Here is a 71,703-nt window from a genome sequence, read left to right on the forward strand (position 1 = left end):
GGTATCTACTGGGCTGCCATCTCATCAGAGTCCCAAGTGGGGAAAGATGTTTCCAAGCTCCCTCAGGCTATTGGCAGACTTCCTCTGCCTGCTGCTGCAGAACTGAGGTCTTTTTTTTTCTTGCTGGTAGTCAGCCAAGTGCTCTCAGCGACTAAAATCTGCCCACAGTTGTTCGCCAATGGCCTCTCCATAGGCCCTCTCACAGCATGGAAAGTTCTTCAAAGCCAACACGTGAGAGAGTCTTGGCCCCAGGGAGGGCCCAGTCCCTCTTTTAAAGCTTTTACCTGATTAAGTCAGGCCCACTTAGGATCATTTCCTCTTTGATTAAATAAAAATCAAATGATTTGGGATCTTAATTACATCCTCAAAATCTCTTCACCTTTGCCATATTCTATTAGTTAGAAGCAAGTCACAGGTCCTGCCCACACTCAAAGGGCATGGATCTTACAGGGCAGGAATAAATGCAGGAGACATGGAGCTTAGGGTCACCACATCACATGTCACACAGCTAGATAAAAGCAGAAATAAGATATAGAACCTAGGTTTCATACAGAAACAGGTTTCAGGGGCCAGTTATGTTTCAGGATTCAGACTGTTCCAGATTTTAAAAAGACAAATCAGCCACACCTCAGACTCACAACACCCATGGTGCAGTCTGGGACAGGAGTCTAATCAAACACTGTAGATTTCTGCAGTGAAACATCACATCAAGTGGTACATGTAGACCAAAATTAGGTGCATGGTGGTTCAGATGCAGTTTTGCCACAAAATAAGTTCAGGTCAGATTGGGTTTTGCCAAATGAATTATGAAAGAGTTTTAGGTTTTTAGAGCTTTGAGGCTTCGGAAATTCCAGCAAGGGATTGTAGACATCTAATAACTAATACTCATTGAGTTCCTGCTCACACCAGATTTGGGCTAAGACTTGTGCGTTCTCCCAACCATGTGGATGGAGAATATTTTTAAGATATTAACTATTTTCCTCCTTTTTCCTTCTCATTCAAGTGGGCTCTGCACTCATTGACTTGGGGGTGGGGGTGTTACCAAATTGGTTGACTGGACCTGCTCTGGGGTCCCAGCCCAGGCTGAGACCCCTTGTCTCAACCAGGGAGGTTCTTTTTCCAATCGAATTTGTGCAGCCAATAACAAAACTGACGCTAAGACTGGAATAGCACAAGCTTTATTCAATGGCCAAAGAATGGAGAGGCAGGAACCTAGTTCAGAAATCAACTTCTCAACCCAGTTAGGGCAGAGACACCAAATATACAGTAGAGCAGGATCAAGTAAAAGGGAGGGATTTGGAAAGAGTGGGAGGAATATTAATGAATTATCTGAGAACAAGGGTGTGATTTGGACCTGGTACTGATACAACGCTCCTTTTCAGCCCTGGTATGGGCTTTTCCAGTAGTTGTCATGGCAATTGTCAATTGTCACGGTGCCTGTGGGTGTGCCATTTAGTTGCTAATGCATTACGAAGAGCTGTAGTTATTCCGCCATTTTGGGCCTAGTTTGCTCGAACTGTTTTTTTCTCTTCGAAGCTTTTTCCTAAAACTTAGATAAGAGCAATTGGTTTCTATTCGAGGGAGGGGCAGGGCTATGATTCTGCGGCAACAGCCTTGCTAACAGGGGGAGGCTGGGTGGGGAAGCAGCCTGAGAGTCTCTCCTGCTTCTCTGTTCCCAAAGCTGCTCCAGCCCCAGATGGGGAGGGGATGTGGGGCTTTGATAAACCACTTTGGACACAAGCAAAAACCAAAATAAGACAAATCAATACACCCTAGGCTCACCCTAGGCTACAGAGAGAACAGAGAAGAGTTGGAGCTCCTGGAAGCACAGCTATGCTGGCAGGACCCCAAGGGTAAGGGCTCATGCTGCCCCTGGAGAAGGTGGGGGCCTGAGTGCTCTGCGTGCTTCTCTGGGGGGCGTGGTGGGGGACTCCTGACTGGACTCTGTTTGGCTCCGGCTGTCCTTACTGCTCTCTCATAATGTTGGGCAAGCGAGGCCTTGCTTTGTAGCCAGAACGTCTGCTTTTCTCCCGCCCGATACAGACCGGGCAGCTAAATAGATAGCGCTTAGTAAATGCTCACTCTTCAGTGAGGAATTGAAAGGTGATGGGGGTGGGAGGTGCTCTAGGCCTCTCTGTCCAGGAGTTCCTGTGCGGTTAACTTCCTCTGAAGTGTTTGGTTTGGGAGACCCTCTGATCCTACTTCATTGCAACCTGGGTCAGGTTTCATTACATCATCCTCCACTCAAGGCGCCAGGGCCTCATGACTAATTGGTGCAATCTGCAGGCCTGAAGTGGGACAGTGCTGTGCTGTGTCCCCGTTGGAGTGAATCCCACCATGTGATTTTTGACTCTGGCCCCAGAACCCCAGGGCTAGCCTATCAAGGAATGGGTTTGTCCGTTTTCTTCGCCTTTGAAAGTATTTTTTAAATATGACTGCCCCCTGGTGGCCAAAATTATATATATAAATACCCAATGTCCTTCAAACACAATCCAGACAAGAGATTCCTGTCACAGGAATGAGAGAATTGCTGCTCCGGTTACTGAGTTTGTTTGGGATTAGGGTAGGAGAGCAGAAGGGGACACCTTTTTCTGTGCTTGCTGGCACAAAAACCAGATCAGGCAGTTAATTGGCTCTGGATCGTTTCGGCTATAAACTTCATGAGGGCTGGGAACCACTTCTGTTTGAGTTCAGTGTTTCATCCTAGCGTCTAGCAAAGTGTCTGGCACACAGTAAGTGCTCAGAAACATACAGAATGAATGGATGAACTGCAGACCTGCCTCAAACGGAGCAACCACAACCTCACTCATTTTTACCTTATTTTACTGCCTCTTCATAGATGCTGCAAAAGCATTTGAAAAAATTCACCATCTATTATTTATTTTTTAAAAACTCAATAATTTCAGAATAGAGGGACTTCCTTGACATGTTAATAAATAAATCTGAACCCAGGCTTAAAGGTAAAGCCCCTTTAGTAGAAGAATCTCCACTCAACTCAGCAACACAGCAAAGCTGTTCCTTTTGGCAGGTTGTATTTTCCAAAGACGACCACAGTGATATCTTCCATCCCACATTCTCCTCTTAGAATGTAATCCTGACAATCCACCCACTGGCTAGGGAGTCTATGTCCCTTTCTCTTGACTCTGTGGGTGGACTTTTGATACAGTAATGATGGAAGTGAGGCTTTGTGACATTCAAAGTTGATCATAAGAATGCTATTACACTTCTGCTTGTTCTGTTAAAATGTTCACTCTTTTTTTTTTGGCTGCGTTGTGTCTTCGTTGCTGCACACAGGCTTTCTCCAGCTGCGGTGAGCGGGGGCTACTCTTCGTTGCGGTGCACGGGCTTCTCATTGCGGTGGCTTCTCTTGCTGTAGAGCACGGGCTCTAGGCACGCGGGCTTCAGTGGTTGTGGCTCGCAGGCTCTAGAGCTCAGGCTTAGTTTTTCCACGGCATCTTCCCGGACCAGGGAATGGAACCCGTGTCCCCTGCGTTGGCAGGCGTATTCCCAACCACTGCACCACCAGCGAAGCCCAAAATGTTCTCTTAAAAGCCAGCTATCATATTAGAAAGAAGCCCAAACCAGCCATCATGAAGAGATCACACAGAGAGGTCATGTGTAAGTGTTTTAGCCAGAGGCTGACAGCTTGAGACCCAGCTCAAAGCCAACAAAAACTGCCAGGCCAATGACTGAAGACACCTCTGGTGATTCTACCCCTCAGCTCTTTAACCATCCCCAACCTTTAAATCTTCCCAACTTGAGGCTCCAGACAGATAGTAAGGAGCAAAGATGAAAAATGCTCACGGTGCCTCACCCAGATTTCTCACCCACAGAATCCATGATTGTTTTATGCCATTTGGGATAGTTCATTACACATTAACGATTACTAAAACTTTGCTGTTACTACCGTTACCACGTTGGTATGATAGTACTGCCTGAGAAAAAAATTAGAAGAACCAACATTGATAAGGAGGAAGTAAATTTATCATTATTTGCATGTGAAATAATTACATATCTGGAAAAGCCAAGAGATTCAACTGAAAAAGTATTAGAACAATGAGAGAATTCAATAAGGGACTAGGTTCAAAACTTGATTTCTTTCTTTTTTTTTTGCCGCACCACACGGCATGCAGAACTTCCCCAACCAGGCACTGAACCCACGCCCCCTGCAGTGGAAGCGTGGAGTCTTAACCACTGGACAACCAGGGAAGTCCAAAACCTAATTTCTTTCTACTTTTACTCGCATAAGTGACCAAAGTTGTGACTCCCATTGCCAAGATTTCTGTAACATTGGCTACTCACAACTGGAATTCTAATTTAGAGACATTATCAGTGGAGAATACACACTGGTTGCCAGTTTAGCAAATAAAACAAAATACAAGACACCCTGTTAACTTTGAATATCAGATAAACAACAAAGAAAGTTTTAGCATAACTGTGCCTCATGTAGAGCACGGGCTCTAGGCACGCGGGCTTCAGTGGTTGTGGCTCGCAGGCTCTAGAGCTCAGGCTTAGTTTTTCCACGGCATCTTCCCGGACCAGGGAATGGAACCCGTGTCCCCTGCGTTGGCAGGCGTATTCCCAACCACTGCACCACCAGCGAAGCCCAAAATGTTCTCTTAAAAGCCAGCTATCATATTAGAAAGAAGCCCAAACCAGCCATCATGAAGAGATCACACAGAGAGGTCATGTGTAAGTGTTTTAGCCAGAGGCTGACAGCTTGAGACCCAGCTCAAAGCCAACAAAAACTGCCAGGCCAATGACTGAAGACACCTCTGGTGATTCTACCCCTCAGCTCTTTAACCATCCCCAACCTTTAAATCTTCCCAACTTGAGGCTCCAGACAGATAGTAAGGAGCAAAGATGAAAAATGCTCACGGTGCCTCACCCAGATTTCTCACCCACAGAATCCATGATTGTTTTATGCCATTTGGGATAGTTCATTACACATTAACGATTACTAAAACTTTGCTGTTACTACCGTTACCACGTTGGTATGATAGTACTGCCTGAGAAAAAAATTAGAAGAACCAACATTGATAAGGAGGAAGTAAATTTATCATTATTTGCATGTGAAATAATTACATATCTGGAAAAGCCAAGAGATTCAACTGAAAAAGTATTAGAACAATGAGAGAATTCAATAAGGGACTAGGTTCAAAACTTGATTTCTTTCTTTTTTTTTTGCCGCACCACACGGCATGCAGAACTTCCCCAACCAGGCACTGAACCCACGCCCCCTGCAGTGGAAGCGTGGAGTCTTAACCACTGGACAACCAGGGAAGTCCAAAACCTAATTTCTTTCTACTTTTACTCGCATAAGTGACCAAAGTTGTGACTCCCATTGCCAAGATTTCTGTAACATTGGCTACTCACAACTGGAATTCTAATTTAGAGACATTATCAGTGGAGAATACACACTGGTTGCCAGTTTAGCAAATAAAACAAAATACAAGACACCCTGTTAACTTTGAATATCAGATAAACAACAAAGAAAGTTTTAGCATAACTGTGCCTCATGAGTCCTATTTGTTAGAATGAAGTCATTAAGCTCAGCCCACACTCAAAGGGAGGGGTGTAGACAACACAGAGGATCCCGGAAGGTGGGGGTCGTTGGGGCCACATCCAGAGGCCGCTGTCATACCCTCCTTCATAAATTTTCCTGAGAAATCCATTTTATTCCAAATAGACACTGTTGCTCAGAGAGCAAGGCTGGGTACCTCCCCTCCAGAATTTCTTCCTTGGGCAATGATTTTATTAGACGAACCAAGGGCTTAGAGGTTTTCCCACTAGGTTTTCATCTAGCCAGAGTTGAAGTGAATGGGTGTGTTATTACTGGCGTCCTATGTGAATAATAAAATGGAAGATGAAAGATGAATTACAGTGTTTGCACTTTATATGTTCAAAGTGTTGCTGAGGTCTGTAAGTTATAAATATATGTACTGATGGATGTATTACCTCACAGCCAACTGATATCAGGATTGTGAGATGATGTTTGCTTCCTATAAAAGGATTTGAGCTGAGGTGGTAAATGTGACTGATGTGTTCAAGAAAAGACAAAATGGAGAACTTCACCAGAGAACTGGAAGTTACATGTTTTTTAAAAAGAACAAAATGGAAATTATAAACTGAAAAATACAATAACTGAACTTAATGAAATAGATGTGTCTAACAGCAGATTAAGAACAAGATTAGTAATATGTAAGATCGGTTAGTAAAAATATCCATACTGAAGGAGAGAAAAAAGATGGGAAAAAAATTGAAAGAAAAAAAAGAATGGAAAATACAGAAAAGCATGTAAGATATATGAGCTACAGTGAGACAGTCTAACATCTAGGTAATTGGGAGTACCAGAAAGGGAAGAGAAAATGAAGCAGAAGCAGTACTTGAAGACACAATGGCTGAATTTTCCCAAATAGATGAAAAATATCAAGCCACTAGTACAAGAAGTTCTATGATCCTTAATTAAGAGAAGTTCAAAGAAAAACACACTTAGAACATCATAGGATTGCTGAGAACCAAAAGCAGTCACAGAAAAAATACACACATTACTTTCAAATGAACAATGTTAACACAGGTGACTTCTTAGCAGAAATGTGTGTATAGACTCAGGGGGTCCCCCGTGATCCTTGCCTCCTGGTGTTCATATCCTTGTCTCATCCACCCTTGAGTATGGGCAGGGCCTGTGACTTGCTTCTAACCAACAGAATAAGGCAAAGGTGACAAGATGTACATGATTACGTGTGTGAGTACATTATGTTAATTATGAGATTGCATGATTATATTACATAAGATCATGGTGGCCCTCTTACTGAGGTCTTATCACCCTTGCTGGCTTTGAGAAGTAAGTGGCCATGTTGGGGAATCTCATTTGGCAAGGGACTTTGGGTGGCTTCAGCTAGTAGCTAGCAAGAAACTGCTGCCTGTATGCCTACAACCTCAAGAACTGAATTCGGCTCCTTTTCCCAGTGAAGCCCCAGAAGAGAACCTAGTCCTGACCAACATCTTAATTGTAGCCCTGTCGAGGACCCAAATAAGCTGTGTCCAGATGCCTGACCCCCAGAAACTGTGAGATAATAAATGTGTTTTGTTTTAAGATGCTAAGTTAGCTGTAATACTGTTACACAGCAATAGAAAACTAATACATGATGGAAGTAAGGAAATACTTGAATTATATATTTAAAGAGTTAAGGGACTTCCCTGGTGGTCTAGTGGTTAAGAATCTGCCTTCCAATGCAGGGGATGCGGGTTCGATCTCTGGTTGGGGAACTAAGATCCCACATGCCTCGGGGCAACGAAGCGGCTTAGTTTGCCAGGTCAGCACCCCTGGCAAATTAACAGAGCCCACGCGCCCTGGAGCCTGTGCGCTACAGCTAGAGAGAAACCCATGTGCCACAACAGAGAGTCCGTGCACCACAACGAAAGATCCCACGATGCAGCCAAAAATAAATAAATAAATATTTTTTTAAAAAAACAAAAAATAAAGTGTTAAAAGAAAATAACTGCCAACCTATAACTACAAACCCAGTGAAAACAGCTTTTAAAATGAAGGTGAAAAGCACTAATGAAAAGAGAAAGATTGATAAATTGGATATTAACATTAATTCTGCTCATCAAAAGCTGCTATTAAACGAGTAAAGCGACAAGTCCCAGAATGAGAGGAGATATTTGCAATACTTATAGCTGATAAAAAAAACTCATATCCAGAAGATATAAATAACTCTTACATACCAATAAGAAAAAGGCAAACAGCCTAACAGAAAAATGGGCAAAAGACTAAACAGGCAATTCACAAAATAAAGTACCCAAATAGCCAACAAGCATGTGAAAATGTTCCACCCTCATTAGTCATCAAGAAATTGCAAATTAACACTACAAGGGGGATAATACCACCCAAAAAAATGGTTTAAAATTTTTTTAATGATAATACCAAGGATTTTTGAAGATGTGGAGCAACTGGAACTCACACACAGCTGGTGAGAGTGCAAATTAATACAATCATTTTGGGATTGTTTTTGCAGTATTTTCTAAATTTGAACATATCAAATGTTCAAAGTGTATTCTTCACATGTTCAAGGTGTATTCTTCACATACATGCAAACATATGTGCACCAAAAGACATGCATGAGAACATACATAGCAACTTTATCCATAAGAACCCCAAATGGAAGCAACACAAACGTCTATCCACAGTAGAATGGATAAATAAAACAATGAAGTATTCTAAAGTAGGGCACGGATAATTCTTTTGGACCAGATAATTCTTTTTTGTGAAGACTGTAGTATATTTAACAGCACCCCTGGCCTTTGCCCACTAGATGACAGTAGCACTCTCCTAGTTGTGACAGCCAAAAATGTCTAGAACTATTGCCAAATGTCTCCTGGGGGGATTATTACCACCCCCCCAACTGAGAATCACTGCTCTAAAGCAATCAAAATAAGCAAACTTCTGCAATATGCGACATTGTAGACAAAAGTCAAATATATAATGTGTGAAAACAGCTAGACACAAGAGTACATGCGGTATGATTTCACTTAAAGTTCTAAGACAGGGTGAATTAATCTGCCTGACAGAAGTTGGGATTTTCATTACCTTTGTGAGAGTAATGACTGGAACGGGGCATATGGAAGTGGCCCCTTTGTGATATTCTATACACAACCTAATCTGGGTGATGTGCACATGGGTGTGTTCACCTTGTGAAAATTCATCAAGCTATATACCCTTATGATTTTGCTATATGTGCTCTGCTTCAAATAAAGTTACTTAGGGTTTCCCTGGTGGCGCAGAGGTTAAGAATCCGCCTGCCAATTCAGGGGACACGGGTTCAAGCCCTGGTCCAAGAAGATCCCACATGCTGCGGATCAACTAAGCCCGTGCGTCACAACTACTGAGCCTGTGATCTAGAGCCCGTGAGCCTCAACTACTGAAGCCCACACGCCTAGAGCCCGTGCTCCACAACAAGAGAAGCCACCGCAATGAGAAGCCCGTACACCGCAACGAAGAGTAGCCCCCACTCGCGGCAACTAGAGAAAGCCCGCGCGCAGCAACAAAGACCCAGTGGAGCCAAAACTAAATAAATAAATAAATTCTTAAAAAAAGTTACTTAAGAATAATACATATTTGTAAACCTAGAGTTGAAGAGAGAAATTATTCTTTAAAAGAGTTACTTTACTTACTTACTTATTTATTTATTTTTAGGTCACATGTAATGCCCAAATTTATTGCTCACCCAGTATTCTAGATTATATTGCACTAAAAAATTTGAACTAAATTTACATGAGCTTGTATCTACTATTATCTATGGTCTATACCTTTCATTAATGATGTTTTCACATTTACAAAATTCCAAACTTATGTGCTTTTTTTCTTCTAATCTCCCCTCTAATAATTTCATCATTACTAATCATCCACAGTTCTGTGACTTGCTTACTCATCCATTTCACATTTATCTCTAAAAGATTTACTTTGAAAATACAAACAGGAGCTTCCCTGGTGGCACAGTGGTTAAGAATCCGCCCACCAATACAAGGGACATGGGTTTGAGTCCTGGTCCGGGAAGATCCCACATGCTGCAGAGCAACTAAGCCTGTGCACCACAACTACTGAGCCTGTACTCTAGAGCCTGCGAGCCACAAATACTGAGCCTGCGGGCCACAACTACTGAGCCCACAAACACTGAAGCCCACATGCCTAGAGCCTGTGCTCCACAACAAGAGAAGCCACAGCAATGAGAAACCCATGCACCGCAACGAAGACCCAATGCAGCCATAACTAAATAAATAAATAAATACAAACAGAAGGGAGCTCAATGTCTCAAATTGGAAGAGAAAGAATAATTGAGCTTTGTTAGAACAAAAAAATGGCAGAAAGAGAAGTGACAAAGCTGAATAAAAAGAAAGGAAATCTTATTTCCACAAAGAAGAGAATGGGAGCTAAAAGAAAATTCAACCCAGGACTGGTAGGTAAAAGAATTTTGCCCGTAATTAGGGTGGGTAACTAGAAGTCCCTACTTGTTAATCCTCATTCTCACTCTTTCTTAACTAATAGAAACCCAAATTTATTCTGTGCAACAATGTGCCCATAAAAATACTACATTTTCCAGCCCCCTACCCTTTGCAGGTAGGATTGTCCAAAGTGATGTAGACATGAAAGTTGGTGCTACAGCAGCCATCATATGACTGTGAGGTGACCTTGAGGATAGAAACCAGTGCTAAAACCATGTGAACCACAAAGAAGGAGCCGATTTCCCTGATGACTAGAGAAGTCCCCATCTCTACCTTGAACTGCCTGCTTCTGGCATTTTACAAGAAAGAGACAAGCCATTTCTTTGCGTTTTTTGTTATATGCAGCTAAATGCAATTCAAAACCGACACAATGACTCAGAGGGACCTGCTGGCCAATAGAGAGCATTTGGTACTACAGTATAAACTTGTGCTAATGATCCTTGGCACCATTAGAGCAGTGGCCCCTAACAAAGGAACAGGGGATGGGACAGGGGCAACAAAGTTATCAAAAGGACCCAGAATCTATACATACACACAGAAAAACCTTCAGGCTGAATATATACCATATTTCACACACATATATGACAACTATTTTTCAAATATCTAGAGCTGCTATTTGATGAATAAGTTCAAATTGATAGAAAAAGTCTTAATTTCTGATTAATATTAGCTTTTTGTTATTGTATACTTTCTCAATCATTGGTTACCAATTTTACAACCCCAAAGGGAGAGGGACTATCTGATAATTTTTGATGTTTATAAAGTATTTTGAATTGGAGCCATCTGAAAGTCATAAAGTATAATATATCTGTACGTTGAAATACTACAGTGTTACGAAGAATATAAAAATATGTGGGGACTTCCCTGGTGGTCCAGTGGCTCAGACTCTGTGCTCCCAATGCTGGGGGCCCAGGTTCAATCCCTGGCCGGGGAACTAGATTCCACATGCTGCAACTAAGAGTTTACATACCACAAATAAATATCCCACATGCCCCAACTAAGACCCGACACAGCCAAATATATAAATAAATAAATATTTTAAAAATATATATGTGTACATGTTGGATTTGCATAGATAAGTCTAGAATGATTCACCCTAATGATAGTAGAGAATAAGTAGTCAGTTATTCTTGGGAAGTAGAATTGGGGCTGGGAGTAGGAAAGAGCTTAGACTTCAAATTTTATATACTTTTGAATTGTTGGAATTATTTGTAATAAACAGATATTACTTTTGTGGTTACAAGTAGTTTGGAGTTTTTTGTTATTTTCTTAAGGAAATTTTTTTTTTCTAACATTTGAGGAGCTTGGGCATCCCCAGTCTACATTTCTAAAGTAGTTAAAAGCTAAGCAGGGAGAGCTTTGCTGGTGGTGCAGTGGTTAAGAATCTGCCTGCCAATGCAAGGGACATGGGTTCGAGCCCTGGTCCAGGAAGATCCCACATGCTGTGGAGCAACTAAGCCCGTGCACCACAACTACTGAGCCTGCGTGCCACAACTACTGAAACCCGTGCACCCAATGAAGACTAGCCCCCGCTCGATGCAACTAAAGAAAATCTGCGTGCAGCAATGAATAAATAAATAAATTTATTATTTTTTTTAAAAGCTAAGGGGCTTCCCTGGTGGTGCAGTGGTTGGGAGTCCGCCTGCCGATGCAGGGGACGCGGGTTCGTGCCCTGGTCCCGGAAGATCCCACATGCCGCAGAGCGGATGGACCCGTGAGCCACGGCCGCTGAGTCTGCGCGTCCGGAGCCTGTGCTCCGCAATGGGAGAGGCCACAGCAGTGAGAGGCCCGTGTACCGCAAAAAAAAAAAAAAAAAAAAAAAAAAAAAAAAAAAAGCTAAGCAGGGAAATTGAGACATTACAGTTTAGCCAAAAGTAGGTGTTACAGAGGAAAGATCTTTGGGTTGGGAAATAAGCAATCTGTGTTCCCATCCCAACTTGGTCAGTGACTGGGTGTGACATCTGGGCAGTCATTTTATTTCTTTGGGCCTCAATATCCTTGTCTATAAGACTAAAATTTGGACTGAACAATCACTTCCAGTCTGATACTCTGTAAATGTATAAGCTGCCTCTCTGAGATTGAGGGGAAATTCTTATTTATCTTTGTGGCCTCAGTACCCAACACATAGTATTTAATAAAATTTGTTAATAAATAAGTGAAGAACAAATAACAGGGCAGGTAGGGCGACTATTATATCCATTCGATACCTAAGTTAACATGATGTCTTTAAGGTCACATTGCTAGGTAGTATAAGAGCCAGGTTTTTTGCTCAGTGTCTGAACATGCTGTGGAAAATACAGCAATTCTCCCTCCCAACACAGTGGAGGCAGGCTGTCAGCCCACAGATGTTGTTGCAGAATTGAAAGAAAACTGTAAATATGAGATCTGAGCACTGTAAGATAAACCTGAAAACATAAACCTGCACAGTGTGAGAGGAAGCTGTGCTAATAAGAAGACATCCATGCATCATAGTACTAAATAAAGCTGGCAGAGCAGCCTTTTTGAGTGGTGTGTCATCAAAGCCCGGGCATCAGCTGTCCTGGCACAGGGTCAGAGCCAGACTATGGTGAGGCAGCTGTCACGTGCTCCTGTGATAACTCACAAGAAAAAGTTCCCCTGGCAACCAAACAGGCTCCAAGGACATCCACACACAATCCTCAGTCTTCTCTTAAAATAGCTTCAGACACATTTGATGAGGAGCATCTTTTCATTCAAGCTGCACTTCTTACCCAATATTCAGTTTCACATGCTTCCCAAGGAGCAGAAGCTGTAACAGCTAATCCCATGCTGCTGGTAACTCAAGCCCCTGCCAAGGTCGTGAGTTCTTTCTTTTTCTTTTTTTTGCTGTACGCAGGCCTCTCACTGTTGTGGCATCTCCCGTTGCGGAGCACAGGCTCCGGACGTGCAGGCTCTGTGGGCCATGGCTCACGGGCCCAGCTGCTCCGCGGCACGTGGGATCTTCCTGGACCAGGGCACGAACCCGTGTCCCCTGAATCGGCAGGCGGACTCTCAACCACTGCGCCACCAGGGAAGCCCAATGAGTTCTTAATTTAGTATAGGCAAAGGCAAATCTATTGACGTACAGCACCTCCCCTTCCCTCGCCCACAGGGCAGAACTTTGGGCAAAGGATAGTGACTCTGCAGGGCTTGGACCTATATATGCAATGGTCCCTAGGTCTGTGCCACCCTGACTGGACTTGCTAAGACAGCTGAATTGGAGTTGGGGGAGTTTCATAGACCTAGAAATGCGGGTCGAATGAAACAGTAAAGGCAAAATGGGCAGAATCAGATATGAAAAACTGGATTAAGACAGACACAACTACATACAATGTATGATCTTGGATTGGAAAAACAATTGTTACGAAGCACATTGAGACAATCGGAGGAATTTGAGTATGGACTATATATTAGATAATAAAATTTTATCAATGTTAAATTTCCTAAATTTGATCATTTTGCTGTGATTATCCAAGAGTGTCTTTGTTCATTGGAGATAAATGCAGAAGTATGTAGGGGTAGGGGTGTGGTTCTCATAGACAGACATGCAGTCAGAACTAGAGACAAAAGAACACAGGTCCCTCTCACACACACACACCCATACATATGGGTATATTTGATATTTCCAAGAAATATGCAGGTGAGAGACCTAGAAATGGAATTAGAGCAAGAAGGTTTAATTAGGGGCTCCTTTAGATGCTTGCTTGCCCACACCTTACATCCCTCCTGGCACATCTACAAATGGACAGACTGTCAGCCTGAGCCATGCCCCTGACTCCTCCATGACCTAGTCTATTTCTCTTTGCCCTCTGTATCCAGGTTTCCTGGCTTCCTAGACCAGCCCTTTTTTAAAACCCCCAGTCCTACTGGAACAAGGAACCAAAGGGGATTCACTTCAGATTCTGGAAATAGAGGATATAAACAACAATGCTGTACCTATACACTGAAAAATTTAGACAAGTGACTTCCCTAGTGGTCCAGTGGTTAAGACTCCACGCTTCCAATGCAGGGGATGCGGGTTTGATCCCTGGTCGGGGAACTAAGATCCCACATCTTGCGTGGCGCGGCCAAAAAAAAAAAAAAAAAGTGTAGATGATGAGGCAGATTTCTAGTTTATTTTTTTTACAGAACCAACTCTTCACTTTATTGATCCTTTCTATTGTATTTATTTTGTTTTATTAATTTTTGCTTATATCTTCATAATTTCCTCCTGCTAGTCTCTTTGGGTTTATTTTGCTCTTAATTTCCTACCTTTCTGGCATGGATGCTCACTTTACTAACTCCATTTGTGAATAAAAATGGTTTTACTTCTTCCTTTTTAATCTGTATACCTTCTCTTCAGCAGCTTTACTGAGATATAATTCACTTACCCTACAATTCACCCATTTAAAGTGTATGTAGAACTTCCCTGGTGGCACAGTGGTTAAGAATCCGCCTGCTAATGCAGGGGACACGGGTTCGAGCCCTGGTCTGGGAAGATCCCACATGCCACGGAGCAACTAAGCCTGTATGCCACAACTACTGAAGCCTGTGCACCCTAGAACCCGCGTGCCACAACTACTGAAGTCCACGCACCCTAGAGCCCGTGAGCCACAACTACTGAGCCCGTGTGCTGCAACTACTGAAGCCCACATGCCTAGAGCCCGTGCTCCACAAGAGAAGCCACTGCAATGAGAAACCCGTGCACTGCAACGAAGAGTAGCCCCTGCTTGCTGCAACTAGAGAAAGTCCCCGCACAGCAACAAAGACTCAATGCAGCCAATAATAATAATAATAGCTATCTTAAAAAAAATTAAGTGTATATAATTCAATGGTTTTCAATGTATTCACAGACATTTGCAACCATTACTTCAAAAGGAACTCTGTACCCTTTAGCTATTACCCGCTATCCCTCATCCTTCAGTCAGTCATCAATTTGCTTTCTATCTCTATATATTTCAGGACATTTCATATGAATGGAATCCTACAATATGTGATTTTTTGTGACTGGCTTCTTTCCCTTAGCATATGGTTTCAAGTTTCATCCATGTTGTATCATGTCTGGGTACTTCATTCCTTTTTATGACTAAATAATATTCCATTGTATGGCTATACCACATTGTTTGCCCATTGATGGGCATTCGCATTGTTATGAATAATGTTGCTGCAAACATTCATGCATAAATTTTTGTATGCACATGTGTTTTCATTTCTCTTGGGTATACAGCTGGGAGTTGAGTTGCTGGGTCAGAAGGTAACTCAATATTTAGTAATTTGAGACCCTGCCAAACTGCTTTCCAAAATGACTGTACCATATTACCATACTACCATTAGTGTATAAGGGTTCCAATTTGTCCACATCCTCACCAACACTTGTCATTATGTCTCTTTTATTCTATCCATCTTAGTGGGTATGAGATGGTGTCTGAGTTTTTATTTCCCTGATAATTAATGATGGCAAGCATCTTTTCATGTGCGTATTAGGCATTCATATACATCTACACTGGAGAAATGTCTATTCAAATCCCTTACCCATTTTTAATTGGGTTATTTGTCTTTTATTATTGAGTTGTGAGTTTTTATAGATTCTGGTACAAGTCCCTTATCAGACATGATTTGCAAATATTTCCCCACATTCTGTAGATTGCCTACTCACTTTCTTAATGGTGTCCTTTGAAACACAAAAGTTTTCAATTTTCATAAAGTCCAATTTATTTTTTTCTTTTGTTGCTTGTGCTTTTGGCTTCATATCTAAGAATCCTTTGTCATATCCAAGATCGTGACTTGTCTCTAACTTTTCTTCTAAGAGTTTTATAGTTTTAGCTCATATTGAAGGTTTTTTTTTTTTTAATAATACACAATGTATTTATTTATTTATTTATTTATGGCTGTGTTGGGTCTTCATTTCTGTGCATGGGCTTTCTCTAGTTGTGGCAAGTGGGGGTCACTCTTCATCGCGGTGCGCAGGCCTCTCACTATCGCGGCCTCTGTTGTTGCGGAGCACAGGCTCCAGACGCGCAGGCTCAGTAATTGTGGCTCACGGGCCCAGTTGCTCCATGGCATGTGGGATCTTCCCAGACCAGGGCTCAAACCTGTGTCGTCTGCATTGGCAGGCAGATTCTCAACCACTGCGCCACCAGGGAAGCCCCATATTGAAGGTTTTGATGCATTTTTAGTTTCTATATACAGTGTGAGCTAAGGGTCCAACTTTATTTTTTGAATTTGGACATCTAATTGTCCCAGCACCATAAGACTATTCTTTCCCCATTGGATGATTCTGGCTTCTTTATCACTATGAAATGTACAACTTTATCTCCCGTTCTAACATCTATTTTGATATTACTGTAAACTTTTAGTTACTATTTACATTGTATATATTTTCCACGATTTTACTTTTAATCTACCTGTATGTTTTGTGTGTGTGTGTGTGTGGTACACGGGCCTCTCACTGTTGTGGCCTCTCCCGTTGCGGAGCACAGGCTCTGGACGCGCAGGCTCAGCGGCATATGGGATCTTCCCAGACCAGGGCACGAACCCGTGTCCCCTGCATTGGCAGTCAGACTCTCAACCACTGCGCCACCAGGGAAGCCCAGTCTACCTGTATCTTTAAAGTGGGTTGCTTGGGGACAGCATTTAACTGTCTTCATTTTTTAATTCAAGCTGACAAATCTCTGCTTCTTAATGGGAGTATTTAAATCATTTGCAGTTAATGCGATTATTGATATGGTTGTGTGTAAATCTACCATCTTGTTTTCTATTTGTCTCATCTTTTCCTTTTTTTTATTTCCTGACTTCTTTTTGACTGAGCATTTTTTATGATTCCATGCTAACTCCACAATTGATGTATTAGATATACCTCTTTGTTTTCATTTTATAGCTATTGTTGTAGGGCAGGAGTTGACAAATACTGTCTGTGAGCCAAATCTGTCTGATTATTTATTTATTTAAGCTGTGCCGGGTCTTAGTTGCAGCATGTAGACTTCTTACTTGTGGCAAGCAGACTCTTAGTTGCGGCATGCATGCAGGATCTAGTTCGCCAACCAGGGATCAAACCCAGGCCCCCTGCACTGGCATGGAGTCTTACCTATTGGACCACCAGAGAAGTCCCTCTTTTTTGATTCTTATATTGTACATTTTTTGCTCTCCTTTTTCTTTGAACATAAGTTTCAAAAGCTATTTATCAACTAGCTACTGCAGCTAACAACCAGCCCCAAACTTAAAATAAGCTTCAAACAACAATCATTTCTTATTTCTCATGATTCTAAGGGTTGACTCTCTTGGCTTCTAGCCTGGGTCAGTGTGGTTGACCTCTGCAGTCTGCTAGTGGCTCAAGTGGGGCTGGACAGTATAAGAAGGACTCATTCACATATTTGGCAGTTGGCAGCCTGTTCGGTCTTGGGGTGGGAACAGGGCTCAGCTGGAATTACTTGTCTCAGCTCATCCTCCAATAGTCCAGGCTTCTTCACATGATAGTCTCAGAATTCTAGAGCAGTAAGAGAGGGCAAGATCCAATGCAAAACCAGTTTTGTTTTGTTTTTTAATTTATTTTATTTATTTGGCTGCATCGGGTCTTAGTTGTGCTGCACAGGCTCTTTGTTGTGGTGTGTGGGCTCCTCTCTAGTTGTGGTGCACAGGCTTAATTGCCCTATGGCATGTGGGATCTTAGTTCCCCGACCAGGGTTCAAATCCGCATCCCCTAATTTGGAAGGTGGTTCTTAAACACTGGACTACCAGGGAAGTCCCACACAACCAGTTTTTAATCCTCTGTTTTTCTAATATTCGCTAGATATAGACTCCACCTCTCAACGGCAGAAGTAGCAAGGTCACAATACAAAGGGTGAGTGCACAGGGATGGGAAGAATTATGGTGGTTATTTCCACAGTCAACCTACCAAGTTACCTTACCAAAAGCACTGCAATTAAGTTAAAAGACAAATGACAAACTTGGAAAATATTTACAATTCAAATATAGCTAACACATCAGTCTTAAAAACTGTTAAGAAAAAGATCAAACCACCATACTTAAATGGCTAAAGGAAATGGACAGTCTCCAAAAAAGGAAATACAAATGTCTTTAGCCATATATTTGTGGAAAAGGAGAGGAGGGAAATTTTTAAGGTCAATTAGATAATCTTTAAAAAACTAATTGCTTCTTGATTCCATGGTACAAAATTTTTTGAAGTCCAAAAAGCTACACAGTGAAAAATCTCTCTTCTTCTCTACACTACATTTGTCATGGTTTGATTTTATTTATGAAAGATTTTGCCATACAGGAAGTTTTGGTATTTCAAAATTTTCAAACATTTCAATTGTTTTTTTATGGCTCCTGGATTTGTCATAAGTTTCTGATTCTGTGATTATTTAAAAATCAAAACATTAAAACTCCTCCATGATTTCTTTTACTAACTTTTTTTTTTAATATTTAAATCTTTGATCCCTTGAAATTACCCTGATATAAGGGGTGAAGTACAGATCTAGCACCATGTGTTGACTTATCTATCTCTCTACTACTGATTTAAAAGGTCATCTTTTTCATAAACCAAATTCCTGCATATATGAACACTTGGAGGTAGGCAGGTAAGCTGATCGGGGGTGTGAGAGAAACATAACTGAAGTTGCAGAACCTTTCCCTTTCACTTAGCTGACCTAGTGAGCGACTGCAGGACAACAGTCACAGTTCACCTAAGAGAATTACTGAAGGACATTTAACCACCAACAGCATAGAAAACCAATGTTTTTTCATATGAAAACTATGTATTTGAGCATGAAAATTTAATACACAATCAGAAACCACTATTCTATCAATAATGACATTATTATCTCATCTAAGAACACAGAAATTAAGGTATAAGGAATGCCATGAGGAAATAATTCTTTAAAGTCCTATTCAGTTTACTTTGTTAAGAAAGATGAAAATTATTTGGCTCTGGTCACAGTTCCATCATGTTTACTTTCTTTGTAAGTTCAGCTTCAACAGTATCCTAAAGGAAGAAAGAAACAGCATAAATTTTATAAATAAGGACATAAAGATGGTGCTCTAACTTCTAATGTTATTTAAAATACGGGAAGCAAAAAGGAAAAACATTGAAACAGAAATTTTTTAAAATACCATTACAAAATATTAAATATTCTTTGAGATATTCCCCTTGCTTTTATATCTCCCCACTTCCCACACCCCAAAAGTTTTCAGACTCCTGATGCTATTAAACATTAAAAGGTGGGGGGGAACCTTTAGAGAGGTGAATGACTGCAGTGATACTTGAATAGATTTTTCTGACCTTGACTCCTTAAGCAACACACTTCTGCAATGTCTCACACATCACTCTTTTCCAATCTCATTGCCACTGTTCTCATTACTTCTCATCTGGCCTAAACAGGCCAACTAGTTTCTGCAATTTTCTTTTTCCCTCCTCCAATCCACCCTATACACTGATTCCAGAAAAACCTTCTTAAACAACTGGCCTGATCAAAAAGCATAACCTTTATCACACTTCTCTTTAGCTTAAAAAACAAGGTAACACAGACCAACTTTCAGTGGTCCCCTACAGCCTCCAAGAACAACCTTCTTTATACTTAAGGTCCTTCATCTCATAAACCAATTGACCTTCTTCAGCCCTATCTTCCACTGCATACTCCTAAGCAGCTGGACTGCTTCACTTGCTGAAGCTTGAAAAAGTCCTCCACTTTTCAGCTCTTATGCTTTTGTTAATTCCTTCTGCCTAGAATATTCTATGTCTCTCAACCCTCCTTTTCCATCCAGGAAAATCTATACAAAATTTTAAAGGACCACTATGTATTTTTTATGAAATAAAAGATACATATATGCCAAAAAAGTATTAAAAGATGCACGGTAATGATACACAGCAAGTCTGGGACTGTGGCTCACCTCTGAATAGAAAGGAAAGAAGGAGGAGAAAGGGAGCTTTAGCTATGTCAGCATTTATTTTTTAAAAATCGGAAGGAAAAAATGGAACTACTTACTAATTCTCGCTTTGCTTCTTCAATTTTCACCCGAGCAAGAGATGGATTCTTTTAAAGGAAAATAAGGAAGGTTATGTTGCCTCAGCTAGGATGCAAGGGGAAAAAGAATGTAACAATCTTTTTTTTTTTTTTTTTTGCGGTACGCGGGCCTCTCACTGTTGTGGCCTCTCCTGTTGTGGAGCACAGGCTCTGGATGCGCAGGCTTAGCGGCCATGGCTCACGGGCCCAGCCACTCTGCGGCATGTGGGATCTTCCCGGACCGGGGCACGAACCCCTGTCCCCTGCATCGGCAGGTGGACTCTCAACTACTGTGCCACCAGGGAAGCACTAAAATTCAGCACAGACTTTATTTATTTATTTTTTAAATATTTATTTGGCTGCACAGGGTCTTAGTTGTGGCATGTGGGATCTTTAGTTGCAGAATGCGAACTCTTAGTTGAGGCTTGTGGGATCTAGTTCTCTGACCAGGGATAGAACCCGGGCCCCCTGCATTGGGAACATGGAGTCTTAGCCACTGGACCACAGGGAAGTCCCTCAGCATAGATTTTAAATCCTTAAACATGGACCCAGTATTTTCATGATCATTTAGTGCCCTTGGGGAAAGGTGGAAAAGAGGAACATTTTTTTTGTTTGTTTCATAAAAATAATTACCGGCATTAAATCTAAATAGGACTCCAATTTTTTCTTCAAAGGTATAGTCTGTCGTTTTAGTTCTGCCAATTTCTGGGGATGAAAAAAACACAGAGTAATAGAGATATTCACAATGCAAATAAACACTGTCTATTTCTGAAATAAAACATGACAAAGCGTTAACATTAGGATAGTTTAAATAATGTATCAAATAAAGAGCTTCAAAGATAAATGGATAACAAATGGAAACAATCCTTAGAAGATGCTAAAATAGGAAAGGTATACTCCCACTTATTAAGAATAAGATTTAAGTATGCTGCCTAGGAATACAAAACAATGTAATTAAGAGGAATCAGAACATCAGGGAATAATTAAGAGTCTCAATACATACTTATGAATTGCTAATTTTAAATTCTAAAAATCAAACTACAAAAAAAATTAAGAAAAAGAAGTAAAACAAAACCTTTCATTTTTCCCTCTTCCCATGAAAATAAATAAAACCCTTATACGATCTAAAACCCCAGAATTGCATTCTACAGGAGTATGGGACCTGTGTTTTATTGAAAGAAAAGAAAGAGGAGGGCCTAGGTGGTTAGCACATAGTCCCTTGATACATTCATTCAATAAATAAATCAATAACATATAACTGACTCCAGCAAAGAGTTTCTAGCATATAGTAATAAATAAAGGAAACCAAACAAATGGAAGAATATATATAGAAAAACAAGTAATAAAGATATAAATACTGGTGAACATAAAGTACAGTGGCAAAGGAAAATAAATCAGGTCAATAGTGAATAAAGTTCTATAAAAAGAAACAAATGAAAAAGTAGATTGTGCACTAACATTTTAAAGAAAGTTAAATTGGGTTAAAGTAAGCGTACCTCTGAAAGTGCTACCAGTGACTGATGAGACAGAGAAGCATCCATTCCTCTGGCTGAAAGCTGCTCCTACAATTACAAAAAAAGGGAGTTCAGTTTAAAAAATTATTTTGCAAGTGACCCTCATGAAATATTTTCAATATATAACACAGTAAAGAGGAGCTATAAATCATAGATGAAGGACTACACCTGCTCCTAAGCACTTTTATGTTGCATACGAGTCATTTCAGACAGAGATTTGTGACAAGATGGGTGCAGTGCTTAAGAGCCTGAGCTTCAGGGCCTGGCAGCCTGCATTTGAATTGGGATCTGCTGTTAAGTAGCTGTGTAACCTTGGGCAAGTTACCCGCCTTCAACACAGTTACCTGGTCGTAAAAAGGGAATAACAATACTGCCTAGTTCTGAGGATGAAAGTTGAAAATAAGTCTGAAGAGAGCTAAATATATTCAGTCCTTCATACAAACCTCTGCAGCTCTAATTCCAGACCTGAACTCCTCTGACTTGGCTTTCAGGAAGTCCATGTTCTGAAGACGATTGTCAACTTTGGCCCTTTCCATAGACAGATGCAACTCTGCCTTCTTGAGATCCCTTTAAAAAATGAAGTTGAGAACATTTTCTTCTCAGTGAAATTATTATAAAAAGGAAGCTCTTACCACTTTTTCGATTCAACTCTGGATTAGTCAAGAGTATCAAGAGGAGATAACACACTTGCTGGATTTTCTACCACAAATTTTATATCCCACACTGGCTACCATGTACACTTCTAGGTCATCTTTCCCTCCATGTTGCCATCTGGGATTTTCCTCAAGGAATACTAAATAATTTTAAGATTAATTTATGCCAATTATTCTTGGAGAAAGTAGATCTGCTGCTCAAAAAAAAGTGACTTAACAGATCCTAAAGTCAATTTGACTTATGGAGGTCCCAAAGGCCTCTCTCCTAAATGTGACCTGACACAGTGCTTTACATATATATAGTCAATATTTGTTGGATAAATTTACACACCAGTAAATTACTTGTGCGTACACATACTCCTGATCCCCAGCATCTAATCTCTGGGGCTACAGGGACCTAAGAAGGTCCAAAGCATCAAGAGGGATACCAGAGCTCTAGTAAGAAAGGGCAACAAAATATAACATGACTTTAAGTTGCACCATAGTTTATAAGTAAAAAAAAAAAAATTCACATACATTTTGAAAATTATAAACAGGTTCTTTGTAAAACAGAGAGAAAAAAGAAACTGTATAAAGTAAAAGGTAAAAATATGTACTCAACCACTCCTACCTTCACACAAGTCATTTTCTACTTAAAAAAACATTTTATCTTCCCATTTCCTAATGTGCTGTTTTAAATCATATCTATCGCCAAAACTAATGTCCTGTTACTGCCTTTATAATAAAAATTGTCACCACTTCCAACTCAATTACTTACTCTTGTAGACATTTTTCTAATACTAAAGTTGCAGTTAGATTTTTCTCAAGTTTTGCCAATTCAAGCTTGATTTCTTCATTTTTGGATTTGGTGGAAAAAAGATCAGAGGTCAAATCATTCACTGCAGGGATAAAACTAAAAGAAGAATCTAGTCACGTAAATGGACATTAAGGACAATAATTACAATTATTCCTCATTTCTAAAAATGATTTTATTTCTATGTGGATTCTTCTTTAACCATGCTGCTTCATACCTCTATACTATTTTACACACTGTTCTCACTGTCTGGAATAACCTTCTTCAGCTGGCAAATTTCCATTTGTCCTTCAAAACTCAAATAAGATTTACTCCCATTCTGGAATTCATTACTCCTTTCTCTGTGCTTCCTAGCTACAGCTTGTACATTACTGTAGTGTTGCAGCTGTCATACTATGTTATAATTTTACATGTCCATCTCCATTAATTTACCATGAGCAGCGACTGTACTTGCTGGCACTCATTATTCTATTCATTTCTGCTTCCCCAGTGCCTATATGTATAGTTATACATATATATACATATATATATATACCCCCACACAAACATTATATATATATATATATATATATATATATATATATACACACACACATATATATAGGGAGGGAGGAAGGGAGAGGGAGATAGGTAGTTACATAAAGAGTTATATAGATTATATGCCTAGGATATAATTAGTATTTGGTGTCTGCTGAATTGACTTAATTCACATCTAGATTTCTGCTGCCATATGGCCTACATGATCTTATATCTAAAACTCTACTATTTAAGTGTGTGTGTGTATATATATATTTATTTATATGTATATATTTATATATATATGTATATATTCCAAGCTCTTATATTAGCAGTTAAGCAGAATGGCCATACAATTCTCTGATTATAAGTTGTAGTGGTAGTCCTAGCTAAGATGCAGCCAACAGTGATAGTCCTATGGACTTGAGTGAGACCGGGTTTGAATCCCAACCCTGCCATTTACTAGCTCAGAGAAATTATTTAACCCACCTCTCCTGAGCTTCAGTTTCCTCTTAAGGTTGTTAGAAGGATAATGTCGTTATATAGGTGAAATGCCTGTCACAAAGAACTGAAGGTCTTTAACCTACTCTATCCAATAGGGTAGGGACATAACCAAAAATCACTACTCTACGCTCAACCAGATGATTTAGCCTACTGCTCTTTTTACTGTTTATAGGGAATGATGTGATACCTAATCCCTTTTCAAATATACATGAGAACCAGCCTTCACAAACCTAATCCTGAAAGAAGAAAACACTAAAATTTAACCAATACCAAGTTTATCTGAAGTAATACATACTCACTAGCAATGATAATGAGTTAAATAAATTCAGTATTTCTGCATACACTGCTAATTTCCTATACAGAATTACCCTGAGAAACAAAAGCTCCTTAGGTCAAGACCTTACAGTGTATATGACTGCAGAAATTAAAATTGTCACAAGAATTACCTAGCTAGTGAGGTATCCTTTGTTTCAAGGGCCACAGCACTGTCAACCAAAGCATTCAGATACCTGGAACCAGTGCTAGAGAGATTGGCAGGGGAAAAATTCACACTCTCCAGGAGAAGGTCTTGAAGATGCTTGGCTGAAAGATGTAAGAGTTTTATGGTGACTAAGATCTTTGTTTTGCTTTAATTTTTAACAGCTTTATTGTAATCCTTCACATAACATACAATCCACTCAACTAAAGTATTTTAGAACATTTTCATCACCCCAAAAAGAAATCCCACACTCCTCAGTCATTATTTTCCAGCTACCCAACCCATGAAGTCCTAGCAACCACTAACCTACATTCTGTCTCTATTCATTTGCCTAATTTGGACATTTCATATAAATGGTATCATATAATATGTGATCCTCTGTGACTGGTTTCTCTCACTTAGCATAACGGCTTCAAGGTTCATCCGTTCTGTATCAGGTATCAGTACTTCATCCCTTTTTATGGAAGAATAATATTCCATTGTATAGATTTACCATATTTTATTTATCCATTCATCCATTGATGAACATTTGGATTGCTCCCACATTTTGGCTATTATGAATAATGCTGCTATAAACACTCACGTATGGGTTTTTACATAAACATATGCTTCCATTTCTCTTAGGTATATAACTAGGAGTGGAACTGCTGGTCATATGGTAACTCTATGTTTAACTATTTGAAGAATTGCTAGACTGTTTTCCAAAGCTACTGATTTTTACATTCCCGCCAGAAATGTATGAAGGTTCCAATTTCTCCACAGTGTCATCTTCACCAACAGCTGTATTATTTATTTTTTTTGCACAGTGATCACTAATAGAACTGAATAATGATCGATAAAATGATAATCCAAGACCTTGTCTTTTTGATTATAGCCATCCTTGTAGGTGTGAAGTGGAATGTGGTTTTGATTTGCATTTCCCTGATGGCTAATGATGCTGTGCTTGCTGGCCATTTGTATATCTTCTTGGGAGAAACGTATATTCATATCCCTTAACCATTTTTTTTGGCTGCAGCTTATGGGATCCTAGTTCCTTGACCAGGGATAGAACCTGGGCCCCTGCAGTGGAAGCGTGGGGTCCTAACCACTGGATTGCCAGGGAATTCCCTCCCTTATCCATTTTTAACTGGGTTGTCTCTTTATTATTCAGTTGTAAGAATTCTTCATTGTAGATATAAGTCCCTTATCAGATATACAATTTGCAAATATTTTCTCCCACTCTGTGGGATGTCTTTTCATCTACTTGACGGTATCCTTTGAGGACAAAAGTTTTTAATTCTGATGATGTCCAATTTACCTACTTTTCTTTTGTTGCTTGTGTTTTTGGTATCATAGCTAAGAAACCATTGCCAAATCCAAAGTTATGAAGATATACACATATGCTGTCTTCTGAGTTTTAGATTCAGCTCTTTTAGGTTTTTCATTCATTTTGAGTTAATTCTTATATACGCTATAAGGCAGGGTCCAATTTCATTCTTGTACATGTGGATATCCACCTATCCCAGCACCGTTCACTGAAAAGGCTATTCTTTCCTCCATTAAATTGTCTTGTCATCTTTGCCAAAAATCAATCCACCAGGAGTCTGACTTCCAACATAACAGTGTGAGGAGCTCTGCTCACCTACCCTCCAGTGAAACTGGTGAAAATTGTAAAATAAACCCAAAAAACAAAATAGCCCCCCCCCAAACAAAACACAACCATTTAAAGCTTTTGGAAATGCTCCTAAGGACAAACAGCAAATGAATAAACATCTGTTCAAGAAAATCTATTAAAATTCAGTGAGGGGGCTTCCCTGGTGGCACAATGGTTAAGAATCTGCCTGCAAATGCAGGGGACACGGGTTCGAGCCCTAGTCCGGGAAGATCCCACATGCCACGGAGCAACTAAGCCCGTGTGCCACAACTACTGAGCCTGCGAGACACAACTACTGAGCCCGCGAGACACAACTACTGAGCCCGTGTGCCACAACTACTGAAGCCTGCACATGTAGTGCCCATGCTCCACTACAAGAGAAGCCACCGCAATGAGAAGGCTGTGCACTGCAACGAAGACTAGCCCCTGCTCACCGCAACTACAGAAAGCCCGTGAGCAGCAACAAAGACCCAACACAGCCAAAAATAAATAAATAAATTTATTTAAAAAAAAAAGACAAGGAGAAAATCTTGAAAACAGCAAAAGAAAAATGACATATACTAGGAAACCTCAGTAAGATTAACAGTCAACTTCTTGACAGAAACAACGGAGACCAAACGGCAACAGGATAACATATGCAAAGTGCTCAAAGAGCTAACTGTCAAGCAAGAATCCTACAGGTAGCAAAGCATTCTTTCAAAAACAAATGCAAAATGAAGACTCCCAGATAGACAAAAACTGAGAGAATTTCACTGTCACCAGACCCAACTTACAAGAAATATTAAAGGAAGTTGTGCAGGCTTAAAGCAAGTGACCCCAAACAGTAATTCAAATGCGCACAAAAAGCAATGAATTATCAGTAAAGGTAAATGCAGAATTATAAAGGGCATAAATGCATTTTTTTCTTCGTTTTTCTCTTAACTGACTTAAAAAGCAATTGGATAAAATAATATTTATATAAGGTATTGTTGGGTTATAGAAATGTATCAGCACAAAGGATGTGGTGGTAGTAAAGGTGTAAAGGGCTAAGGAAATGACTACAGATGGTTAAGTAATAATATAACAGTATACTGTTGAGTCCATAATATTATTAGATGTAATATGTGTAACAATAATACCACAAAAGCGGGGAGGAGAGGAACAGAGCTACGTAGGAGCAACATTTCTCTATCTCACTGGAATTAAGCTAGTACAAATATGAAGCTGAGCTGGTAAGATTTATTTGCAAACCTCAGAGCAACACTAAAAAGAACTGAGAAAAAAAAGAAGTAAAAAATCACTGAAGAAATTTAAATGTTACATTAGAAAATATTTACTTAATGCAAAAGAAAGCGATAAGGGAAAAATAGCGAAACAAAAAAAGATGTAATATATAGAAAATGAAAAGTAAATTGGCAGATATAAATACAACTATATCAATAATAACATTAAATGGGAATGCATTAAACAATCCAACCCAAAGGCAGAGATTATAAGACTGAAAAAAACAACAGGATCCAACTACATGCTGTCTATAGGAGACACACTTCACATTCAAAGATACAAATTCAGGCATAACTCAGAGATACTGGGGTTCCAGAACACTGCAATAAAGCAAATATTGCAATAAAGAGAGTCATGTGAATTTTTTTGGTTTCCCAGGACATATAAAAGTTATGTTTATGTTATACTGTAGTCTATTAAGTGTGCAATAGCATTATGCCTAAAAAAACAATGTACATACCTTAATTTAAAAATACCTTATTGCTAAAAAATGATAACCACATCTGAGTCTTCAGTGAGTCATAATCTTTTTGCTGGTGGAAGGTCTTGCCTCGATGTTGATGGCTGCTGACTGGTCAAGGTGATGGTTGCTGAAGGCTGGGCAATTCTGTGGCAATTTCTTAAAATAGGACAACAGAGTTTGCCACATTGATTTGACTTTTCCTTTCACAGATGATTTCTCTGTAGCATGCAATGCTGTTTGACAGCATTCTACCCAAGAACTTCTTTCAAAACTGGACTCAATCCTCTGAAACCCTGCCACTGCTTTAATCAAGTAAGTTATGTAATATACTAAATCTTTTGTTGTCATTTCAACAATCATCACAGCATCTTCACCAGAGTAGATTCCTTCTCAAGAAACCACTTTCTTCGCTCATCCATCAGAAGCAACTCCTCATCCATGAAAGTCTTATCATGAGATGGCAGCAATTCAGTCACATCTTTAGGCTGCACTTCTAAGTCTAGTTCTCTTGCTATTGCCACCACACCTGCAGTTACTTCCTCCACTGGAGTCTTGAACCCCTCAAAGTCATCCATGAGGGCTGGAATCAACTTCTTCCAAACTCCTGCTAATGCTGATATTTTCACCTCTTCCCACGAATCACGAATGTTTTCAGTGGCATCTAGAATGGTGAATTCTTTCCAGAGGTTTTCAATTTACTTTGCCCAGATCCATTAGAGGAATCACTATCTATGCCAGCTATAGCCTTGAAATGTATTTATTAAAGAATGACTTGAAAGTGGAAATGACTCACTGGAGCAGCACTTTTAACATCCTTCAAGAACTTTTCTTTTGCATTCACAACTTGGCTAACTGTCTGGCATAAGAGCCCTAGCTTTCAGCCTGTCTTGTTTTCCAACATGCCTTCCTCACTAAGCTTCATCATTTCTAGCTTTTGATTTAAAGTGAGAGGCATATGACTTCCTTTCACCTGAACACTTAGAGGCCATTGTAGGGTTATTAATAGAACTATTTTCAATTTGCTATGTTTCAGGGAATATGGAGGCCCAAGGAGAGGGAGAGAGAAATGGAGAAGTCTGAAATATTGTGAGAATCACCAAAATGTAAGAGATACGAAGTGAGCAAATGCTATTAGAAAAATGATAGATTTGCTCAACACAGGGTTGCCACAAAACTTCAATTTGTAAAGAAAAGACCCCTCAATATCTGTGAAGTGCAATAGAGCAAAGTGCAATGAAAATAAAGGATGGAAAAAGATATATAATGCGAACAGCAACCACAAGAAAGCTGAAGTGGCTATACTAATATCAGATAAAATAGACTTTTTAACAAAAAATGTTACTAGAGATAAACAGGGACATTTTATAATGATAACACTGTCATATAATACAAAGTATTCCCCCCATTACAATGGAATGAAATTAGAAATTAGAAAGAAATTTGGGAAACTCATAAATATGTGGAATTAAACAACATACTCCCAATAACCAATGGGTCAAAAAGAAATCAAATCCTTTGAGGTGAATGAAAATGAAGACATAACATACCAAAACTTAGGGGATGCACCTAAACCAGTGCTCAGAGGGAAATTTATACTTGTAAATTCCTATGTTAAAAAAGAAGAAAGATCTCAAATCAATAGCCTAAGCTTAAAACATTTAAAAAAGAAGAGCAGACTAAACCTAAAGCAAGCCAAAGGAAAGAAATAATAAAGAACAGAGTGAAAGTTAATAAAATAGATTTAAAAAGAAGAAAAAAATAATTAAAACCAAAGGCTAGTTCTTTGAAAAGCTCAACATAATTGAAAAACCTTCACCTAGATTTAAAAAAAAAATTTTTTGTGTATTGGAATATAGTTGATTAACAATGTTGTGTTAGTTTCAGGTGTACAGCAAAGTGATTCAGTTATACATGTAGAGTACCTATTCTTTTTCAAATTCTTTTCCCATTTAGGTTATTACAGAATATTGAGCAGAGGGACTTCCCTGATGGCACAGTGGTTAAGACTCCACGCTCCCAATGAGGAGGCCCAGGTTCGATCCCTGATTGGGGAACTAGATCCTACGTGCATGCTGCAACTAAGAGTTTGCATGCCACAACTATGGAGCCGGCAAGCCGCAACTAAGGAGCCCACAAGCCACAACTAAGGAGCCCACCTGCTGCAACTAAGACTCAACATGACCAAATAAATAAATAAATATTAAAAAATTAAAACAATGGCAATAAAATAAACTATAAAGCACACCACTATGAATATCAGGTGACTGTCATTTCCTTAAAAAAGTATATATATTGAGCAGACTTTCCTGTGCTATAACCTTCACCTAGATTGACTAAGAAGAAAAAAGACTCAAATTACTAGCATCAGAAGACAGTACATTCCACTGATCTACCTACTTAATAAAAAGGATTATAAAGGAATACTATGAACAATTGTACCCAGAAATTTAGATAACTTAGATGAAATGGACAAATTCCAAAAAGGACACTAACTACTGAACCTAATTCAAGAACAAATAGATAATCTAATAGACCTACAGTGAGCAAAGAGACTGAATTAGTAATCAGAATCTACCCACAAAGAAAAGCTCAGGTCCAGATGGCTTTACCATTGAGTTCTATAGATTACATAAAGAATTAATACCAACTCTTCATCAACTATTCCAAAAAATAGGAAGGAGGGAATACTTTTCAACTGTTTCTGTGAGGCTAATATTATCCTGACACTAAAACCAGAAAAAGACATATTAAAAGGAAAGAAAACTACAGACCACTATCTCTTATAAATATGGATACAAAAATTCTCAACAAATACTAGCAATTGAATCCAGCAACCTATTAAAAAATTATACACCATGAGGACATGGATTTATCTTATGGATAAATGTTGGACTAACATCTGAAAGCCAAAACTAAAGTCATATGATCATCTCAAGAGACAGAAAAAGCATCTGACAAAATCCAGCACCCTTTCATGATATGGACACTCAACAAAGTAGGAATAGAAAGAAACTTCCTCAACCGGAAAAAGGGCATCTTCAAAAAATCCACAACTCACATTGCGCTCAACAGTAAAGACTAGATGCTTTCCCTCTAAGATGAGGAACAAGATAAGGATGTCTACTCTAATAGATGTCTACATCTATTCAACATTTTATTGGAGGTTCTAGCTAGTGAAATTTCTTTTAATTTTCCTCCTCAACTGAAGAATTGGCAGTATAAAGAATGAATGGTTTCAATAGTTTCACCTGTATTTATCACGATTAAAAAGTCTTCATACAAAACTTTTACATCCTTTCCCAATTCCTGAAAATATTTCCAAAATGTTCCAATCTTACGTGCTGCAAAGAACTGTACTATGCAGAAATAAAAACTAAATCAAAGAAATGATCTTTTGCTCAAAAGTCATTCAAGTCCTGGGGCTATATAGTATCACTACTCAAAATTTAGAAACTCTGGAAGCAGGAGTTCCTTAACAGTGTATGTGAATCTACATTTGTTACAAGGTTCCATAAATTTTCTGTTCTCTGCTTGACAGCTTTGCTGTCTAAAAGGAGGAAAAACTTAGAAAAGAGGAGTAACAATTAAAGTACATGGTGGGGGGTACTTCCCTGGTGGCGCAGTGGTTAAGAATCCGCCTGCCAATGCAGGGGACACGGGTTCAATCCCTGGTCCAGGAAGGTCCCACATGCCGCGGAGCAACTAAGTCCGTGCGCCACAACTACTGAGCCTGTGTTCCGTGAGCCACAACTACTGAAGCCTGCGTGCCACAACTACTGAAGCCCGCATGCCTAGAGGACATGCTCCTCAACAAGAGAAGCCACTGCAATGAGAGGCCCACACACCGCAACGAAGAGTAACCCCCACTTGCCGCAACTAGAGAAAGCCCGTGCTCAGTAACAAAGACCCAACACAGCCAAAAATAAAAAAATTTTTTTTAAAATAAAAAAAATAATAAAAATAAATAATCTTAATATCTTAAAAACAAAAGAAAAAATAAAGTACATGGGGGGTTGGACGTCCCTGGTGGCGCAGTGGTTAAGAATCTGCCCACCAATGCAGGGGACACAGGTTTGAGCCCTGGCCCAGGAAGATCAACATACCGCGGAACAACTAAGCCTGTGCGCCACAACTACTGAGCCTGTGCTCGGAGCCGCTTGTTGCTCTGCAATAAGAGAAGCCACAGCAATGAGAAGCCCACACACTGCAACGAAGAACAGCCCCTGCTCGACGCAACTCGAGAAAGCCTATCTGCAGCAACGAAGACCCAACGCAGCCAAAAAATAATTAATTAATTTAAAAAAAAAAGTACATGGGGACTTCCCTAGTGGTCCAGTGGGTAAGAATCTGTGCTCCCAATGCAGGGGGCCCGGGTTCAATCCCTGGTCAAGGAACTAGATCCCACATGCATGCGACAACTAAGAGTACTTCACAACTAAGAAGTCCGCATTCCGCAACTAAGAGCCCACATGCCACAACCAAGACCCAGCGCAGCCTAAATAAATAAATAAATAAATATTAAAAAAAAAAAAGTACATGATGTATAGAGTTAAGATATCAATGGTGGCAGGGCTCTTCTGTATACTTTAGTATAGAAAATTGTGTCAAAATTTTGTATATATTACTAGAAACATTTGCTACTTAATATATGCCACCCTAAAAGGTACTCAAGGGAAAAAAAAATACTCAAGGACAGCCATGAATAATCTTACTTTTAAAATCATTCGAATTTTCATTACATAATAGTATAGACAAAAAGAAAGCTCTTGCAAAATAAGATTTTTCTGGATTCAAAGCCCCTTTCTCCATACTTTATTTTAATAATTACTAAAATAAAATCATTTAAAATTTAAACAAGTTTAAAGGCATACGGGAGACTATGACTACAAAGAAGCATCACAGGGGAGGTGTTTGGGGGCGACAGAACTGTTCTGCATCTTAGCCGTGGGGGTGGTTCTCAGAATCCATGTGTGTTAAAACAGTACACCAAACAAAAAGTCACTTTACTCCATATTAATTTTTTAAAAGAAAACTGGAAAAAAGCACATATGCAATAGATTTACAATACAAATCGCTCTACATTCAAAACAACATATGTAACATATGCCATACACCTGCTTAAGTGTAGGCAAATGCAGATCTCACTTCTTTCCTCTTTTGTATATTTCCAATCTTTATTTTTGTGGTTTGTGTTATAAAGACAATGGATGTATTGAATACTTTTTTAAACTACATATGCACAGCAGAAAATTCTCATGCAGTACCATGAATACATGGCAACAGAGTGATTTGTTCAAGTCACAGTTCATGGCTGCCACCTCAGGTGTCATGATGGCTCATTATAACTAAAGCATGGAGACTGGAAAGAGACCAAAAGATATGTAAGTGAAAAACCACAGGTATCGTATATGTCAGGCTAATAAGTTTAGACTCTTATCTTTTAGGGGTTACTGTTTCATCATCAGAGTATCAATAAAATATATACTATAATGAAATTTATGATTAAGTTACTATAACAACACAGTGTAAGACAAATCTGGGTAAACTAAAGAAGCAAAACTGACAAGTAGTCTACACTAAATCAATCTTGTATATTTCAGTGTTAAACAATTTGGTTACCTTTAGCTATTATCTCATTCAAAACTCTGGAATTAATCTCACCTTCTGATTCATATTCCCTTGCTTTCTGTTTCAAGTCCTCTATTACCAGGTAGACATCCCTGTCCCGGACTCTGTTGCGTTCTGAAAGGTGATGCAAAACCTGCGTTGTCTGCGGATTCACCTCATATTGTGGAATGGGATGATCTCCAAATATTTTTTTCAACCAGGCAGCAACCTAACCATTACAAGGGATACAAATTTTGTAAGCCTTGTTTTTTGCAATAGCACGAAGAAAATATGGCCAAGAAGTGATGAGTAGCAAAGGAAATGCTTTCCATGAATATTCTGGCATCCTACTTACTTCACATCCTAATTTGTCTTTAGGGAGAGAGATACCAGATGTCAGGAAATAAAAAGTGAGCAAGCACAATAAATAAAACTACCAGAAAACAGTCTATCCTTTCCCAAAGCTACGAAAGCAGTATAGGCTAATATTTTGCATCACTCGAATAACTTTAAAGCTCAATATGCAGGTGCTAAGGCATTATTACAGTTGCAAAGTCTGAAAAAAGGGTTGTCCTCAACACACCACAAGACCCGCAATGCCAGGAAACTCCTAGAGCTGGGATGCGAGACACTGAAGCAGGTCTGGTGTGAAAATTCTGGTAGGAAGCAACAGTGAACGGCGAGGCTTGCCTGGTAGTTGACTTTGGGTTCAGAAGTCCCCCTCCAGGGGGAGGTTTCGCACCAGGGGGCTCTCCTCAACCCCTCTCCAAGCCCGAATCCCGGCAGGGAAGGCCGGGAAGGAAGGGAAACTCCCTTTCCAAGGGTGGAGGGTGGGGGTGGGGGGCGATGGTCTAAGGAGGGGTGGGGCGGGGAGGCTCACAGATCTTGAAGGCGGACTAAATATGGACCAGCAGAGGAACAAAGTAAAAGTGGCGCGCCCAGGGGATCCGCCGGCAGGGCGGGTGTATCAAAGACGCGGTTTCCGCGATACCGCAAAGCCCCGCTCCCGCCCCATCACCTGCATCTCCTTCTCCTCCAGCGCTTCCATAGCCGACACTCCCGCCACTTCTCGAGCAGCTTCTCGCGGGAGAAGCGCCCTGCTTGCTCTGACGACCCCGCCCTCACACCGTTGGGCACGCCCCCTTTGGGGCCCGGGATTTCTGGGAGTTGTAGTTTTTACTAGGACTCTAGGCGCTGAGCCCTTGGACTAGCCTGGTCCAAGGCTTCAGCACTGCAAGGCTCTCTCTCCTCCGTTACCAACTCGCAGCTCTCTGCGCTCTCCATGGTATCACCTCCAGGACGAGCACTAAAGCTGCCTAGAGCCAGGCTGTTTTTTCTTTCTAAATGTGCTGGAGACTGTTTTAAAACGGCATACAACTGCTGGCACTGGCACTGCCACTCAGCCATTCTTGCATTCATTTCTTGCGTTTCCTAAAGTTCTCTCCTTCCATCACTCTGTAGTTAACGCCATTAGAGGTTCTTTATATTTCTACGGGAATGTACAGTTTTCTAATTTTTGTTTCATTCTCAGAGGAATCCTGTAAAATACATGGACACACATTATTTTACCTATTTTCACATTAAAACCACACACTCGGAGTATATGACTTGACCAAGATGAGGTGGTAGAGCTGGAATCTGACCACTGTTCTGACTCCTATTGGGTGTTTCAGTCTCCTCAGGTTATACCATGCTGCTGTCCACAACCTCCTGTAGTATACTGTTACATTAGGAAACGTAGACAATGTACTTAACTTTCTGTGATATGTGGTTTAACATCAAATTGTGGATAACTTAGCACCAAATATCTTTTTCCTAAGTCATATGCCTATTTTAAATGATTAAACTTTTCAACGAAATTTAACTAACTAGCCAACACCATACTGTATGGCTTTCTTATTCTTTTTTGTTTGTTTTGGTTAAATATGTATCTGCTCATTAACTAAATTCCAGATAATTGGGGGGGGAGTTATCTTTTTGCCCTTTGTCCACTTTCATCACTACAAGTTTTACAAAATATTCCTGAACTTTGTTTCTACAAACCAAAATTTTACCTGTTCCTACACCTAATTTCCAGGAGGACTGTCCTGTGTATCCATGGCTCATCTTGAAAAGAAAGTAGAATATTAGAGAAAGGGATTGCTGGCCATATAATATTGGCAAGCTGTTTTAGGAGATGACTGTTATAACCCATATTCATATGTCCCACCCAAATTAAGGTTTTGTGTAAACCAGGATTTGGTGGATGAAGCTGAAAGATCCTTCTCAGTACAGCTGCAAGTGAAGGCAACGTTAATAGTCTCCACTATCACAAAATACCCAACATCCCCCCACCCCCGCCAAATTCTCTACATATCACAAAAATCTCAATATCACCAAAAAATCTGTAGGAGGAACAAAAGTCCCGCCCTGATTTCATTGGGTTGGTATAGAAAGTTATTTTCATCATTTCCATTTTACTTCAAATGAAAAAGTGAAGTCCCTACTGTCATGAAACTAGTTGCTTGTAGAGGAAAAATTGAGCCCTAGCCCACTCTCGAATGAGACTTTTGATTCTGGACCATTCTTCTCAGGATTGGCAACCACTCTATTCGAATTTGTGCTTGTTATACTTTTTTTTAAAAACCTATTTCCTTTTATTTATTTATTTATATTAATTAATTTTTGGCTGCGTTGGATCATCGTTGCTGCAGGCGGGCTTTCTTTGGTTGAGGTGAGTGGGGGCTACTCTTCATTGTCGTGCGCGGGTTTCTCACTGCAGTAGTTTCTGTTGTTGCGGAGCACGGGCTCTAGACACGTGGGCTTCAGTATTTGCAGCACGCCGGCTCAGTAGTTGTGGCTCGTGGGCTCTACAAAGCAGGCTCGGTAGTCATGGTGCAGGGGCTTAGTTGCTCCGTGGCATGTGGGATCTTCCCAGACCAGGGCTGGAATCCATGTCTCCTGCATTGGCAGGCAGATTCTTAACCACTGCGCCACCAGGGAGGTCCCCATGCTCGTTATACATTTTTTTTTTTTTTTTAACAATTTGCTCTAATTCGCAAACAGGATTCTTTTAGATCGAATCTAAAAGAACTGCGATTCTCCAATTTGAGTGCTTATCAGATCATCTAAATGGTGTGGATGCTTTTCAAAGATTCAGATTGCCCCCAATTTTTGACTCAGAGGGTCTGGAGTGTTAGCCAGCGATCTGCGGATTAATCCGCGTTAATTCTCCCAGCAGGAAACGCTCTGCTGCCGAACCGCCCGGCTGAAATGACTGTTTACTGCACCTACATCACCAAGGTTTAATAGCTGTAGCTTCGGACCCGCCACAATCAACCCCCCTGACGGTCATAGCCGCGCCCCAGGACGGGGTGACGCCAGCATCATTTCCCTGCCGGGATGCGGTCTGGTAACTGCTTCTTGGCCGGTTCCGCTACCCATGTGGTCGCCCATGGCAACCATAAGGTAGACGCGAAAGATCAAAGTAAATGGGTAACCAATGCCTGGGCCGAGGCTGGCAAAGGTCTAATTAATCATTTGGAGGTTCAAATCTAAAAACGATACTTAAAAAAAGTAATTACCGGCAGATTCGCGTCCGGGGGAGGGGCGGTACTTCCGGGTCACGTGTGCTGGCGCCTTGACCTTCCTCGCAGCTCGGCCATTTTGTCCCAGTCAGTCCAGAGGCTGCGGCTGCAGAGGAAGTATTTGAGGAAGAGCAGCGAAGATGCTATCCGTGCGAGTCGCCGCGGCCGTGGCCCGCGCCCTCCCTCGGCGGGCCGGGCTGGTGAGCGCGGGGTCCCGGCGGCAGGGAGGGGGCTCGGCGGCAGTAGGTGGTGATGCACGGGCTCGGCCGCTATTTCTGCGCGGAGGGTGAGGGGCTGTGGCGTGCCTCGCCATGTTGCTCCGCTGGCCACTCGGGCTGTCCTGGGCTGGCGGCGGAAGGGCCCTTTGGTCGCCCCGTGCGGGAGGGTGCAGAGTGCTGCAGGGGAGGCAGTGACCTCCGTGTTATCCAGAGATGGCGCCTCCGGAGGATTCCAGTCTTTGTCTGAGAGAGGCCTTGAGTGAAGGTCAGGACTGGGGCGCTAGTTTTCCGAGGCCTGCTGCGAAACGACGAGGTTTGGTCCCGCTGCTTCTCCGGGACTTCCTCGTTGAAGGTCAGAGCACTGTTGGCAGGCCTGGTTAAAGCGAGCTTGGGGAGCCTGACATTGTATTGAAGGTCAGCAGCCCTAGCCTTCCACCTCTTCTCCGAGGTCGGGTCAGAGGACATCAATAAATGAAGGTGGCTTTCTGAATGCTTCAGTAGGCGGTCTCGTAGTGCTGAATAGTGAAACAATCATGAAAACACCGTACAGGTGCAACTATGCATTTCACTGCGGCCGATACCTTGACGGCAGAGGAGCTGGCTTCTAAATTGTCTTAGTCAGGCAGATTTTCCTTTGTGGTGCTTTGACGTGTTTTAAGATTCCTTGAGGAATCGTTAGTGTTTGAGAAATCAAGTAAAATAAAATAGAACATAGGTTGGAAAAAACCTGTGGAGGTAAGTGCCCTTCATTACTAACATCACTTGGAGTTAAGGACATAACTTTTAGGTCCTGTGTAAACACTTTTACTTGTTCTTTCATTTTAAGAGTAATGTCAATTTGGGAGGTGAAATAAATATATTGGTCATTTTACTACCCTAACAACCTTTGGTAGCGTTTTGGATTTCTGTTAGCAAAAAAAAAAAAAAAAAAAAAAAGCATTTTTAATGATTTTCATCCAGGTCCTATAGAAGGGAGTGTTTTCAGAATTGGCATTGACCAACCACAGTGTTTCAACTTGAAGGAGGAGGGGTCCAGATTACTGCAAGCTGTGTTGACGGCATTTTTTTTTAAAAAGTGCATGTGCCATATCTCTTAGTTTCTAATCAAACTCTAACATTTACAGGCTTTTTATTTTTAAGGTTAAAATAGAAAATCTATTGAGATTTGCCCCTTTTAGGAAGCAGTTTATCAAATTGAGAATTTCCACAACTCAATTGAAATATATCTAAAGTCAAAATAATATCTGATGCCTTTAAAAAGAAATATGTTTTGTTAGCTGTTGGTTTTTAAAATATGCTCTGCTTTTTTTAGCATAGTTATTGGGTACCAGGAGCTGCATAATAAATTTTCACATAGATCAAAAGTTCTTTCTCAGGTGGTTAATATTTACGCTGATAATTTGATCAAGCCAAGCCTCCGTTTGTTTAAGCTTGCTAGTTTTATAAAGGCTTTTTAAAAAATTAAATTAAAAAAAAATCCTTGCACTAGGTCTCCAAAAATACTTTGGGGTCATCCTTCATTGCTGTAAGGAATCTCCATGCCTCTAACTCTCGTCTTCAGAAGACTGGTAAGTTGTTAATTCTGTGTCTACACCACACTTACTACCTTGCTATCAAGTGAAAAATGAAGTTACGTAGGTTAAATACCTATTGTGGATGTTTTGGGTTTTTTCCATTAGTTAGTTTTTTCTTTCAATTTTAGTTACTGTGGAATCTCAGATTCTTAACCCATAATGAGCCATTTAGCCCTGTCTTGGTAGGTTCTCTTGTTCTAGTGAAATGAACTATAATTATGTATTTCTCTTTTGATGTTAGTACAGGTTCTTTTTTTTTTTCTCATAATGAATGCCCCTTTGGTGGAAACAAAGTATATGTCAGGTGGTGGGCACTGTTTCTGATCTGTGAATCTTTTCCTCTCCTAAAAAACACTGAAAAAAAGCAGGTAATTTTTACCTCTATGTTTTTCAAAGACAATAATTGGTAACCTATACCTGGCAGTCTGAATTTGCACATTGTAAATGCAATAGAGAAGTGAGGAGGTAAGCTTAGGAAGATGCTGTAGGTTGGGGAATTTCTTTAGAGATGTGCATTAGGGCTTTTGAAATAAAGTTAGGTATCTCCCACATACTGAGATGAAGAATAGTACCTGCATCCTTTTAAAGGAAAAGTTACAGGTTTTCCCCACTATTTGAAAGTGGAACATTGTAATGAAACCTTTCCTTAGCTGAAATGGCTAAAGTGTGAAGAAGCGATTACCCTTTTTTGTAAAAGTGAAATGGCATAAATGGAACTTTCAAAAAGAGGGGGATACCTGTACTTACACTTTGTTAAACAGTTGCCTTTTTTTTTTGGCTGCGAGGCAGGAACTTAGTTCCAAGACCAGGGATTGAGCCTGCGCCTTCAGCAGTGAAAGCAGAGTCCTAACCACTGGATTGCCAGAGAACTCCCAAAGAGTTGCTTTTTAAAATACACTGCATTTTAAAAATATGTTTTTTATAGAGTTTAGTTTGAGTTATATTCAAATTTTAACATAAATACAGATTTCCTAGAGATTAAACCAAAGAATTACAAGATAGGAAATGTTTATTTTAAGGGTATTGCTTAATTTGATTAGCTCCTTATCTGGTTTACATTTGTCTCGTGAAGTTTTCTCTCAGTCACTTGGATTCATTTTCATAGTGGTAGGTATCAAGCTTTTTTGAATAGAATGTTGGACATTATGTTTTAGGATGCAATTTGATTATTATGATCACAACTCTAGTTTATATTGTTAGGGAAATGAGTTTTGAAAAGGTCTTTGGCTCTTTTTGTAATGGAATTATCCTCTCTTAATAGGCACTGCTGAGGTGTCCTCTATTCTTGAAGAGCGTATTCTTGGAGCTGATACCTCTGTTGACCTTGAAGAGACTGGGCGTGTTTTAAGTATTGGTGATGGTATTGCCCGTGTACATGGGCTGAGAAATGTTCAAGCAGAAGAAATGGTAGAGTTTTCTTCAGGTTTAAAGGTGAATTATAAAATGAGGTTTTGATGTTTTAACATTGGTGTCTCCTCAGTTTTTCATTTAGTAATTCAGAGATTGTGTCAGATTTTTTTTTTTAACTTTGAATCCGAATCTGCTTCACTGTTTGTGTTTGTTATTATTATAGATTGTGGAAAAAATTAATTTTTTGTTAATCAAACTTTTTACCCTAGGGACTGATTTACACATAAGTTGTAACCATTAGCATTGAAATATAAAACTGAGTAAATCTTCACCCAGATTTTGAGAAGTTCAAGTCTGTTTGTAGCTGTTAAGATATCCTATACGAAAGCATTTGATAATTTTAATTAAATTCATTTCCGGTGAAAAGTTGAAAGCCACTGACTTTGTATTTCTAGTAAGAGTGGATCTGTTGTTGAGAAGTGAGCTAGTGATGTAGCTATCAAGCTCTCTAATGATACAAGTCTACTTTTTTCTATTAGATTGAGCCTAGTTGGGCAGTAGGGTGAGAAAAGCTGTAGGAGTCACGGGTTCTCTGATGAAAGCAGAGCATGATATCCAGGTGGACCAGGGGCAGTAGAATTATCCACTAATCACACAGGGGGAAAGATCTTCTTGGTCTTCTTGGTAGTGTCCAGTGTGGAAAAAGAGCCTGTTGGTGTGGAAGACTAATTATGGAGCTGAAAGTTTTATCAGTAGCTCTCAGACCTTGGCTAAAAATTTAACCTCTCATCTATAGTGTATATATCTTTGAGAGGTTAGGCTGAAATAGATGAACTGAATTTCCTTTTAGCTTTTTTTTTTTGGCTGTGTTGGGTCTTCGTTGCTGCACGTCACATGGGCTTTCTCTAGTTGTGGCGAGCAGGGGCTACTCTTCATTGTGGTGCACTGCCTTCTTATTGCAGTGGCTTCTCTTGTTGCAGAGCACAGGCTCTAGCTGCGTGGGCTCAGTAGTTGTGGCTCGCAGGCTCAGTAGTTATGGCGCATAGGCTTAGTTGCTCCGCAGCATGTGGGATCTTCCCGGACCAGGGCTCAAACCCATGTCCCCTGCACTGGCAGATGGATTCACAACCACTGCGCCACCAGGGAAGTCCCAACAGGGCAATTATTAATTTAAATTGTGATTAGTGACTACTCTGTTGAACATCAGATATTCAGACTAAAGATTTTGTACCTGTGATGATATTCCATGATATTCCTCTGTATTTACTGTAAGTAATTCTCCAGAGCTTCATTTATTGACCAGAGTCAGTTCCTGGACTAGCCTTTTTGCTTTGGTTATGATTTAAGGACCTAAAGTCTTACCATTTTGAAATATGATTGTAATGATGAGAGGTGACCCAGCACTGTCATATTATATAGATTTGTTCTTGTTTAAGTAGCTTTTAATTTAACTTTTTACTAACCAGATGGATACAGGTTCTGACTAGATAGTTTTTTAAAATTGTTCATGGAGTTCTCACAGATGTGAATCAAGCATGTCTTAAAATTCCCAGTTGACCTTGATCGCTTTATTTCATACTGGCACCCAGTTCAAAAACCATAGTCAAAGGAAATGCAGTAGAAAAAGCTTAAACTGTTCAATTTCTTTGCTTCTTTTAGTTCTTAGAGGATGTGATAAGGTGCTTCTTAGGCTTATAATTCTAGCCTATAATTATTCAAGGGAACATGTTGCTGTTTTAGAAGTCTTAACTAAGGAAGATTTTTCGTTGGAAAAATACTCACGAGTAAACCAGATCTGAAAAGTCAGTATTACTTTTTCTCTCTCTTTTCATATGTAGTGTAGGTGTATGGGAAAAAGTGCCACTCAAGCTTCATGGGTATTCAATTGTGTCTTTTGTGTAGGGTATGTCTCTGAACTTGGAACCTGACAATGTTGGTGTTGTTGTGTTTGGAAATGATAAACTAATTAAGGAAGGAGATATTGTGAAGAGAACTGGGGCTATTGTGGATGTTCCAGTCGGCGAGGAGCTGTTGGGTCGTGTAGTAGATGCCCTTGGTAATGCCATTGATGGAAAGGTAGGTTTAACATTTATTAGATGTGGTTGTAGCTTCTAACAAAGAGCCAAACTGATTGGTCTGGGGTTTCTTTTTATTGTTTAACAGGGTCCGATTGGTTCCAAGACCCGAAGGCGAGTTGGTCTGAAAGCCCCTGGGATCATTCCTCGAATCTCTGTGCGGGAACCAATGCAGACTGGCATTAAGGCTGTGGACAGCTTGGTGCCGATTGGTCGTGGTCAACGTGAGCTGATTATTGGTGACCGACAGACTGGGTAAAGACTCGATAGCTTGTTGAAAAGTTCTAACTAAAATTTGCTCTGTGGAAAGGTTACTTTTAGGCTTGGAATGGTAAATACTTTGGATATCCAGGAGAGAGTAGAATGTGATGTGAGGAGGAAGAGGAAGAGGAGTGAAATTTAAGTTGGGGGATCCTTTGAAGTGTTTAGTAAGATTTATGTTTATTTTCTCTTTTTAAAGCAAAACGTCAATTGCTATTGACACAATCATTAACCAGAAACGATTCAATGATGGAACTGATGAAAAGAAGAAGCTATACTGTATCTACGTTGCTATTGGTCAAAAGAGATCCACTGTTGCCCAGTTGGTGAAGAGACTTACAGATGCAGGTATTAAGGAACTGTAGTCTCGTTGTTATCTGGGATGCTGCTAATCTTAGGATAGCTTATGCTTAATGTAGGCTGATTTTAATTACTCCTTAATGAGCTGAAGTTTCTAATATAAATCAATACAAAAGTAATATGTAAAAAACTAGTATAAAACAGCAGCTAACTTTTAAGGTTCTGTCAGTTTCTTCAAAGTAGAAGCTATTTGGATAATTTTGATAGTAAGTCACAGTAGTAAAGCACTTAGATAATTTTTATTCTAGTCTCTAAAATCACAGTATTGATAACCATATAAAACTTAAAATTTATTTTCTTCTCAGATGCCATGAAGTACACCATTGTGGTTTCAGCTACTGCTTCAGATGCTGCCCCACTTCAGTACCTGGCTCCTTATTCTGGATGTTCTATGGGAGAATATTTTAGGGATAATGGCAAACATGCTTTGATCATTTATGACGACTTATCCAAACAGGTCAAATGAAATGTATTTTTAGACTCTGTATGTTGGTGCCCCAATGGTAGTTGACAAATGTAGCTTCTGTCTAATAGGTGAACTTCACAACCCTTTTCTATACCATAGGCTGTTGCTTATCGTCAGATGTCTCTGCTGCTCCGCCGACCCCCTGGTCGTGAGGCCTATCCTGGTGATGTGTTCTACCTACACTCCCGTCTGCTAGAGAGAGCAGCCAAAATGAACGATGCTTTTGGTGGTGGCTCCTTGACCGCTTTACCAGTCATAGAAACACAAGCTGGTGATGTGTCTGCTTACATTCCAACGAATGTCATTTCCATCACTGACGGACAGGTATTGATTTTATGATTAAATAAGTGTGAAAGCTTCGCATGATTTGAAGGCATTGGTTTAGTTTAGTAGTTTTGAACTAATTTGTTAAATGCTTTTTACTTTTCATTATGGAAAATCTCAAACGTAAAGAGAATAGTATAATGAAACCCCACATATTCCACCCATTTATCAATTTGTGGTATAGTGTACTTCATTCTTGCCTTCTTTTTACCTACTATTCTCTTCCCTGTATAATTTTGAAGCAAATCCTGGAGAAGTCACACCACTTCACCTGTATAAGTTTCAATATAAATACGATACCTGTTCTTTTCTTATCTCACTCACATTTCCTAATGTCAGCAATAGAACATGCAGGTTGCTTGGGTTGTGAAAGATTTGAGGAGCTCTTTACCATAAGAAGACATTTAGCATTCTTCCTGGCTTCAGCATTTGCTACAATGACTTAATTTTGAAAATAGTTGATTTCTTTAGGCCTGCTAATAAGCGTGAGTATTTTCCTTACATTGTAGATTTTCTTGGAAACAGAATTGTTCTACAAAGGTATCCGTCCTGCCATTAACGTTGGTTTGTCTGTATCCCGTGTTGGATCTGCTGCCCAAACCAGGGCCATGAAACAGGTAATTTGCATCACTTTGTCATTAGGTTAAAAATCAAAGTGTATGGTGGTCTGTGTTATTGAGGTAAGTATTTTTGTATTGTGTGAGTTAACCATTTCTGTATTTCAGGTGGCAGGTACCATGAAACTGGAATTGGCTCAGTATCGTGAGGTTGCTGCTTTTGCCCAATTTGGTTCTGATCTCGATGCTGCCACTCAACAACTCTTGAGTCGTGGTGTGCGTTTGACTGAGTTGCTGAAGCAAGGACAGTATTGTGAGTTGTACTTTTCCATTTGGTCAAGTTCCTACTGTGTGTTAGGACCTGGGAATATCACATAGCTCCTTATAAGAATATGTGCTGTTAATCTTTGATCAGAGATGTTGTCTTTTGAATGTGATTGATACCTGTGTTACTTAAAGTACAGTCCTTATCATTTGAATGTAAATGTGAGGAAAGGTGTACTAATACCCTTCTTTTGGGAGTTAAGACATAGTAGATTCCATTCCTCCCCACCATCGCCCTCTTGGCTATATGATTGTGGAATTTGGCAGATTTGAAAGAATGTTAGTGTAGGGAGGTTAGGACTCTGCCAAGGGCCTGGGTTCAGTCCCTGGTCAGGGAACTAAGGTCCTGCAAGCTGTGCGGGTGTGGCCTAAAAAAAAAAATTAAAAAAAAAAAAAAAGAATGTTAGTGTGTACTACCTTGCTATAAAATTTCAGCAAGTTATTTATACCCAAAAGAATATAAATGCTGCTGGATGATACACAGTGCTCATGGAATATGCTCAGAGGTTACACTTCAAGGCTTACCATTATGAGGAAAAAACTGATTCAGGGCAGGGAGGTGGGAAGGAGTACTGATGTGCAGTTTCCACTGGTGAAAGTAGGCGATCTGTAGGCACATGTTAATAATTTGTGGAAAAAGTAAGTTTCTCTGACTTTGGAAACATGGCATTTATTTGTTGAGCAACTCACTTATTTCTTTTCAGCTCCCATGGCTATTGAAGAACAAGTGGCTGTTATCTACGCTGGTGTCAGGGGGTATCTTGATAAGCTGGAGCCCAGCAAGATCACAAAGTTTGAGAATGCTTTCTTGTCTCATGTTATCAGCCAACATCAAACCCTGTTGGGCAAAATCAGGTATGAACACAACTGATGTCTTCTTTTTTGTAAGCTTTAAAATGTAAAGTCTTGTTAAAATTTTTTTGAATTCTGTAATTAAGCTAGTCCTTGAATTTTTATCCAGGTCAGAACTGATCTGCTTTTGTTTTCAAAATAGGGCTGATGGAAAGATCTCAGAAGAGTCAGATGCAAAGATGAAAGAGGTTGTAACAAACTTCTTGGCTGGGTTTGAAGCTTAAACTCCTATGGATTCACATCAAATGCCAGTTTGGTTTTGTCATTGTTTCTTCTTGTTCCATTTATAAAAGGATTATTCCAATACTTCAGATGTACAGTAATCACATTAAAATAAAGGTTCCATATTGCTTGGTGGCTTTCTATAGATTCTTTTTGTGGTACGCGGGCCTCTCACTGCTGTGGCCTCTCTCATTGCGGAGCACAGGCTCTGGATGCGCAGGCTCAGTGGCCATGGCTCACGGGCCCAGCTGCTCCGCAGCATGTGGGATCCTCCCGGACCGGGGCACAAACCCGTGTCCCCTGCATCGGCAGGCGGACTCTCAACCACTGCACCACCACGGAAGCCCTATAGATTCTTTAAAAAGAATGGAGATTATACTTTGAAGAATTGGTAAACATGTTTCTTAGCTTTTTTTACTTGATAAAGTTAGCAGGCCCACATAATATTCGAGACTGAGTTCTTTGTAAGATTCTAGAGTGCTTTGTGATTGATTAAAGAGAAATTCACTAACTGGATATATGTGGCAAAGTTCATATTTGATAATGTTGAAAAGTCTGATCGACTTCTCTTCCCAGAAGACTAATTTGCATAAAGAGGTACTGTAGGCAGGAAAAGAACAGGGCAACTAAAACTGTCAAGGAAATAAAAAAAATGCTAAGTGAAGAGTGAAAGATGAGGACAAAAATTGAGAAAGGAGGTATCAATAAAATTGTGAACATGTCAGTATTTTCTCATTGTGTGCTTTAACGTACCTTTTATAAGCTGCAGTTCTTAAGTGATCAAGTTTTCATGGTTAGTATTTTTGGTCTTATTTAGGAAATTTTTACAGTCAGAAAGATAACTATATTTTCTACTAAGAGTTCTAAAGATTTGCTTTTTCATCTGAGTTTAATTCAGTATTAGAGTTCTCCAGAGAAATAAAACATAAACATAGCTGTATAGAGAGATTATGGGATTGGCAAATATGAAAGGGTAGTTGGGAAGGTTGGAGACCCAGGGAACAGTTGCATCTGGGGGTAGAATTCCTTCTTCCATGGTGGACCTCAGGTTTTTGAACTGGATGAGACCCACCCACGTGCAGAGTAATCTGCTTTACTCAAAGTCTACTGCTTTTTAACTGTTAAATCATGTAAAAAAATACCTTCACATGGGACTTCTCTGGCGGTCCAGTGGTTAACATTCTGTGCTTCCAATGCAGGAGGAGCAGGTTCGATCCCTGGTTGGAGGGGGAACTGAGATCCCATGTGCTGAGTGGCACGTGGCCAAAAAAGAAAACCTTCACGGCAATGTCTAAACTGGTGTTTGACCAAAAACTGGAGTTGACATAAAAGATTGACCATCATCATCCATTTGGAGTTGTATTTTTGTGTAGAGGTCAGAAATCTTTTGTTTTTTCTTTTCCATATGTATATCCAGTTTTTTCAGCTCCATTTATTAAATGGTTCTTCCCCACTTAAACTGCCATGTGTGTTGTATTTAAATTTCACCCATGCCAGTGTTTCTGGGCTCTATTCATTTTTAAATTAACACAGGCATATAATTTAATGAATCAAAAACTCAAGACAGGGCTGTTGATGAAAAATGGCAATCTCTTGCTTGTCTACCCCCAACTTTCTGCTCTCTTAAAGCAACTAACTTCATTTATTTCTTTTGTCAGTTACCTCCATATTGCAGTTTTTATTTTGCCGCTTTTATATTATATGTGTGATCTATTGATCTCACCAAATAGGTAAGAATTTTTCATGTGGACACTCACATTACCCACTCTACCGTAATCCTCTGTCATTACAATATAAACAGATTATGATTTGAGATAAAGAAATTTTGCTTATGTGACTTATTTATGAGCTGATGAAAGCCAATATGTTTATGTTCTTCTCAGTCTTGGTAGGCTCTCTGTATAAATAGAAGTACTAGTTGAATTTGTCTAATGATAGACAGATGATACTGATAACTAAAAGAGCACATGTGCCCTATGAAAAGTTTGGTGAGTCTGGTCATTTAGATTTTAGTTTCTACTGTCAATAAGCTGTATGAATTTGGTAAGTCTTAAGTTTTTGTTCATGTAAATAAAGAGTTGTGCTAGAACATGTCAAGAATTCTAAGCTGTATGGCCCTTTCCCTGATTTTACTGAACTAAAGCCCAGCCCATTGCAGCAGTGAACCAGGAGCAACAAATTCTAAGATTCAAATGTTTTTTTTTTTTTTTTTTAAGTACACTCAGAGACTAATGTGATGGGGCGCTTCACCTGGCTGTTCTGAACAGGCAGGCCTGAATACTCTGATTAATGGCCTTCTTGTGCGGCAGCCAAATGGCCTATCATAAAATGGTTTTTGTATAGCTTATAGAGGAATGGTGAACGTCTGAGAAGGTACTTGAGCTTTGAAATTTGAAGTTTTATGGCTTTCAGATATGTATTTTAAGGTCTCTTGATAATAAGGTCTGTGATTCTAGAAATATTAAGATAGGCATTTTTTTTTTTTTAAGACAGGCATATTTTTTATAAATTTTAAAATTTTGTTTTTGGTTGTGTTGGGTCTTCGTTGTGGTGTGTGGGCTTCTCATCGTGGTGGCTTCTCTTGTGGAGCAGGGGCTCTAGGTGCACGGACTTCAGTAGTTGGTGCGCGGGCTCAGTAGCTGTGACTTGTGGGCTGTAGAGCGCAGGCTCAGTAGTTGTGGTACAGGGGTGCTTAGTTGCTCCATGGCATGTGGGATCTTCCTGGACCAGGGCTCGAACCCACATCATCTGCATTGGCAGGCGGATTCTTAACTGCTGCGCCACCAGGGAAGCCCAAGATAGGCATATTTTAAGTAGTGCTTAGTTTATTGAGCATCAACTATGAGATGAACACTAAAGAAAGGTACAAAGTGAGCAAGGCAGAAGGATCCTTTCAGTAATTTATCTAGGGTTAGGGAGTGGGACACAAGACATTTAATATAATGATGACTTTGTAAATACTGTGCAGCTACTACCTAGAAATACAAATAAGATGCAGTAAGTAACCAGTACAAAATGCCATTTGAATTAAAAATGAATACCTACTGGTAGAGCTGGAAAAGAGCTCGTATTGGCATTTGGCCAGAGGAAGACTTAAATTTTATCTATTTATTTTTGGCTGCATTGGGTCTTCGTTGCTGTGTGTGGGCTTTCTCTAGTTGTGGTGAGTGGGGGCTACTCTTCGTCATGGTGCATGGACTTCTTGCGGTGGCTTCTGTTGTGGAGCACGGGCTGTAGGCATGTGGGCTCAGCAATTGTGGTTTGTGGGCCTATAGTGTAGGCTCAGTAGTTGTGGCGCATGGGCCCAGTTGCTCCACGGCATGTGGGATCTTCCCAGACCAGGGATCCAACCCGTGTCCCCTGTATTGGCAGGTGGATTCTTAACCGCTATGCCACCAGGGAAGCCCACTTTTTTTTTTAGTGGGTTGAAGTATAGTTGATACAATATTGTGTTAGTTTCAGGTATACAGCAGAGTGATTCAGTTTTTTTTTCAGATTTTTCCATTATAGGTTATTAAAAGATATTGAATATAGTTTTCTATACTATATAGTAAATCTTTGTTTATATACAGTAGTATATATCTGTTAATCCCATACTCCTAATTAATCCTCCTCCCTTTCCCCTTTGGTAGCCATGTTTGTTCTGCGAGTCTGTTTTGTAAATAAATTAATTTGTGTTATTTTTTAGATTCCACATATAAGTGATAATCATATAATATTTGTCTTTCTCTGACTTAGTATTTTTTTTTTAATTTATTTTATTTTTTATTTTTGGCTGCGTTGGGTCTTTGTTGCTGCACGCAGGCTTCTTCTAGTTGCGGCGAGTGGGGGCTACTCTGTGGCGGTGCACGGGCTTCTCATTGCAGTGGCTTCTTGTTGCGGAGCAGGGGCTCTAGGTGCCTGGGCTTCAGTAGCAGCACGCAGGCACAATAGTTGTGGCTCACGGGCTCTAGAGCGCAGGTTCAGTAGTTGGTGGTGCATGGGCTTAGTTGTTCCTCGGCATGTGGCATCTTCCTGGATCAGGACTTGAACCTGTGTCCCCTGCATTGGCAGGTGGATTCTTAACCACTGTGCCACCAGGGACTTTACTTTCTTTTTAAATTATGAAGATACTCAGACCTAAGAAAAGTTGAAAAAATAGTATAATTAACACCCATTTACTCTTTATCCATATATACCAGTTGTTAATATTTTGATGCATTTGCTTTATTCATTCATTACTTTGTTTATTCGTTTTTCTGGTGAACCATTTGAAAGTAAGTTGCAGGCATCCTGACAGTTTGAGCTGAAACATTTCAGCATCTATATCCTAAGAATAAAGATACTCATCTTTATAACCACAGTACCACTATTACACCTAAGAAAACAGACATTGATTCACTAATATGCAGTCCTTAATAAAATTTCCCTAATTATCTCCCCAGCGTCTTTCACTGAGTGGTTTTGGGATCTGTTGATTCTTGCCTGAAATAGTTACGACATTGGGAGTTGTAAAGTGGTGGTTTTATAATTCTTTTCTACATTGACTAGCTGGCATTCTCTCAAGGAAAGCATTCCATCTCATATCAGTATGAACCACAGATTGCAAAATCAGCAATGGGAAGATGCTCCTGGAGTAATGTATGGAGGAAACCAGGTGTAAGCTTTCTAGTCCTCTCCCAGTCCAAGGGTTTTATTGGGGCTAGTCACATGGGTACCTTCTGCCTAGCATGTACTAAAATTCCAGACTCCCGGAAGGAAACAGGTATTCAGCATAAGTCACGTTGTACAAACAGTTTAGGCACAAAATTTTTATATCTGTGTTGGAACTGAATACCAGTCAGGTTCCTAGACTAGTCAAGGGCTAATCTTGCAAGCAGGCTTTTCTCAGGATAGCAGCAGTCCCAGGCCTGCCTCTTCTGCACAGGCATCTTTAAAACAATAATTATCAGCAAGACCAACCTGCAATATTGAGCTCACTTGTGCTCTCCAGGGGTCCTGCATTTAGCCAGTTAAAACAAATCCTATTAACCATAAAGATGTATTTTAGAAAGGTGGTTTATACAAGTTTCTGTCTGAACCTATTTTATTTGGCCAAGGTATCAACTCGAGCCCAGCACAGCTCTGGCCCCTGAACTGGAGCTGACCTGAATGCCTTTCTGAGCTGAGGCAGCATCATGATAGTACAGGAGTATGGTATATTGTAACAACTAATGAACCAATATTGATACATCATAATTGACTAAAGTTCATCCTTTATTCAGATTTCTTTAGGTGTTTTGTTTTCTACTCCCCCCCCCCCCATGAATTTCTTTAGTTTTTACTTAATGTTCTTTTTCTGTTCCAGTTTCACATCCAGGATACTACATTAGTCATCATGCCTCCTTAGGTTCCTCTGGGCTGTGAGTTTCTTAGATTTCCTTGTTTGTAATGACCTTGAAAGTTTTGAGCGATAGTAATTAGGTATTTTATAGAATGTCTTTCACTTTGATATTTTCCTCATGATTAGACTAGGGTTATAGGTTTTTAGGTGAAAGACTACAGAGGTAGATTACCAGTCTTATCACCTGATGTCAAGGGTACATACTGTCAATGTGAATTATGACTGTTCATGTTAATCTTGATCACCTGCCTGAGGTTTTGTTTATCAGGCTTCTCCATTGTAAGGTTACTCTCCCCCCACCTCCTTCCATATTGTATTCTTTGGGGGGAAGTGACTATTCCTAGCTTCCACTGAAGGGATAGGAAGTTGTGCTCACCTTCTTGAAGGTGGAGCATCAATATAAATTATTTGGAATTATGCACAGAAGATTTATATATCCTTTATGTATTCAGTCACCTATTTATATCAGTACGAATTCCTGGTTAATTATTTTATACTTTGGGTTATAATGCAGTATTACATTTCTTTTGTTCAGATTGTTCCAGCTTTGGCCATTGTGGCCTCTTTCAGTTGGCTCTGGTGCCCCTTTGTAATGCCCTCAGTTGTGTATGTGTATGTGTGGGCTTTCTGGTACTGCAAAATGCTCCATGCTTACCTTATGTTGTATATTTCCTGCCCCAGCCCTAGAAACAGTCCTGGTTTTTCGGTTTTAGTTTTACAAGTTTTATATATATATATATAAAAGCACACACACACATACATGTATATATACACATACTGGATGTGAGTTCATTGTAGGATAAATGGATTAGAAATTTCATCTCCTATTCTTTAGTTTGCTTTTCACTCTTAATTGGTGGCTTTTGATGAAAAAGCCCCACATGCAGTAGGTTGTCTTTTGTGATAGTGAATATCAAAGTTTTTCCATCTTTAAACTACTTGGACCAGGAACAGATCCTCTGAGTTCCTTACCTCACTCACTTTCATTTATGAAAATTCCAATCTTAAAAGGTGTTGAGGAGGGGGAATTTTCCCCTCCCCCACTTTGACTGGCCTACTAATAAAATTGACACCTGACAGATTAACAAGAGAAAAAGTAACAAATTTTAATTCGTGCACGTGGAAGTCTCAGAAATGGGATATAAGAAGTGGCTAAGGGCTTCCTTGGTGGCACAGTGGTTGAGAGGCCGCCTGCCAATGCAGGGGACGCGGGTTCGTGCCCTGGTCCGGGAAGATCCCACATGCCGCGGAGCAGCTGGGCCCGTGAGCCATGGCCGCTGAGCCTGCGCGTCCGGAGCCTGTGCTCCTCAAAGAGAGAGGCCACAACAGTGAGAGGCCTGCGTACCGCCAAAAAAAAAAAAAAAAAAAAGAAGTGGCTAAAGCAGGCAACTTTTATACTTCTTATTTTTTTATTTTTAAACATATTTATTTTTATATTTGGCTGCATTGGGTCTTTGTCACTGCGCGCGGACTTTCTCTAGCTGCGGTGAGTGGGGGCTACTCTTCATTGCAGTGTGCGGACTTCTTGTAGCTCTCCTGTTGCGGAGCACGGGCTCTAGGCATGCGGACTTCAGTAGTTGTGGCACACAGGCTCAGCAGTTGTGGCTCATGGGCTGTAGAGCACAGGCTCAGTATTTGTGGCACACGGGCTTAGTTGTTCCACGGCATGTGGGATCTTCCTCGACAAGGGCTCGAACCCGTGTCCCCGCATTGGCAGGTGGATTCTTAACCACTGTACCACCAGGGGTGGTGTCTATACTTTTTAGACAAAGAATAAATTTGATAGGAATTGTTAGGACAAAGAAACTTAGGCTTTGGGTGCTTAATAAGTGAGTCTAAACAGAGTTTGGGCTTGGGGTAGTAAATGAAAGAATTACAGTAACAAGTTTTGTTTATACAGGCTTCTTGGCCCTGAATTCCATATCTCTGGTGATAAGGATGTATTTCAACCTCCTAGTACAGGGAGGGCACCTTTCAAATGGGAGATTTATTTCCTGCTTTCAGGGAGACAGGATGGTCAAGTGTCCCTCCTGCATTTGCAATTTAAATAACTTTAACTCAAAATCAATATGCCACTGAGGCATATTTTGCAGGTGGTCTGCCTTGGGCCCCAACGATGGTATTCACCCTAACCCTTGCTTTGATCCATGCAGCTAGTAGCCCTTGGGCACTGAAGCCTCCTCCTGGAAGTTTTCCCTTTGTATTCTATTCCTGTCCTGTTCTGACCCTCTGTTCCATTCCTCAATCTACTCAGCTTCTAATCCTGTGACGAAATCCATCCTCTCTGCTTTTGACATTGACTTGGCAGACCTAATAACACAGCTTACTCCTGCCCTCTGTTGCTTTTGAACCATGGCCTCTGCTTGGCCAGGTCCTGGTCCTCAGATCCTGGCTTTACCTCCTTGGCCAGGTTTGCTCCCGTCTCCTGGAAGGAAGGGATCGGACTATGGGAACTGAAGTAAAAATTGGTTCTGCTGTTGATGATCAGAAAGAGCTTATTGAGTTCCCTGGCTGGCTCCATCATTGTCTAATCCATGAGAGTACTTGAGAAAATATCCTTATCTTGAGGTGCTTTTCAGTGTTCTTGGGGAGGTAAGCTATCCAAGAGGAACAGAAATTAGAGAAGAACATAGGATATAAATTACATTTCATTAAGGGCTAGTTTGTGTGACAAGGATGACAATTTCTAGAAATGCAAGAAGTGAGAAGACACAGGGCTGGAGAAGGTGGGGAAGTGGTGCTGAGATGGAACTTGAGCAGAAAGAAGAGCAGCACCCAGGCAGCCTGCAAAAGAGGAGCAAAGTTGGGATGGCAGAAAAGCCTGACTGGCCTAGGGTGAGGACAGGGGAGGAAGCCGGGGAGTGAAGTGGGAAAGATCAGGGTAGGGAGGGTCTTGACCACATAGGTGCATTTGGGACTTAATTGTGATAGGGAAACGTGGCTTTGTGAGGAGAGCAGAGACAAGAAGAAAGCAGTGTTTCAAGAAGGAACAACTAAGAGGAATTGGTGGAGGGGAGGAAGAGGAATGCAGACCGATTTTTTTTAAGTGTGAAGGAAAATTGGTGATTTTAGTGGGCATTTGTTATTTTTGCCACTCACTATCCATTTATCCTATTTCAGGGAAAAGATCCCTATTTCCTTCTGGGGAAGCCTCCTTTTTCTCCATAACTTCTGGAAAACAATTTGACAGTTTTATTTCAAAACCTTAAAAATGTTTATATTATTTAACCTGTAATGCAACTATGAGGAATTTTTTTTGAGGTATAGTTGATTTTCAGTGCTAATTTCTGCTGTACAGCACAGTCATTCCGTTATACGTATATATACTTTTTAAAAATATTCTTTTCCATTATGGTTTATCATAGGATATTGAATATAGTTCCCTGTGCTACACAGTAGGACTTTGTTGTTTATCCATTCCATATATAACAGCTTACATCCACTAGCCCCAGCCTCCCACTCCATCCCTCCCCAAACCCCTCCCCCTTGGCAACCACAAGTCTGTTCTCTATGTCCATGAGTCTGTTTCTGTTTTGTAGATAGGTTCATTTGTGTCATTTAGATTCCACATATAAGTGATATCATATGATATTTTTCTTTTTCTGACGTATTTCACTTAGTATGATAATCTCTAGTTACATCCATGTTGCTGAAAATGGCATTTATTTCATTCTTTTTTATGGCTGAGTCATATTCCATTGTATATGTGTACCACATCTTCTTTATCCATTCATCTGTCCATGGACATTTAGGTTGTTTCCATATCTTGGCTATTGTGAACAGTGCTGCTATGAACATTCCATTATGAAGAATTTTAACAAAAATTTATATGAAAGATTTATCACAGTAATATTTCTAAAAGCATTAAGAAAATGCTAAGGAAGTAATGATACATCCACTTGATAGGAAATTACGCAAAAGTTAAAAAACGACACTGAAGATTTTTCTTTTTAATTTTGGGGGGATTTGAAATAAACTCACCTTGTATAAATTCAGAGGTCCAGAGGGCATGAAGAAAAGTGGATCTCCTTCCCGCCTATGCCCCTCTGCCCCATCCCCCTATCACAGAAACCCATTTAAAACGTGTGTCTATTCTTTTTCCTCCTCACCCAATGGCAGTTTGTTTTGCCTTTTTTTCCCCACTTAATAGCTGTTGATTGTCCCATATCAAAACACAGCTTCCTCACTTTTTTAATACTTGAATATGATTTCATTGTATAGCAATATCACAATCTATTGAGCTGGTTCTCCACTGATGGCATTTAGTTCTTTAAAATCTTTGGCAGAATAACCATGCTGTTATAAATAACTATACATACTTCACTTGGCACACATAAGGATATTTGGGGGGTAAATTCTTCAACATGGAATTGTTGGGTCAAAACACAGGAGCATTTAGGGAATTCCCTGGCACTCCAGTGGTTAGGACTCTGTGCTTTCACTGCTGAGGGTGTAGGTTCAATTCCTGGTCAGGAACAATCCCGCAAGATCCTGCAAGCCTCGTGGCCCAAAAATAAATAAATAAATAGGAGCATTTAAAATTTTGATGACATGGCCAAATTTCTCTTCACAGAGACTTTCAATTTTTACATGAAAGAGTATCTCTTGTTTGGCCTGCACCAGGTGCTATCAAACTTTTTGTTAGGAAAAGTGTGTTAAAGGACTTTAGAAAATACTAATGAAGTGTTAAGTTACAAAAGCAAAACTCAAAATTTTATATTCAGTAAGAGCTCAATCATGCAAATGTATATTATTGAAAGAGATGCCAAAACATTAATAGTGGTTTATCTTAAATGTGTTGATCATTAAACTTCATCATTCCATTGTTGCTGTAGTAGTGTTATTTAATTTCATTAGTAAAATGTCCCCAAATTGTTATAGACCCTTGGATATAGTACAGATATTACTTGTCTTTTTACTCCCAACACCTGTCCAGGTGATGAGCTTATTAATAAATGAATGAATGAGGAATATTTTCTGGCAGCGCGGACAACCATTTGCAATTTGCAATCTTGCCACCGGGTGGTGGAAGAGAGTTAAAATCCAGGGAAATGGGTTTGAGCCACGAAAATCAAGTACAATGTACCGTGAGATGTTAAAAAAAAATGTTAAAAATGAAAACTTAAGACAATTAGAATTGTATTTAAAATATTTGTTGCAAAATATTCAAAACTCCCAGGAAAAAGCTTTGATGCTGCCTGTGGCACTGCAGCGTCTTTCATTTCCCTAGTTGTCACTATTTCTTACCCCTCCTGCTGTTTAGCCTGTCCCCCTGGTGTCCTCTGTGGCCTCTGCTGCCCTTTATGATGCTGTCAAGCTTCCCTTTCTTCCTTCTAACCTAACTGCTTTACAAAGAGATGAACAACAAGATGAATGAATGCATGTCCTCGGAGTGACCCAGGGTTGGAGGCCACCTCTCTATCCTTGTTGCGATGACTCTACTGGTGGGATTTCATCACAGGGGAGGGGGCTATGTATTACCAGTCAGAATTCCAGCTGTCCTTCATATCTCCCCAGCAATTGTCCTTTTGCTCTGGACCAAGCTAGAACCTGCTCAGAGGCAAAGCTTGCCTCTCCAGGCATGAGGTTCTGGGCTGGCACTCTTGACCTTCATCCTCCCCTCCTTGAATGGATCTGTCCCAGGAATGGCCTCTATCCTGGGCTCTGATTCTGTTTGGAAGAGCTGTAACCGAGCTCTTCATACCTTAAATATGCTGTGATCTTGGTCAAGTCAATCAGCCTCTCTGGGCTTCAGTTTTGGTTCAGGGCATGTAGCACAGGGCAGTACTTTGTCCCAGAGTGCCGCATTACTGCAAAGCCCGGATGGGTCTGACTTGCCCTGGGTTATGTTTATGAGTGTGTTATGTTACGAAAGTGGAGGGAGAGGAAGGAAGTTCGGGCTCCTACTTCTGGAATGGGATTGGTGGAAAAGGGTATTGGGTCTGGGTCCTAAGATGCGGAAGGGTTGCTAGGAGCTGAGTTCCCGGATGCCTTGTAAGGACCCCACTGAGGGACCTAGAGTCAAGGGGAAACAGTGATCTTTCCATGACTTTGAGACTAAACCGTGCTTGTCTGTCTGTGGCGGGCGCCTCTGGGGTCCTGCACTTGACTAGATGAAGCGTCCACACCTGACGCGGCCGCTAGCATTGTCAATGCTCAGGCTTCACAGAGCCGACGCGCTGTCCCCGCGACCACCTCCGATCCGGCGGGGGCTCCTTCCACCACCGCGCAAGCCTGGATTTCTCCGTGAGCAATTGGGTCGAGGGAGGAGGGGCCTTGTGGGCAGGAACGGAGCCGAATTCGGGGAAGCGACAGGACCGGTTCCTTCCAATCCTTAAAGGCCTCCCGAAGGAGGGGGAATGTGGGGCTGACTAACTGAAGGCTGACGCCGCAGGGCTCTAACTCGCGGGCAGCCCCTCCGTTACGCGCGGGACGAGTGCGGCGTGCCTGGTGCTAGCGGCGCGGGGCGGGGCTGAGCGGGGCAGGCGCGGGGGCGGGACTCGGGGGCGGGACGCGCCGCTGGCCTTGACAGTCCGCGTCGCAGCGCGCCTGCTCTGGCTTTCTACTCTACTCGCGAGCCGGCCATGACGGGCTCACTGTTCAAGGGGAACTTTTGGGTAAGTCGGCGGGTTAAGCGATCCATCGCCGGGCTCGGGAACGGGGGCTCCGAGGGGAGCCGTGGGCGCCTGCCCAGTGCTCCGGGGCAGAACGCGAGGGGAAGCACCGCCGCCGGCCCCTCTCTGCGCTTCCCCCAGCCCACCGCGCACCCGCGGGTCCCCGGGATCCGGTTCCTAGGCTCCCCCTCGGCCGCCCGCGCCCCCGGACACTGCCGACGGGTGTAGTCTTAGAGTCGGGACATTACCCCCTCATCTCTTGGGGAAACCGAGACTCAAAAGGAGGAGTCACCCGTCCAGGGAGAGTCGCCGGTGGCCCCTGAGGCTGCGCTGTGAGCGGATTTGGGGGGACGTGGGGCGCAGAACGTGGGGTGAACTTCGTCAGGCTGATCGGCTTTTCCAGGTCCAAGGAAACGTACAGCCTGTCCGAGCCCCATTAGCTCCCGGCTCGCCCCGGAAGACGACCCTAGAGGTGTTCTCTAGCAGAAGCTTTGCCGGGTTCTGCAGCTCCGCTTCCTGAGCCCCTCCCTGCCTTTTCCCCCGCCCAGGGGGAGGCCGGTGCGTGTGTGAGACCCTGCGAGGTGGTGGGGACATCTGAGCCCGAGGACGGGCCCAACCAGGAGGCAGCAGTTCTGCCTGCCCCTCTCCCTCTGTCCAGTCCTCTTCCCCCCGTCATCTGACTCCGCAGGTGCCGCTCAAGGGTCTGTACCCCCTCATTCGGAGGAACCGCCCTCATCCCTTTAAGGCAGGAGCAGAAAGTCAGCGCGTCTCCAGACTGACCCACTGCTGCGAAGCCGCCCCAGCTCCTTACTTGAGACCCTGATTGTCCCCCATTCAGCCTCATAGCTACTTAGCAGGTTCCTGTCCCCTATCTAGAGCTGCTGGGTAGAGAAATCTGGCCCTGTAACCTTCGGGACACAGTTTAGACCCTGCTTTGTGAAGTCCCTTTTCCTGGAGTTTTTGAGGTTCTCCTGGGGCACTGCCCACCTGTAGGGTGCAGCTCACCGCCCCCCCCCCCCCCCCCCCCCAGAGATTTCTGTGCATTAATTTTGTATCCTGCTACTGGGAGTTCTTTGGGTAGAATAAAGGACTTCTGGGTCCCATGACAGGCGTTGTGGGAAAAAGCAGGGTACAGAGACCTGCCTTTCTTCCCCTCAAAGTGTAACACTTTCCCGATTTGGATTCCTTTTATTTCCTTTTCTTCTCTGATTGCTGTGGCTAAAACTTCCAAAACTATGTTGAATAAGAGTGGTGAGAGTGGGCAACCTTGTCTTGTTCCTGACCTTAGTGGAAATGCTTTCAGTTTTTCACCATTGAGGACGATGTTGGCTGTGGGTTTGTCATATATGGCCTTTATTATGTTGAGGAAAGTTCCCTTTAGGCCTACTTTCTGCAGGGTTTTTATCATAAATGGGTGTTGAATTTTGTCAAAAGCTTTCTCTGCATCTATTGAGATGATCATATGGTTTTTCTCCTTCAATTTGTTAATATGGTTTATCACATTGATAGATTTGCGTATATTGAAGAATCCTTGCATTCCTGGAATAAACCCCACTTGATCATGGTGTATGATCCTTTTAATGTGCTGTTGGATTCTGTTTGCTAGTATTTTGTTGAGGATTTTTGCATCTATGTTCATCAGTGATATTGGCCTGTAGTTTTCTTTCTTTGTGACATCCTTGTCTGGTTTTGGTATCAAGGTGATGGTGGCCTCGTAGAATGAGTTTGGGAGTGTTCCTCCCTCTGCTATATTTTGGAAGAGTTTGAGAAGGATAGGTGTTAGCTCTTCTCTAAATGTTTGATAGAATTCGCCTGTGAAGCCATCTGGTCCTGGGCTTTTGTTTGTTGGAAGATTTTTAATCACAGTTTCAATTTCAGTGCTTGTGATTGGTCTGTTCATATTTTCTATTTCTTCCTGATTCAGTCTTGGCAGTTTGTGCATTTCTAAGAATTTGTCCATTTCTTCCAGATTGTCCATTTTATTGGCATAGAGTTGCTTGTAGTAATCCCTCATGATTTTTTTTATTTCTGCAGTGTCAGTTGTTACTTCTCCTTTTTCATTTCTGATTCTATTGATTTGAGTCTTCTCCCTTTTTTTCTTGATGAGTCTGGCTAATGGTTTATCTATTTTGTTTATCTTCTCAAAGAACCAGCTTTTAGTTTTATTGATCTTTGCTATTGTTTCCTTCATTTCTTTTTCATTTATTTCTGATCTGATTTTTATGATTTCTTTCCTTCTGCTAACTCTGGGGTTTTTTTGTTCTTCTTTCTCTAATTGCTTGAGGTGCAAGGTTAGGTTGTTTATTCGAGATGTTTCCTGCTTCTTAAGGTGGGCTTGTATTGCTATAAACTTCCCTCTTAGAACTGCTTTTGCTGCATCCCATACCATCATCGGATGAATGGATAAAGAAGATGTGGCACATATATACAATGGAATATTACTCAGCCATAAAAAGAAACGAAATTGAGCTATTTGTAATGAGGTGGATAGACCTAGAGTCTGTCATACAGAGTGAAGTAAGTCAGAAAGAGAAAGACAAATACCGTATGCTAACACATATATATGGAATTTAAGAAAAAAGAAATGTCATGAAGAACCTAGGGGTAAGACGGGAATAAAGACACAGACCTACTAGAGAATGGACTTGAGGATATGGGGAGGGGGAAGGGTAAGCTGGGACAAAGCGAGAGAGAGGCATGGACATATATACACTACCAAACGTAAGGTAGATAGCTAGTGGGAAGCAGCCACATAGCACAGGGAGATCAGCTCAATGCTTTGTGACTGCCTGGAGGGGTGGGATAGGGAGGGTGGGAGGGAGGGAGACGCAAGAGGGAAGAGATATGGGAACATATGTATATGTATAACTGATTCACTTTGTTATAAAGTAGAAACTAACCCACCATTGTAAAGCAATTATACTCCAATAAAGATGTAAGAAAAAATAAAAAATAGAAAATTAAAAAAAAAAATAGTGTAACACTCAGTTTTCAGATCTCTGCTCAGTGTCTTCTCTTCAGGGAAGCCTTTCCTGACTGCACCCAATAGCACATGTTCTGTTCCTTCATAGCATTTGTCAGTTTATGGTTTTGAGTTTGGGGGCCTACAAGCATGTGAGCACCTTGTGGACAGCTATTGTGCTGGTTTTCAATGCCACTGCCCCTTGCACAAGCTGATGCCAGTAGGTTCTCAGCAAATAGTGGTTGAATGAGTACAGTGGATCTGTAAGGCTGACAGGGTATGTAGTGGGGTGAGAGCTGCGGCCTCCATCCTCAGAGGTCTCCTAGGCCATAGGAAGGCAGCCCCCCAGCCGCTCCCAGTGCAGAGTTGCAGGAGTGGTTAGGGGACGGGGGGAGACGTGAGATCTGTGTTGGGATTTAGAGGTAGGGTGAAGGTCCAAGGCAGAGAAATTTTCTGGGTTTTTACTTTCTTTTTTCTCTCTCTGAGCTTTTACTTTCAGAAGATATGAGATCCTGAGAGATAGTTTGCAAAGGTATCTTCCATCTCTAATTTCCTATGCTTTATGTCAAGTAATAAAAACAGTAATAGCTAATATTACTGTGTATAGAGTCTGTGGCAAGCACTGTTCTAAACCCTTTACACATACCACTCATTAAGTCTCACAGCTACCCTTACTGAGTATCCCATTTTACAGATGAGGAAACTGAGAGGCAGACAGGTTAAGCAACATTCCCCAAGTTTGTAGAGCTATTAAATAGTGGAGCAGGACTCTGCATAGACCTGCTCAGCGAATGCCTTCAACGAGGCTGGTGCTCAGCGAGAGTGTCCCTTTGGCACTGCCAGAGGTAGGTGATGGGACATCATTTGACTCTTCATGTGGATATCTTTCCCCTTCAGCTCCAACCATGAGCTCCTGGGAGGTTTGCACTGGCTCCCACCATCCACTGAGCCCCCAGAACTGTGATGGTGCTTTGCATGTGGATGCTCAGGAATCAGGCAGATGGGACAGTCAGCCTGGATTTGGGAGAAAAGGGGCAGAAGGGAAACTGTTGGAGACCTCAGGGGCTGCCTGCGATGCTCTCACACTCTCAGGGGTCGGGGTGGGGAGCAAGGCTGTTGTTATCACTGAGGAGATGGCAATAACTTTCATGCTTCAAGGACAAGAAGGTTGTGATTACATAAGGTAGAAAACTTTGGAAACAAGGTGAGTATCAGTTGAGTGAATTTAATAAATATTTAAGAAAATACCTTCTCTGTATAGAGGTGGCATTTACAGCGGTTAAGACCATACTCTTGGGTTGAAGGTAGATTCCTCACTAGGAAGCCGGCAGGGAGGGCGGGCTTTGGTCTTGAATGCCTGTCCTCAGGGATGTAGAGGGCAAAGGGGTCAGGGGATGGGAGAGTCTAGCAGGAGTGAAGAAAACTGGGCCAGGGGTAGAAAGGGTCTGTTCCAGGATGGAAATCATAGGGAAGGGACAGGAGGAGACAGATGGGAGGAATGGCAGAGGGTAGAAAAAGTCAGAGCCACAGGACAGAGTCACCAATTGAAGCTGGGCAGTAGGAGAGAGGAAAGGAGAGCTTGAAGGAAGCTCTGTGTAAGGTGAACAGGAAAATGAGGTGTGGACCCCAGAAATAAGGAAGTCAGATGAGGAACTGGTTTGTGGGGAGGGAAGGAAGAGGAAGCAGAAGCGGTATTGACAATAGGCAGGCCAGGAGCATCATGAACCCCCGCCCCGGCCCCCACCCCCCAGGACCATGCCAGGGTTGCTGGATATGGGGAGGTCTTGGGGAAGGAACAGGGTGCCAGTCAGCAAGGTTTGGGGGTATTTTAATATTTTAACAACCAGTGCAAACACGTCAGTGAGTGTGCTCTGATGTCAACATTCTGGGTTTGAGGGGCTGGTGGAGATGACCCCAGCACCTTGGAAAGGGTGTCCAAGCAAGAGAGTGCACGGAACAGCATAACGTGCAGAAGGGTCATCAGCAGAGACTATGAGGTGGCCTGGCCAGGTTTGAATCCCAGGTCTTCCCCTTGTAGCTGGGTGACCTTGGGCAGATTGCTTCAACTCCCATACTCAGTTTTTCCATGTAGAAAAATGAGGACAATACCAGTGTCTACGCTCTAGGACTGTTGTGAGGATTAAATCAGAGTTTAGTACGTGCCTGGCGCATAGTGAGCACTTGTGATTGTCAACTATTATCAGCACAGAGGTGACAAAGGAAATGGATGACAGTTACTCAAGGAGAAAGAATGAAGAGATAAGAGGTCCCCAGAGAAGCACTCTTGGTGACTACCTGTATTTTGGCAGGAAGAGAGAGGGGTCAGAGAAAGAGAGGCAGAGATGTAGGGATTCAACCCTCACAGGAGCCATCACAGGCTCAGGAGAGGAATGTTCCGTGAAAGTTGAGAGACCCATGGTTAAATTAGGTAGATGTTCCTGAAAAGGTGTAAGTCAGCATATACTTTACAAATAATCTTATTCAAATGCCCCATGGAGAGTTTAGTTAAAGGAACCTTTCGGTGGATTTGTTTGAAAAGGGAATACTCAAGTGTTCTTTAAAACTGGGATTGTCCCCAACCAAGTTTGCCTGACTTGGACACAACGCCTGTGTGCTGTTTCCCTCCCAGCAGTCATGTGGCTAAGCGGTGCTGTTATTTATTCTGGTTAATGTTGGTGGTACCTTGTTGGAATAAGACGGGGACCATGGATGTGGTTTCCAGGGCTCCAGGGAAGGAGGCCGCAGAGGGAACGTCCCAGCGTTTGGCCTGTGATCCATGTGGCCATGCACAGGTGACTGTAGAACCTGCTCCAGAAGAGCAAGATGTCCTCCCACAGGAGAGTCCCACATTCCTCACAAGGGTGTGAGGCCCAGCCTGACCCTGTATGTCCTCTAGACCCTTATATTTTGACCTGGTTGTCCTGATTCTCACGGCTCTTGGCCCAGACCAGCTTCCTACTGTCTGTCCTGCACTCTTCCCACCCCAACACCTGCAGTGGGTGCGGCCTCTCTGCGCTGCCTGGTGAGTGACCAGGGGGAGGAGCTTGCTCATTGCCCCAGGCCACCCAGGGCTGTCCCTCTGCTTCAAACCTCTGGCCACTTTGGAATCTGGTCATTCTGGGTATTACCAGAGCTTGAGCTGGTGCTGCATCTGGCTTTGCTCCTTGACTTTTCTCTATACAGTATGGGAGGGTGCTTTTTTTCTTAAATAAAGAAGAAAACAGGTTATCACACAGACCCTTCATGCTCACCCCATGTGTTTTTTTTTTGTTTTGTTTTGTTTTTGTTTTTTTTGCTGTACGCGGGCCTCTCACTGTTGTGGCCTCTCCTGTTGTGGAGCACAGGCTCTGGATGCACAGGCTTAGCGGCCATGGCTCATGGGCCCAGCCGCTCTGCGGCATGTGGGATCTTCCCGGACCGGGGCACAAACCCGTGTCCCCTGCATCGGCAGGTGGACTCTCAACCACTGCACCACCAGGGAAGCCCAGAATTTCCTTACTTTTTAAGTTGAATATTATTCCATTGTATGTATATACCAAATTTTGCTTATCCATTCATCCATCAACAGACATTTGAATTGCTTCCGTGTTTTAGTAATTGTGAATAATACTGCAATGAACATGGGTATACAAATATTTCTTCAAGACCCTGCTTTCAATTCTTTTGGTATATACCCAGAAGTATAATTGCTGGATCATACGATAATGCTATTTTTAATTTTTTGAGGAACTGCCACATGTTTCCCACAGCAGCTGTACGGTTTCACATTCTCACTAACAGTGCAGAGGATTCCTGTTTCTTCACATCCTCACCAACACCTCTTATTTTCTTTTTTGTTTGTTTGCTTTTGTTTTCCTCTCTATTCAGACCTCCACTTCCCTTCCACATTATTCCTCTGTTTTTTTGTTTTTCTTTTTTCCGTCATGCGGGCCTCTCACTGCTGTGGCCCCTCCCGTTGCGGAGCACAGGCTCCAGATGCGCAGGCTCAGCGGCCATGGCTCACAGGCCCAGCCGCTCCGTGGCATGTGGGATCTTCCCGGACTGGGACATGAACCCATGTCGCCTGCATCAGCAGGCGGACTCTCAACCACTGCGCCACCAGGGAAGCCCTCTTCCTCTGTTTTGATGATCTTGCCTCCGACTCCATTAAGAAATCAGACACCGGCTGGTAAAAGCTCACTTACCTTCTGTATAAAATTAGGTTCAACCATGAGTAACAGAAAAACCCAAAACAACAGTGGCCTCTACAAAGACAATGTTTATCTCCAGCCATTCATTCCAGGGCTGGCACGGCCACCCACAGTGTCAGACCCCACACGTCTGTCTGGCTCCTCGAGCGGTACCTGGGTTAATGCCTAGTACATAATGGGTTCACAGTAATAGTTGTTGAATGACTGAAAATAGGGTTTATTAACAGTAGAACATTTAAAAACTTTTGATATATAGAACCAACCTGACTTCCTAAAGGGCAGACATAGTCTCAGTGTCCCCAGTAATATGTGAAGATAATCAGTTTCACTACATCAGCCATGGCCAGTGTGGGTTTTTCCCTGCCCGTTTAATAAGCAAAAACAGATGCCTTATTAAACTTTCATTTGTGTTTTTAATCACCAGGGAGTGTGAACATTGTTTATTTTCTTGTTGTATTTCCCCTTCTACAAATGGTTTTATTTCCTTCCTCATGCTTTACTCATAAATCTACATAAGTTTTTTTAATGATAAAGATATTCTTTGTCATTTGCTACAAATATTTGTATGTATATTCTTGTATATATGTGTATGTGTATATGCAGTTGTGTGTGTAATTCACACGTTCTAGCCTCCAGTAACTAGCAAGCAGTAGTGAAGGGCGTTCCTCATGCACTCAAGCTTTTGCCGTGGACATTCCTGGGTTGGAATCCTGGCTCTGCTCCTTTCAAGCTGAGGGACGTACCCTTGTTCAAATTACTCAACCTTCCTAAGCTTAGCATCCTCGTCTGTAAAATGATCATTGTACTTAAATATGTATATGTATTTTGAAAACACTTTATACAGTCAAGTTTGTGGAGCTAATCTTTTGTAATTTTATCTATTGCACGTCAAGGTTTAAAAACTCCTCTGCATGCTGAAAGCTTGATAAACATTCAGTTATTTTTTTTTGATATTTTTTTAATGGTAGAGTTTTACTCAGTATTTAATTGTCTTTCTGTGTGAACCCTTAGGTGTTACAACATTGGCAGAAGCCAGAGATGTGTGTGGACTTGTAAAGTCAGAAGATTGATCCCTGCCCTTGGGGGGGCCTACACTCTTGTTAAGGGGCAAACACACTGATTGGAAACAGGCTCATCTATTTTCCTCATGCTGCAATGAGTGGGTTAGCAGGGCAGGATTATGGGGCAGGCTCAGTTGGGGTACCAGTCCCTAAAAAGTGGTGAGGTGGTACCGAGTACTTGATAAGATGCGGAAATCTGTGTTTCCAGATCACCTCAAGGGAGGCTATGGCATGGCACAGGGCTGGAAGAAGTACTTGAATAAGCTGCTTAGGGTAGGTGGACTGAGACTCCACCTGTACCTGAAGATCTTGCTTGAGTGAAAACAGTTGATAGTCTGGCCACCTTCTGAGGGGCTGGAGCCTAGTTTATTTTCAGGCTTAGTTTTGCTGCGTGATGGATGCCAGCTGAAATGCTGAGAAAATAGTCGCCACCATCTTTCCTCTCCACTCTTGCCCTGCACTGCTGAGTCTCCAGCCCTGTCTGAACACTACTTTTTCTATTTAAAGAATAACTGCTTAAAGTGACAGGTGCATAAATGGCCACAAATACAGTTCCTTCACTTCTCAAGGCCTTGGTTGCCCCACCTCTTAGAAGCTACTCTGAGGCTACACCCTGTTGTCAAACACAGACATGGCTTTCTTGATCCTGAGAGAATCAGGTCCTGAACTAAGGGTACAGAAAGACCTAAGCTCTCAGGCATTTGACAGCTTCTCTACTGATGGCCAGATCTGGACAGTTGACCAGTTCTGTGGGCTATCTGCCCCAGCTCAGGCTTCCTCATCCACCTGTCCTATGTTAGCACCTACCTGTTTAATCAGGATTCCCACATAATTCCTGCTCAGAAGAGTGGTCGGCTTTGATTCTGACCAGCCGTGGCTCAGGGCTACTCCCTGGCCGGCAGGCCTCTCCCTGGAAGACCTAGGCTGGTGTTGCCCTTTCCTGGGGAGTCTGTGTATGAGGGACCCGCATGTTCCTCCTGGGCATCCTCGGCTCTGAGGGAGCAGACATGCTGCAGGTCCAGGCACCTGCCTGTGAGCCACACGGCCCCTTCTGCAGAAACTAAACATAAGGTCCCAGAGCCCAAAGGCTCAGCAAGCGACGAGCCTGTCTGCTCTCTGAGGGCAAAGAAATGAGTCCTGTGTGTGTGTGTGTGGGGCGGGGCAGTTGCAGAAGGGGAAGCTGGAAGCCTGGAAAGGCAGGGGCCCCGAGAGAGGCTGAGTGAACAAGACTTCAGCTATTCAGATGGAATTGTTGTTGTTTTTTTAAAAATTTATTTATTCATTTATTTAATTTTTGGCTGTGTTGGGTCTTTGCTGCTGCGCGTGGGTTTTCTCTAGTTACTGAGAGCGGGGGTACTCTTTGTTGCAGTGCATGGGCTTCCCTTTGCTGTGACTTCTCTTGTTGCAGAGCACGGGCTCTAGGCGCGCGGGCTTCAGTAGTTGTGACTCGCGGGGTCTAGAGTGCAGGCTCAGTAGTTGTGGTGCACGGGTTTAGTTGCTCCGCGGAATGTGGGATCTTCCCGGACCAGGGCTCAAACCCATGTCCCCTGCATTGGCAGGCGGATTCTTAACCACTGCGCCACCAGGGAAGCCCTGGAACTGTTATTGATTCAGAGAGAACAGGAAGTGGGGAGGGAGAGGCTGGCAGTCACGGGTAGCCACAGCCCTCCCGGCCAGGGCTACATATCATTTGGGGTCTGCACCCCATTCTGCTGGAAGCCACCCACTAACCACTCTGGGCTTGAGCTTCCTATTGTGCAATGATGATAATACTATCTGGCCGGCCCAATCCTTGGGGCATCGTGTATCAGATGGAAGAGGTGGAATTGTCAGTAATGTATTAGTATGGCAATATTGTAGTGTTTTTTGCAGTTAAATTAATATTTTAAATTGAGATCATTAATGAAAATGATTAGTGGAGATCACTTTAAAAAGTTTAAGGAATTGTTAGAACAAGTGAAATGTAGTTCCTAATTCCTAAAAATTATGATTTAAAACAAGCACCAAGAAAGGTATTTATAGTACATTAAGTTAAAAAAGTTACTAATTTGTAAAATAAGACCTCATTTTTATTTAAAAAATATGAAAACATAGTCATATGTCATTAGGAAAATATCTGGCAGTTGTACAGTAAAATGTTAACTTTGTTTTCTCTGGGATTTCATGTGACATGAAAAATATAATTATTTTCAAAAGTTTATCTGTACTTTTCCATTTTTCTACAATAAGTGTAACTTTTAAAATAAAGAATTAAAATGTTTTTAACAAGAAAAAAATTGTTAAAAGAACAAGTACACCTGTTTAGGCTGTAGAATAAAAGTATCAAACTCAGAGGGACACTGACCAGCCTGCAGGGAAGGGGCCTCATTACCTGCCTGTGCTAAGGCCAAGGCTTTCCCCTTAGAGGGGAGGGGGGCCCCACCTGACTGGGGGGACTCAGGTCCAGGGGAGACCCCCTCCTGCTCCCACACACACTGGTGAAAGGACAAGACCCTCACCATCACCTCTCCTTGTCATCTGGCCTGCAAGCAGAGAACCAGTTGGCAGATACAATGAGTCATTTGTTTTCAATTTCTGTTGGTTTTTTTTTTTTTTTTTTTTTTGCAGTACACGGGCCTCTCACTGTTGTGGCATCTCCCGTTGCGGAGCATAGGCTGTGGACACGCAGGCTCAGCGGCCATGGCTCACGGGCCCAGCTGCTCCGCAGCATGTGGGATCTTCCCGGACTGGGGCACGAACCCGTGTCCCCTGCATCGGCAGGCGGACTCTCAACCACTGCACCACCAGAGAAGCCCTCTGTTGGTATTTTTTTAAATTAAAAAAAAATTTTTTTTGCCTTGCCGCGTGGCACGTGGGATCTTAGTTCCTCAACCAGGAATCAAACCCACACCCCCTGCGTTGGAGGCATGGAGTCCTAACCACAGGACCACCAGGAAAGTCCCTATTGGTATTCTTAAAAGTAGGAATGTGACACATGGTCATTGTAAAATAGCAAAACAATACAGGTGCACATATAGTAAAACAAAACAAAACAAAAAAACCCCAAAACATAAAACATCAGAGTCCTTCCCTCAGCACCTCAAATCCCAACCTCCAGGGGTGAGTTATAGAGTAAGTTTCTGGAGGTTTTTGCAGTAGACATATACTTGTATAGCTTGTCCACATAGCTGTTGAAGAAGCATATTTATGATCCTTGTAAGGAACAGCAGATTATAAAGCTGCTCCTCCTGTCAACTCAGCATTTTTGTGTTTTTTAAAAGCATGTAAATGGAAGTTATCTCTGGTTTTCAAGATTATGGGTGATTTTGATGTTCTTTTTTCCTAGTGTGTTCACTGTAGGATAATCAGATATTCTGTAAATTTAAAACAGTTTTAAGTCTCCCCACCCAAGAAATGTAGTGGCTGAGTTCTTTGCACCTTAATGTGACTGAAGGAGGTCCTGGTTGGACAGAGGCATCCCTGCTGGTGGGAGGAAGGCAGGACCAGGATTAGAGTGAGGCACTTGCCTTGGGCATAACATTTAAGGGGATGCCAAAAAACCCTAAACCCTCAGGAATCAAGATAAATAATACTTTAAAGCAGTATTTTTTTATTTTTATTTTTCGTTTTGCAGTACGCGGGCCTCTCACTGTTGTGGCCTCTCCCGTTGCGGAGCACAGGCTCCGGACGCGCAGGCTCCGGACGCGCAGGCTCAGCGGCCATGGCTCACGGGCCCAGCCGCTCCGCGGCACGTGGGGTCTTCCCGGACCGGGACACGAACCCGTGTCCCCTGCATTGGCAGGCGGACTGTCAACCACTGTGCCACCAGGGAAGCGCTAATTTTGATTTTTAAAAATACTGCTTTACGGGCTTCCCTGGTGGCGCAGTGGTTGACAGTCCGCCTGCCCATGCAGGGGACACGGGTTTGTGCCCCGGTCCGGGAAGATCCCACATGCCGTGGAGCTGCTGGGCCCGTGAGCCATGGCCGCTGAGCCTGCGCGTCCGGAGCCTGTGCTCCGCAACGGGAGAGGCCACAACAGTGAGAGGCCCGCGTACCACAAAACAAAACAAAACAAATCAAAGTTAATGCAAAAAAACCCCACGATGAACAAAATGTTAAAGAAAAACTTGTATTTGCATGGTCCTGCCGTTATTTGCCTCACCCTAGTTGGAATGGGTCCTCCCTGGCAGATGGGATCCTTTGGAAATGGTAAGCACTTTGGGAAAGGGCAGTTCACAGCAGAAGGGAGGCCCTGGCTCGGGGTGGGCTGGGAGTGATGGGAGAGGGAAGCTGGGAGAACATACATGGGGCTCCATGGGAATTCCCTGACCAGCTACAAGCTTCATGTTGGTGAGGAGATAGAAAATGGACCCAGCACAGCCTCCGGATTCTCTGTTCTCCCAGCCCCTCCATGGCTGCTGGAGCTGTGGGTTCACAGAAGGTCTCCTAAGCATGGAGCACATCTCTGCTGCAGAGAGAGAGAAGGAGGAGGGGAAGGTGTGGGAGAGGGGGCTCCTGGAGAAGCCAGGCTTGGGAGGAAGCCCACCTAAGGCTCAGTTAGGTACTTATCCAACAAGAAAGATGTAGCCAAAAAGATCAGGTTTTCCCTTGTAGTAGAAACTTGTTTATCCGTGTGCTTTCTCCACCTTTTGGCCTTGTCCTGTTTTAATAGTGATCTTTCCAATTTATAAGTGAAGATCTAAAAGTGAAAATATTGTAAAAATATGGAAAATGTTCAACCTCACTAATAATAAAATATCCAAATTAAAACAGTACTGAGATTACATTTTTCACCTATCACATTTAGCAAGTTAAAAAAAATATGTGTTAAGTGCAGTGCCTTCCTCTGGGGAAGATGCAGGAGGTGAGCACTCCTAGTCATTGCTGGTGACAGGGAACACTGTAGAGTTTTTTGGAAAGAATTTGGCTGCGTGTGTTATTAGTCTTAACAATCATAGGCTTTGGCACCGTAATTCCTCTCCTGACAATCAAGCCTAAGGAAATACTCCAAATATGACAAAAGTGCTTACACAGAAAGGTGTACATTGCAGCAAAAGTTTGGAATAGTCTGATTTTATCTTATGACAGGGTAGTCAGCTGACAGCACAGGTTTAGGCATCCCATCCTGCAACGTTCAGAGGAAGAAAGGGAAAGAAAGTCTGCTTCAAAGACCCATATGCCCCAAGGCCCTACACCCAGAGGGAGCTTGTTCTAGGGAACTTTTGCCCCAAACCAGCTTCTGTTAATGGTTTCTACATTTTAAACTTCCTCTTTCCTTATTCTCCCATTCCCATGGGTCCTAAATTTTACTTAATGGACAAAAAAATTTCAAATTACCTAAACAAAAATAACCACCTCCATCCCTGCTTTTCCACCTAGAAAATTCCTCCTCAAGGCTTCCAGAATGTCTCCCCTTCTGTGAGGCCTGGTCTTACCAGCCCTGACAGTGCTTCTCCTCTGTGCCCCCACAGGGATCTCTGTACTTCTGTCATGAGGCTAATTCCACAGTATTACCCTCAGGGCCCAGTGGCACAGGTTTTGGCACTGGGTGAATGTGCCTTTGAATCTCTGCTCGGCTATGTATGCTATTGCTGTGTGACTTTGGGCTAGTGATGTTACCTCTCTGAGTCTCTGTGTCTGCATCTGAAACATCTGGATGATGATACCTATTAGGGTTGGAGTGAGAAATCTTGCCTTTAATGAGTGTTTACTGAGCACCTACTCTGTGCTAGACATGACACGAGATTTTAGGAGTTTATATTCTAGTCTGTGAATCCCATGGTGGCCAAATACACATATCATACAGTTAAGGATCTTGGTGACAGCAGTGAAGGAAATAGAGTGTATGAGTTTCCTATTGCTGCTACAACTAATTACCACAAACTCAGTTACTTAAAACAACACAAATTTATCATCTTGCAGTTCTGGATGGCAGGAATCTCACTGGGCTAAAGTTGAGGTGTCTGCAGAGCTGCATTCCCT

General features: G+C 41.7%; 3 protein-coding genes across 4 annotated transcripts in view; 2 read left to right on the forward strand and 1 right to left on the reverse strand.

Annotated features, from left to right (window-relative positions):
* Positions 1-18,702: 18,702 nt before the first annotated feature.
* HAUS1 (HAUS augmin like complex subunit 1) lies at positions 18,703-51,890 on the reverse strand. The gene is made up of 10 exons (XM_007465625.1): positions 51,887-51,890; positions 34,422-34,503; positions 33,458-33,632; positions 24,406-24,541; positions 22,904-23,038; positions 21,937-22,060; positions 21,476-21,541; positions 20,613-20,684; positions 19,962-20,009; positions 18,703-18,961 (listed from the first exon to the last, which is right to left on the reverse strand). Exons 2-10 carry the CDS (start codon positions 34,449-34,451, stop codon positions 18,911-18,913), a joined length of 837 nt encoding a protein of 278 aa, XP_007465687.1. The 5' UTR covers positions 34,452-34,503; positions 51,887-51,890; the 3' UTR covers positions 18,703-18,910.
* On the forward strand, positions 36,989-45,681 carry ATP5F1A (ATP synthase F1 subunit alpha). Of its 2 annotated transcripts, none has more exons than XM_007465623.1 (12): positions 36,989-37,169; positions 38,677-38,755; positions 40,023-40,192; positions 42,014-42,187; positions 42,275-42,441; positions 42,647-42,795; positions 43,113-43,264; positions 43,373-43,597; positions 44,107-44,214; positions 44,323-44,467; positions 45,183-45,333; positions 45,473-45,681. In XM_007465623.1, exons 1-12 carry the CDS (start codon positions 37,110-37,112, stop codon positions 45,552-45,554), a joined length of 1,662 nt encoding a protein of 553 aa, XP_007465685.1. In that variant the 5' UTR covers positions 36,989-37,109; the 3' UTR covers positions 45,555-45,681. The 2 variants fall into 2 exon arrangements, with proteins under 2 accessions (XP_007465685.1, XP_007465686.1); XM_007465624.1 differs by having other exon boundaries at positions 42,014-42,121.
* A 14,037-nt stretch (positions 51,891-65,927) lies between the features above and the next one.
* PSTPIP2 (proline-serine-threonine phosphatase interacting protein 2) overlaps positions 65,928-71,703 on the forward strand; it is a 65,816-nt gene continuing 60,040 nt past the window's right edge. Inside the window, exon 1 of the mRNA XM_007465634.1 lies at positions 65,928-66,014. Within this exon, the coding sequence (XP_007465696.1) occupies positions 65,928-66,014 (87 nt within the window). The remainder of the gene's footprint in view (positions 66,015-71,703) is intronic.

This window comes from Lipotes vexillifer, unplaced genomic scaffold (genome assembly GCF_000442215.2).
Source record: "Lipotes vexillifer unplaced genomic scaffold, Lipotes_vexillifer_v1.1 scaffold36, whole genome shotgun sequence".
NCBI classification, from domain to species: Eukaryota; Metazoa; Chordata; class Mammalia; order Artiodactyla; family Lipotidae; genus Lipotes; species Lipotes vexillifer.

What these genes read in the sequence shown, in the direction of transcription:
- HAUS1 (XM_007465625.1), bottom strand. Translation starts at nt 34,451, where the DNA reads ATGGAAGCGCTGGAGGAGAAGGAGATGCAG. An exon ending in TGGAGGAGAAGGAGATGCAG is followed by an intron (nt 33,633 to 34,421) that starts GTGATGGGGCGG and finishes TGTAATGGTTAG; the next exon opens with GTTGCTGCCTGGTTGAAAAA. An exon ending in AAGGATACCTCACTAGCTAG is followed by an intron (nt 23,039 to 24,405) that starts GTAATTCTTGTG and finishes TTCTTCTTTTAG; the next exon opens with TTTTATCCCTGCAGTGAATG.
- ATP5F1A (XM_007465623.1), top strand. Translation starts at nt 37,110, where the DNA reads ATGCTATCCGTGCGAGTCGCCGCGGCCGTGGCCCGCGCCCTCCCTCGG. An exon ending in GAAGAGACTTACAGATGCAG is followed by an intron (nt 42,796 to 43,112) that starts GTATTAAGGAAC and finishes TTTTCTTCTCAG; the next exon opens with ATGCCATGAAGTACACCATT. An exon ending in GCTGAAGCAAGGACAGTATT is followed by an intron (nt 44,468 to 45,182) that starts GTGAGTTGTACT and finishes ATTTCTTTTCAG; the next exon opens with CTCCCATGGCTATTGAAGAA.